General features: G+C 37.7%; 1 pseudogene; it reads left to right on the plus strand.

The window, feature by feature from the left end:
• Positions 1-18,558: 18,558 nt before the first annotated feature.
• On the plus strand, positions 18,559-35,737 carry LOC114025429 (annotated as a pseudogene).
• Positions 35,738-72,089: the final 36,352 nt, after the last annotated feature.

Consider the following 72,089-nt stretch of genomic DNA (forward strand, 5'->3'; position numbering starts at 1 on the left):
GATGCTCAAACTGAAAGAAAAAGAAGAAAATGTTCTACTTTTTCAAACTTTAATAGCAGACCTTGAAATCACTTTATAAAACCCAGGGAAAGGCAATGAGAGTTAAAACAAATGTTGTGTATGGGGAAATGTGACCATGACATTTTCATTCAGAATTCTCTATAATCTAAGTTGGGTGAGAGAACAACCACGTATTTGATGTTATGTGTATCTGTATGGCTTTTAAAAAGCATCCATTTAAAAATTGTGTAGATTTACAAGTGCCATACAGTGGTTTTTTGGTAAACAGTAAACCTTCCCCTAACTCTTTGTAGTGTGCCCTTTACAAATATTATCTCATCATTCTCACGACAACCTTGAAAGGTAGGTGCTCTCCATTTTATAGTTAAAGAAACAGAGGCAAATAGAAATTAAGTGACTTACCCAGAGCTAGTATATGTCTATGACCAGATTTCAACTCATATCTTACTGACTGCAGGCTCAGCACTCAAGCTACTGTTACATAGCTGCCTCACTGGCACAGGAAGCTCCTGATCAGGAAATTCCCTCTACCACAGCCAGCTGGCACCTACCCCGTAACTTACAGTCTTAGAGAATTGTCTGGAGGTGCTGTAAAGTTTAATGACTTGTCCAAGGTAATATGTGTCAGAGGAAGGACTTAAATTTTGCACGCTTCTTGTGTCCAAAGCCCAGTCCCAATGTACTAAATTTTCCACTACTAAAGAATCATCACAAAATAATTTCAACCATCTATTAGCAAACCTTATCTTAAGACTTCAAAATCCCCTTGGTAATGTCATTCATCTTTTGACATGTCAACTGAAACAAGCCTGCTCCAATTCGGCTCAGCTCCATCTTGACCCCTCCACAGTCTTCTCTCTCATGTTCTGCAATTCCTCCTACACAGACCACACTTGCCTAGTGGACTCCCACATTCCCCACCTGCCTTCTTCACCCTGTCAAATAATGTTATGTGAGATATGTCTCTAAATGGCGAACTTTACACCAAGTTCTGGCACTATCACAGCCATCATAATTATACAGAAACAGTGAAGTGAAAACCTTTTAGGAAGTAAGGCCCAGCTACAAGTTTATTTTATGGAAAAAAGACCCAAGAAAGATACTCTAACATGGCTTTTCACATACCCAGATCACCTAAAATGGCAGCACCTGTCTTAGGTACTCTACTTCATCACTACCCTCTGTCCCTCTGATTGGAGAGTGGAACCATTAACTCCAAACCTCTATTTAAGAAGAGAGCTCAGCTCAGACATCTCCTCATGTCTCAGCTGGCTACACTACTTTGGGACCTTACCATACACTAGGAAGCTCATTATTGGTATACCAATAATTATGAATAATAAATAAATAATAATATTCATCCTGTAATAAATGATTACTGTAAGATCATGTAAGGACCTATAAGATCTCATTAGCTTTGCTACTTTTCCTCATCATTACCCTCTTCCTCTCTGATAGGAGGGTGGGGCCATGAATTCCAAACCTCCATTTGATTTAAGAAGACAGTCCCACTTAGACATCTCTTTTCTCATCTGACTGGATTACTTTGAGATTTCTCTGACTTCTCACCATACCCCTGCATTGAGTACCTTCCCCACCTCCCTTTTCAACCTTATATGTGCCTTATATTTTCCTCCTTAGATTTTAAGTTCATTGAGGGCAGAGACTGTCTTTCTTTTTTTTCATTTTTGTATCCCCAGTCCTTAGCATAGTGCCTGGCACATAGTAGGTGCTTAATAAATTGTTATTGATTATTTATTGATCCATGTGGGAGATGCCATTCTGTATTCTTCTATGATGTGAGTTGGAGCAGCTTCTTTCCATTGACTTCACAGCAGGAACTAAGTCTTTAAAACTAATGGCTCCACATAGTTTTTCTCCCTCTCCAGCTCTCTCTTTCTGGTATCTAGTATCTAGTATCTAGTATCTAGTATCTAGGGGTGAAGGTATTGTCCACTCACAGCATTCACTATAAGTAATCCAAGGAGCCCCCTAGCTAAGTGTGAAAAGGCTTACCACCAGGAGACTGAATACTAGGAGATGCACTTCTTGAGAAAGCAATCTATGGAACATGGAAGGTTTGTGAAGAAGGCATCTTCATAATAAAATCATGGACTTTTTAAAATGTCAAAGTAATCAAGTACAAACTACCTTCATGTTTGTGTTACCTTCGATTCCAAATCATTGGATTTATTACAATATGTTCTAATCACCTCATAAAATTGCATATAATGTAAACTGCAGGAAACAAGGTTAACAAAAGTATTTGAAGATTATTTCTGTTTTTGTCTTCAATATCTATGGCATGGCTAACTGCCAAACAACAGTGAATGTCCATGGTAAATAACAACAATTAGCAAATATAGAATTGGTCTTCTAGCTATGCTTCTATTGTGGAATATAATTCTTTTGACTCATTTTAAGTGAGGTATCCATTCTTCATTAAAGTTATTAGATCCCAAGATTGAATTAAACATATTCGGATTTCACAGTTTACATTTCACATCTAAGATAACTTCAGCCAATATTTTCATTCAGTGATACCTGTAAGAAAGACAAGGGGCTTTAACTTAACAAACGACTCTTTCATAATGGAAGTATATACAGAATCCTTACACATCAATCTGCTAATTGATCTTCTGGCTTTGGAACTTAAATGACACTCAGATTTTTTAAGCTATAACATATACTTTAGAGTTATTTTTGTATATAGTTCACATTTACTCAGGAATGTGATCATATGGAAAAATTTGCTTACAGTGGAAAAACAAACTCAAGAAATGCAAGATGAAAAAATATTGACTTTGTGCGTGTGGTGTGACAGAACACATCTGGGAGCCATAGCGGATCATGAGCTAAATATGAATCAACCTTGTAGGGCTGCTAAAGAAAGCACAACTCTGCCTTGTATAAACAGGAGTTGAGGGATTACAAGAATTTGTTATCATTATCGTCAACACTGATGAGTTCTTTATTAGAGTAGTTTTCCTAGTCTGAAAAGCCTAAAATTAAGCAGGCAATTGGAGAAGAATGCCAACATTAAGCAAGGAAAATGATTAAAAATTTTGGTAATAAGTTTCATGAGAAAAGCTATAGCAGTTAGGGGTTGTTCTGGAGAACAGAAAGTCATCTGATGAATAGGAAAGGTAAAGGTACTAATGAATTTTGCATTCATACCAAGAAAGGGTTCCCCAAAACCACTGATCAAATAAGAATTCACTGATAGGAAACAACTTATAGCAAAAGGAGTGAGATAAGACAGCAGTCAGTGTCTCCCCATTCTTACTTTTAGTAATTAGGTTTATGACCATTTAGGCACAGTGACAGGGACAAGATCTTTGGTTTCATTTGTATTGAGGAAACTCCTTCTATCAATTCTGATGGGTACCTTCTCCACAACTTAAAGTCTTATCGAGTTGCCCAGAGCCCTAAGAAGTGATGTTACTTTTCCAGAGTCATACGGCTAATATGTGTCAGAGGCAGAACTTGAGACCAGGTATTACTGGGCATAAAAAATAAAATTAAAATGTTTAAATAGTTGTGGATATTTATAATGATGAAATAGATTCAAATGAATTGAAAATGCGACCAGTTAAAATAGAAGAGTCCTAATATTTCTAGCAGCCTTAATTCCAACTACATTTCTGCTATGCTACTTCAATCTTGTTCTGCTCCTCTCCCTTTGTGTTTTTTCCTCCTCCTCCTCTCCCTTACTCTCAATTATTTTTGCTTGTTTCACTCCAAAGACCAAGGTGCCCAGTCAACAAGGGGACTCTATTCTCTGTTGCATGAAGAAAGTTTTCTGATTCAATCTTTTCCCCTTACCCAAGTGCCTCATTAGATATATATTCCTGGAGATAGTAGGATGTATTTATCAATTAAATTAAATAAACTTTGATTGCCTACCATATTCAAGGTACTAGAAGATAAAAATAAAAATGCAACAGGGTCCCTGCACTCCAGATGCTTACAATCTTTTGCCTCAATACTTACCTAGCCTTAAATCACTGAATGGATGTTGCCTCAGATAAACTGAGACCTGGGAAAGAGTTTAGTTTAAAAACGCCAAGGCCCTTGGCCTCCCACTGCATCTGGAACCATCTCCAGCCATCCTGACCTATGCCTTGCCATTGGACTTAAATAACTCTAGAGGAGACAGTGAGGCTGATGACTTTGTACTACTCTGCCTCACTTAAATCCAATTCACTTGCAAGTCAAGACCTCATCCTCCTGATGTCATTGGTCCTCTTCTAGAATGAAGGAGGAACAACAACAACTTACAATCTAAAAGAGGGTAACATAAATGCAAATACAAAAGAAGCAACAAGAAGTTGCTAAGCGTGGGTTTAGAAAAATGAGTTCACTTCTTGTTGAGGGCAATGAATCAAGGGAAACTTCATTAAGGAGATGACATTTATGCTGGTCCTGGACAGATCTGAACAACAAGAATGATAGCTTCTTGAGATTTCTTCTTGAGGCCCAGTGGGTTTCTTATCCTGTTTTCCATTTGTTTAACTTCTCCATTATAGTCCAATGATATGTTTTAATTGGTTATCAGAGATGTAATTTTAAGAACACAATTCATTTTTCTTAACCATGACATATGATGGCAAAATGTTCAACTCCTGGCTAGGAATGGAGTCCATCTCATAAGGATTAGAAACAGGATCTTTCTGATAAAAAGAATAGCTCAAATTTACATAACATTTTAAGTTTTCTGAAGTGTTTCCCTTATAATAAATAGTGTAATAGTAAATTCTTAATCCACATTTTCCAGATGAGGAAACTGAAGTTAGAATGAACTATCCCTTTTCTCAGATCTAGTAAATGTCAGATTTGAACTATATCTTCTGACTGTAGATTCAAGCTTCTTTCCATTTTATTACCTACTTTTGATAAAGAATGCTTTAAATTGAAAATCTGTATGGAGTTTGGAGAAGATTGCCAAATAAAACCGTAAGCCCAGGTACTATGGAGGACCATAGAATGTAGAAATGAAATGCAGAAAGGAATGTAGAAAGAATAATATTGAAGGAGATGCTCAGTGATCCATAGGACAGAATAAATGGGAAAAGGTTTAGGAGCAATACATAGGGTAGGTTGAGGGAAGGGGAAGTTGGGGAGAAAGATCAGGTCTTAGATTTCATCCATGTAAGGAATTTAGGAAACTAGGTGATGAAACTCCCTTCACTGATACAGATCTAAAACTGTTCTAGAACTCACAGTCTTAAAGTATCACCTGGGGGCATTGAGAGGTGAAGTAACTTGTCCAGGGTCACACAGCCAATATATGAGAGATAGTACTTGAACCTAGGTCTCACTCCAAGGCCATCTCTACATTCACTAAGCCATAGCTACCTCTCGTTTCATAGATGATGGACAACAAACCAAGTACTTAACACAAAGAGGTATACATGACTCTATACATGATAACAACTAACATTTATATAGCACTTTAAGGTTTGCAAAATGCTTTACAAATATTGTTTCCTTTTTTCTCTCACAACAATCATGGGAGGTAGGTGCTATTATTCTCCTTCCCCCATTTTATAGATGAGGAAATTAAGGTTGAGAGAAGTTAAATGATTTGCTCAGGGTCACATAATTAGTGTCTGAGGCGGGATCTGAACTCGGGTCTTCCTGATTCCAGGTCCACATTGAGCACTCTACCCACTGAACTACTCTACTATCACAGTTATTTGGTGTTATGGGACTTATGATGAACATAAAGTATACTCTTTTCAAAAATCCCCACAAAAACAAAACAAAACTCTTTTCTCACGTAGGGAGCAACAAAGTAGCATTCCGTCTCAAGAAAATATGCACCTGCATGGAAGTTCATAAACATGCCTATTATTGTTTGTCCTTTATTTTCGAAGAGGACCAGTGACGTCACAGGGTGATATCTTGACTTGGGTGTGAATTGGATTTAAGTGAGGTAGAGTTGCCCAAAATAGTCGGCCTCATTCTCTCTTCCAGAGTCATTGAAGTCCAGTGACAAGATAGAAGTCAGGCACACCAGCAATGTCTCTGGATGCAGTGGATGACCTTGGCATCTTCCATGCCTGACCAAGCACTAAGCGCTCCACAGCGTCTGCTTCAGCTGCCTTCAGGGCCGTTGCCACAAATTGGTCTCATCAGCTCATTCTGCTGGAGGAGGTCTTCACATGCTTGGGGATTCACCAATGGATTTGAGGCCTGTTGGTCACCCTCAATATGGTTTAGCAGCCCGTCTGCTGAGACAGTTTTACTGTGTGGCTTTTGCACATGGTACAGCTTCTTGGGGCCACAAGTGAGAGCTGAGTGCCAGGTGGGTGAGCAGCCCTGAGGCAGTGGATGAGCAACCCTAGAAAGGGTTTAGCGAGCCTTCACACCAGAGGCCCGAGTCCCCCCTGAACACTCCATATACCTGAAACATGCAGATAGAAACCTATGGAGGTACATTCGAGTAAGGATAAAAGGAGAGAAAAACAGAAATGATGCTGATGTGAAGTCCACTACTGATCACCTACCTCTATTGATGATATAGATGGTAGTTTCCTGATGCACATATATGTATACGTATACACACACACACACACACACACACACACACACACATATATATATATATATATAATGTATATCTGTGTGCCTAGATGTGTGCACGGGTGTGGGAGTGTATGTGCGTATGTATGGGAGTGCGTGTGTGTGTTTGCACGTGTGTGCGCATGCCCGTGCGAAAACTCGCGTGTGTAATCAGCTAGTGGTGCAGTGGATACAGTGCTAGGCCGGGAATCAGTAAGTCTCATCTTCCTGGAGTTCAAATCTGGCCTCAGACATTTACTAGCTACGTGACTTTGGGCAAGTCACTTAATCTTGTTTACCTCAGTTTCCTCATCTGTGAAATGAGCTGGAGAAGGAAAGGGCAAACCAGTACAGTACCTTTACCAAGAAAACCCAAATAGAGTCACAAAGAGACAGACACAACTGAAAATGACTGAACAACAAATATATATATATATATATATATATGTATGCATGTATGTATATATGTATGCATGCATGCATGTATATATGTATTATGTATGCATACATATACACACATACATACGTACATGTTTTATATAATACATATCTAACTTATCATAGTTTCATTCTATAAAATCAGAGCATCTGAAAAATGTATTATTTGCCTGTCTACATCATTTAACAAAAGTTAGGAAAAATAAGATTAACTGTCTGCTGCCCTATAAATTCCATGAACATTAATGAAAGGCAAAGTGACTTGGAGAGTGTTCCAACTGGCCAGAGTGTGAGCAAATTCACCAGTTAATAAATTTCATGAATTCTAAAGAAGATGCTGATAGCCCATGGAGTTTCCCAGATGAAGGGACTTTGAACAATTTGGAAGCATAAGGCTGGAATACAACCAAGCATGTGCCTCACACTGGCCAGGCAGTCTTGAAGAACCACAAATTAATTCTCTGCATTGGTCTACCTCGTCCTTAAGGATCTGACTTCTGGTATGAAGCTTTCACTTTCCTTTACCAGGTTACTATTTCAGATCTTCAGGATGAAGATTTAGCTCTTTCTAACTAGTTATTATGTCTAACATGTTGGTACTGGCATATGGTACAATCTTCCTATCTTCCCTCTGTACTAGATTTCCCACTTTACTTTTCTTTTCCTGTTCACACAACAGAGATTTCAAACCTTATCATAGACACTGCCTGCTCAGCCCCAGCTCTCGCCTGAACCAGTCATAGAGTCTAGTATAAGAATTCTTTTTGGAGCTAATCATAACTCAATTTTTTAGATTTCATTTTTTATTCTAAATTTATTAAATATAAAGCATTTCTATAAACACAGATAAGAAAAACAAAACTACAAATTTCTATTACATACAGTTATTTTTCTTTTTAAATATATGATAATTTCAATTTATAACTTTCAAAACTGCCCTGTTTATCTGTATTTCCTTCTGGTCTTATGTTGTCCTCTGTGCATTTAAAAAAATTCTTCAATGAACTTCTCTTTTTCTTTTTTTTTCCCTTTGATAATCCTACCTCTCAGGCCCCTTTTTTCCTACCTTGTCCCCAATTGGACAAAAGAAAAGTAAAACCCTTATAACAAGTATGCATAGTCAAGCAAAATAAATTCCAATATTTGGCAGCTTCTGAATATATATGCCTTTATTCTGCATTTTGAATTGATCACTTCTCTTATCAGGAGGGATATAGCATGCTTCATTTTAGTTTGCTGAAATAACCTTTGGTCATTGCATTGATCAGAGGTCTTAAGTCTTTCATAGCTTTTGTTTTTCAAATGTAGTTTTTATACAAATTGGTCTCCTAGTTCTTCTCACTTCACTCTGCATCAGTTCATATATCTTCTCAGGTTTCTCTGAAACTGTCACTTTCATTGTTTCTTTTCCTTTCTTTCTTTCTTTTTTTTTTTTTTTCAGTGAGGCAACTGGGGGTAAGTGACTTGCCCAGAGTCACACAACTAGGAAGTATTATGTGTCTGAGGCCGGATTTGAACTCAGGTCCTCATGACTCCAAGGCTGGTGCTCTATCCACTGGGCAACCTAGCTGCCCCTCTTTCATCATTTCTTATGACACAATGACATTCCATAACATCTCTATATAACCATTTATTCATTCATTTCCCCAAGTGATTGACATCCCCTTACTTTCCAATTCTTTGATATAAAAAAGACCTGCTATAATTATTTTTGTAATGTTTGTACTTTCTTTTTAATCTTTCTGGAGTATAGACTAAATGGTCCTATCACTGAGTCAAAGTGTATATAGTTTAATAATATTTGGGGAATAGTTCCAAATTGCTCTCCAGAATGTCTCGACCAATTCATAGCTCCACCAACAGTACAGTCATGTACCTATTTTCCCACAGTCCTTCTAACATTTTTATTTTCATCTTCTGGTCATCTTTGTAATCCAAGAGGTGTGAAGTGGAACCTCAGAGTTGCTCTAATTTTCATCTCTCATTATTAATGAGTTGAAGTCTTTTTCAAATAGTTATTGATAGCTTAGATTTCTTTCTTTGAAAACTAACTGTTCATATCCTTTGGCCGTTTATCTATTGGGGGATGACTAATCAAGGCTTAATTCTTAACAGTGAGGAACAACTTACTGATAATGGGAAGCTATAAAAATCTCAAAAGTGACATCATCATTTTAGAGATCATTATAGCCAATGAAGAAAACATTGAACATTTGTGTAGCCTAGACTTTCCAAACTAGAAAGGATAAAACATGGTTAAGAGATGACTGAAACCCAACATAGAGAAAGACTTGGTCAGAGAGAGAACACAGTCAAAGAATACTTCGTTGCTATAAATGAGTTCAATAAAAGCTATTTACAAGTTTACTAACAGTGCAAAAGTAACTAAGGTGGAGTTATTAATGCTTTGCCCTAGGTGTTGAATTTAAAGGGTGAAGAGAGTATTCTCAGGCAGTTAGGTGGAGCAGTGGATAGAATGTAGGGCCTAGAGTCAGGAAGACTCCTCTTCATGAGCTCAAATCTGGCCTCAGATACTTATTAGCTGTATGACCCTCAACAAATCATTTAACCCTGTCTGCTCTAGTTTGTCATCTGTAAAATGAGCTGGAGAAGGAAACAGCAAACCACTCCAGTATCTTTGCCAGGAAAACCCCAAATGGGGTCATGAAGAGTTGGACCTGACTGAAAAACAACTGAACCAAGAACTGACCATATTCTCAGTACTTCAACAGCCAAAAACAACAGAGTTGTCAGCTTACAAACAACACCTAACAATCCCTTAAAATAGGAAGCTACCTCACCTATTCACCACAGTGGCTTCCTCTGTAGTGACCTAAAGAGTTTGATTTCTCTGTTCTCCAACCCCTCTACCCCCAAGGGGGTGGTACTATCCCCAGGTATAAAGACGGCTCATTTCTTCTATGAGTTCAAGTCTCTGGGACCAAAAAGATTTCTTGAACTCAACTCCCATGACTTCCATTTCTGTTCTCTTTAAGCTGCTCTCTAGTGTGGATCCAAATACACAGGCCTATTTGCTGTTCTGCAAATGTGACTTTTCACCTCCTGACCCTATGTCTTTGTATTGGCTGTCCCCTCGGCTCCTGAAAGCTCTCTCTGCTTACCTTCACCTTGTATGCTTTTCCAAGACTCAGTACAAATGCCACCTTAGCAGGAGGTTTGTCATGGCCGCCCAGCTGCCAGTGCCTTCCCCTCTGAGATTATCACCCAGCTACTCTGAATGTATATTGTACATACCTACTTATTTACATGTGGCTACCATTAGAATATGAGCTCCTCTAGAATAGGGACTGTGGTTTTTACCTTTCTTTGTAACCCATGTCTGACACTTGTTGTTCAGTTGGTTGTCATATATGACTCTTCATGACCTCATCTGTGATTTTCTTGACAAAGATACTGGAGTGGTTTGCCGTTTCCTTTTCCAGCTCATTTTACAGATGATGAAACTGAGGCAAACAGGGTTAAGTAATTTGCTTAGGGTCACACAACTAGTAAATATCTGAAGCCAGATTTGAACTCAGTTTTTTCTGACTCTAGGCACTATTAATTGATTTGGAACAGTAATTTTGGTAAGGATTTGCCCCAGGGCATCCTGGCATCTTTCTTCCACCCGTACCCCAAACCATGACTTTTTGTCCTCATGAACTGGCCTGACCCCTTCTGACCTATCTAGCCTCTGCACCAAGATTCTTGTCAGAAACTGGGGTCTAAAGACAGTCAAATCACTACTTTGCCTGCTCACCAACCTGCCATTTCTTTCCATTCTTCCCCTTCCTAAGTTTGAGAGTGCCAGGAGATATAGACTGTGCCATAGGAGTGCTAGCCAGACTCCCAAGATAATGGGCTTCTCCTCCCCAAGAGTAGCCTGGTCCTACCCTAGCCAAAGCCTTTCCAAAGGCAACCTAACTCTATCAAGGTATATCTCTCACTGACCTTCCCAATGAACCAAGTCTAAGGCTACAATACCCACGGAGTCTTTTGTCCCAAAATATGATGTCTTGACTTGATATCTAAGCCCTGCCCACACCATGCCTGCCCTAATTACATCTGTAACCACCACTGCCAGTGTTTGTTCAGGTGTAATCCTGCCTAAGAAAATAGTGAAAGTCTCAGAAAGTATTGTCAAGAATGCAATTATCAATGACCTTTTGACACAGGGTTATAGTCACTCAAACTCCTTTGTGTTTTTAGTCCTCAAGCAGATTGCAGAGCTTCCTAGCAGATAACACTTTCTCAAAGGCTGCATAATCCAGGAAAACCAACCAAGAATGCTGGACACCATTTAGATTCACTAATCTCCAATGCAGAAATCTTGCCTGGCCTTTTTGCTTTCCTTGCTATAAAAACTGTCATCACATTCTACCCTTTGATGGACACCACTTCAGAAGCTCTAAACCCTTCTGAGTTCATCTATTGCCTACAAGTAACCTAATCATATAAGAGAAATAGTTTACTTCATTAAACCAATTATCAACAACTGCTTCCTTCCTACTCCCACAACTCAGCTGTCTTGGTTCCCTAATTATGGTGAACATCAATTCAACTCAGCATTGTGCTAGATAATGGGGACACAAAGAGAAAAACAAAATTGTCCACACACTCTGGGAATATCTATGCCATTGGGAGGCCATAACACTTATACTGTTAAATAAGTACAAAATACATATAAAGTTATCAAATTAATTTCAAATAGCACGAAGTGCATCATCTTAAAACTACTCAGGCTTCAAGATTTTAAACTCTAAAATTCTTTTCTGATTATTACCATTTGTCCTTCTAATTTCTTTCACTTCCCTTGCTCTTCCCAAATTATTATCTGCTCTCAGTGTATCCTTTTTAAATCAATTCATCTCTCCTGTTCTGGCCTCAGTTCCCTTCCTAGCCAATCTTGATCCAAAAGTCAGCTATGTCAATACATGAATTCTCTTCCTCATTGGAATCCTATGTCCTCCTTGACCTTCTACTACTCCTGTCCTACTAACTCACCCCTGTATACAGGACTGAACCTTGTATACTTATAACCATCCATCTTCTCCATTTCTGCTTACAAATGGAAATCATGAAGCCATGCTGAGTGGTTCTATTACAAATTGATTTACTCTAAGCTCTACTGAGCCCTCACTGGTGCACAGTAATTCTTTTCTGAATCATTTATAGACTCCCAATCACATATCCCACAAAATGAAACTTTCAAAACTTCTATTTTCTCTTCAAGATCCGAAAGCCTCCTTCCTCTATCAGTAGATGACCTCACTTCCTACTTTAATGAGAAAAATCTGGGCCATTCAACAAAATATTCTTCAATTTTCCCTTTTTATATTCCTTTAAAATGATCACTGTACTTTTCCATCCTGCCTTATTTCCTATTAGTAGAAGAGGATAAGATGGTTACTCTTCTTGCCAAGATCTATATCCTAGATCCTATCTTCTACTATTACCCCAGAATAGTGCATCTAGTAATCTCATACATATTCACTCTTTCTAACAAGAATATCTTTCTTAGTTCTACACACTTGCTCAGATCTCTTCTATTCAAAAAACAAAAATCTTTACAATGTTATCCTCTGAAATGATTTTCTCCAACATCATTAATGAACTCTTTATCAAAAAATATAGTGACTTTTACTTAGTCTACATCTTCCTATATCTTTACTACCTTTTTGATACTTTCTGGAATTGTGATTTTTCTGTAACTGCACTGTCATGGCAGTCCTAGCTCTCTCATCTTTTCTTGGTTTTCTTCACTAGTTCCTTATGTTCCTGCCACTCCATCAATCATAGATCTGCTCCATGGATCTTCTATACATGAGTCTTCTTACCTTGTCTTCCTTTCCCTTCCCTTCCATATATTCCTTTCCTTTCCCTTTTTCCTTTCCCCAGTTCCTTCCCCATCCCCTTTTCTTCCCTTCCTTTCCCACGTTCTTTGTCTTGCTGTTATTGTTACCCTACATAGCTTCAATGATGACCTCTGTATTCTCCCAAATATCTATCCCTAACGTCCCCCCTGAGGTCATTGTTGCCAGACTTCCCCATCTGAACGTCCAGAGAACTTCAATCTTGATGCCCCAAAGTTAGCTCTTTGTCTTCAGTATCAAACCTGCCATTCTTCTCCAATTTCCTTATTTCCCTTAATGATGACACCTTTCCCCAGTTAACTAGATTCAAAATCTTTGAGGCATGTTCAGTCCTTTCTGCTTTCTCATTAGCCACATTTAATCAGTTGCCAAATTATGTTCTATCCCTTCAGTGTCTCTTTCATCTATTTAACTATCCCAACCTTTCCTCTACCACTTTAATTACACCAGTTCGAGTCTTCATCACCTTTCACTTGTACTATATTACAATAGGCTCCAAATTGTTATTTATCTTCTTTTTAATTAATATTTTACTGATACCTTTTGTTATAAATCACCTCCATTTCTAAATATATTTCTTCCCCTTCTCTACCAAGTGAGTCATTTTGCATAATAAATAATTTTAAAAAGAAATTGAGGAAAAAAACAGTTTAGCAAAATGAATTTACACATCAACTGAAGCTGACTATATATGCAATATTCCATATCCCTAATCCCCCAGTTCTGCAAAGGAGAAAAGGAAGTTCATTGTTCAGTTCTTTTCTAGGAACAAAATTCTTAGTCATTATAATTTTTTTTCTATTTTTTGTTCTTTCCATTTAACTGTTCAGTAGAAAATAAAACAATAAATAACATCATATTATTAAAAATATCATTTAAAAAGGGGGCAGCATTGCAGTTTTCACATCAAATATATTCTTTTGCTGGTTTTTTCTTCATTCTGGACCAGTTCATATAACTTTTTTCATGCTTTTCTGAATTCTTCATTTTCATTATTACACTCAACATAGTAGTATTTTATCAAGAATCAAAATTCATTTAACCATTCCCTAATTGATGGACATCCAGTATGTTCTAATTTTTTACTACTATATATTATCAACTTCCTCAAAATACATATCTAGCCATGTGATCGGGGGGTGGGGGGAGTGTTAAAGCTTAAAGGCATTTTTGTCACTTTTCTTTTTTCTTAATTAATTAATTAATTAATTTTTAGTTTTCAACAATCACTTCCATAAGCTTTTGAGTTTTAGATTTTCTCCTCCTCCTTTTCTGCCTCCCTCCGAAAGATGGCACGCAATCAGATATAGGCTCTACATATACATTCTTATTAAATATATTTTCACATTAGTCATGATTTTTGTCACTTTTCAAAAAGCCTAATTCCAGATTGCATTTCAATCAAATGGTTGAGCTATTTGACAGTTCCATCAACAGTGTACGTGTCCTTATCTTTCTGTAGTCCTTCCAATTATTTCCATCTTTGCCAAGATCCTATGTATGAGCTGAAGACCTTAAACTGATTCAGATCATAGATATCTAGCTAAAAGGGACATTGGAGGCCATCTAATTCAACTCCCTCATTTCACAGATGAGAAACTGAAAAGTGACATTCCCAAAGTTGTACAGATAATAAATGAGACTCAAGATTCAAACCTGGGTTCTCTGACTCCCAGTCTAGCCTTGTTTGCACTCCATTGAATTCTTAACTCTCATTTCTATTACAATTAGTGATTTGGAACAATCATTTATATTCTTTTGGAGACAGCTGGCAGAGGAGTGAATAAAACACCAGGCATGGAGTTAGGAAGACCCGAGTTCAAATCCAGCTTTGGACACTTACAAGCTGTGTGACCCTGGGCAAATCACTTTACCTGTTTGCCTCAGTTTCCTCAGCTGTAAAATGGGGATAATAATAGTACCCACTTTGTAAGGTAGTTGTGAGGATCAAATGAGATAACATTTGTAAAAGCACTTAGAACAGTGCCTGGCACATAATCATCCTACAAGTTCCCATCAGCCATGGTTCCCCCACCTTATTGCTACCCTCTGATCCTCTGATTGAAGAACAGAGCCATGAACTTCAAAAGGTCCATTTAAGAAGGGAGCTCAGATCTCATTTCTCACTTGGTTGCACTAGTTTGGGACATCTCTGACTTCTCCACCATGCCCCCACCCCAACCCTTTCAGATCTGTATGTGGCTTTCCCCCAATAGATTGTAAGGTCCTGTTTTTCCTTTTTGATTTTTATCCACAGTGCTTAGCAGAATGCCTGGCACATAGTAGGCACATAGTAAATGTTTATTGACTATTGTTTATTGACCATTGAGATAAGTAAACAACAATAACAACAAAATAATTTCAGAAGGGAAAGGAGGAAAGGGGGAAGAAACAAGCACTTATCAAGACCCTACAATATGCCAGGCACTTTCCTTCCAGGACCTTATCTAGAACCAGGTATTCACTTACAAGTTCAGAACTAGGATCAAATCTGACCAGAAGCCAAGTCATGCTTCATCTCCTCAGCCTACATCTCTATCATCAACTTTCTGGAGTTTAGGGGAAATGCAATTGACTAATGCTGCCCCTGACACAAATGCATTACATTATCTCAGGCTCTTGGAGGATGAGGACCCAAGTCAAATGGTACTTTCTCCTTCCTGACTCTCACTTCAATCAGAGCTGCAGTCTGCCAAAATGAACATGATCGTCTCCACTCCACTTCCTTTGCTACCACTCCCTGTTCTCTTTTGGATGTGTCCAAAAATGTACATCTCACTCTACATCTTGAATAAGGATGAATGGTCATGCCTTAGTTCTCATTATCATCTATCCCTGATACCTCCATTATCCTAAACTGAGTCCTAGGATAATAATCATAAGTGACATTCACAGTTTGCAAAACACTTTGCAAACTTTGAAAAAAACTTTAGATTATCTTATTTGAGCCTAACAACTCTGTGAAGGAAATATTAATATTTACATTTTGCAGATGAAGTAACTGATGCTTTAAAAGGTTGTATTTTACCCATCATCATACAGCTACTAAATAAATATGAGAGACAGGGTTTGAACCCAGGCTTTCTTATTACAGAAATCCAGCACTCTATCCACTATACCATAGTGTGATCCTTGGCAAGTCATTTATCCCATTTGCCTCAGTTTCCTCATCTATAAAATGAACTGGAGAAGAAAATGACAAGCCACTCCAGTACCTCTGCCAAGAAAACCCCAAATGGGGTCATGAAGAATCAGTCACAAACAATGCAACAACAACAACAGAACTAGATGACCAACTAGACCCAAAAATTGATAGCTGCCTCTATGTTACTTGGAAGACAGACTGTATCAGAGTTTCCCAGGCCTTTGACTTTGGCCCTATTCTGTTTAATATTTTTATTAGTGACTTGTATAAAATAATAAATGATAAGCTTACTCAATTTCTTGATGAATCCTGATTATAATCTACCACATATGTACTATCAGACCATAGAGGAATTGTTATTCTTTTTAACTTGGACTTTAACCTTCTATTGATGCAAGCTAAGATCATAATACCAGTGTTTGGAGTTATATCACTCTGCTAACTCATATTAAATTTGTAGTCAATTATAATCATAGAACAGCTGCATTGGAAGTGATCCCCAAAGTCATCTAGTCCAGTTTGTGCCTGAATAGGAATCCCCTCAAAAACATCCTTAAAAGTGATCATCCTTCCTCTGCTGGAAGACTTTCATTGATGGAGAACTTACCACCACTTCCAAAAGCAATTTATTGATTTTTTTTATGTAGTTCCAATTATTAGAAAGATTTTTTACTCTCCAATTTTATACTGCTTATATCTTCTATTCCTTAGTCCTACTATGAACACTGAGGTAAAGAATTAAGTCTAATTCCTCTTCCATACCACAATCCTTCAAGTATTTCAAGAGAGTGAACATCACCTCTCCATTTTGTAAACTAATATTTTGCCATATCATGCATTTGCTAAATTGATTTTTTAAGCAAAGCTCTGGGCTTTATATTTAGTGCTATTAAAGACTATCTTCCTAACTAAAGTCTTGTTCTGATGCTGCATTATGTCCTAGAGATGACCCTGGGTTCTTGAAAGCTAAGGCAGCAGAACACAAGCTTTAAAAGGCAATGCTGAAAAAGTTTGAAGTACAGACCAGGTCGTGGTATTCTGTGTCTATAGTCTGAATAGCAGTGTATTCAGAAAAAATTTATTACCAGAAAGTCAGTCAGAAAGCAATGAATCTGGGGCAGGGGGGCATGACTAGGTAAAACCACTTACAAAGATGTAGATGGGTCATTGTGGACTATATTGGCAGCTTTACTCCTCACTAAAGAAATCAAGGACCTTTCAAAATACTGAAGTAAATATCACATTATTTTCTTCTGTAGATTAGCTAGTTGAGAACTTCTTGGGTCCTGATTTTTTTCTTCAGATCTGTTGTCCCTCCTGGCTTCATTTTTTCCTTAAATTTGATGTTTGTCTTCCACTTAACCACAGAATCACAGGATTTCAGAATTTATTAGATAAGGAGTTCTTGAGATTTTTTTGTAGCATGAACTCCTTGTCAGTTTGGTGAAGCCTAGAGACTCCTGCCCAGAATAGTGGTTTAAATACAAAAAAAAAAAATGTGAAAAACAGGATTATAATAAGGAAACCAATTACATTGAAATATAATTATCAATGGAACACGTGTTTCAAAGTTTATTTACATAAGACTCTCCTTATTGGTGATAGATCACTTAAAGCTCTTCACCCCAGCATGTAGCATTGAATAATCAATCTCCACCAATAGTTACACAAATGAACTTTGAACCACAGGTTACATCAAATTATTTCTTAATCTTTTTTAAGTTTCATAATACTCCATGTTAAGCACCTCTGTATTTGATGAAAGGAGCTCAGGTCCAAGCAGTTGGATAATTGCCTCTATGACAACCTTAACACTGTGGCAGCTCAGCGTTGGCCTGACCAATCTTCTCTTCCGCCTTCAGCGAGTAGGGTGGTAGCCCACGATGCAGTCACAATAGGGCCTGAAGGGAGCAATAAGGCACAAGGTGTACCGGCCCCAGCGATACCCAGTGCTGCTGGCTCTATTGGAGAGAGTGTGATGTGGCTGGCGCACATAGGCACTGTTATCAGCCACCTGCCCAGGCTTAGAAATGCTAAAAGAAGGGGGAGGAGTTGGTCGCTGCTCTTTCTACTCATAGCCTGGCAATGTAGCTGCTCTGCGCAGGGAAGTCCAGAACTCTATTAAACTGAGGAAGGCCAAAGAAGGAAGTTGATCCAGACCAAGCGGCAAGAGATTGTCCAGGGAAAACTATTTTGTCTCCCTTCACCTCCAGTCCTGACTCGCTCAGCTCTAGGAAATCGCTATCCAGTTATCTCTCAGTATCCAACCTCCTCCGCTCCTCCCTTGGCACTTTCCCAAGTCTAGACTTGGGTTTCCCAAGTCTAATCAGTCTCCTCTGCTTTCAGCCTTCTCTTGCTGCTCCCCCAAGGGCTTCACTGAGAATTGGAGGTGACAGGAAAGAAAGAGAGAGAGAGAGAGAGAGAGAGAGAGAGAGAGAGAGAGAGAGCGCTATTGGAACACGTTTAGAAGTGCAGCCCAATCAACAACTAGTGATCCCGAAAGCTTTCCAAACGATGTTGCAAAGGCCTCTTCTTTGGGGGTATGGCAAGGACAACGGACCAAATACCTGGCACAAGCTTTTTCCTATTGCCAATGGAAGGCACCAGTCCCCTATTGATATTCAGCTCTGGAATACCAAGTTTGACAGTTCCCTGAAGCCTCTGAATTTTAACTACGATCCCTCAACAACTCGAGGGATTGTCAACAAAGGTTACTCTTTCAATGTAGAGTTCGATGATTCTACTGACAAATCGGTGCTAAGCGGAGGACCTCTCACTGAGCAATACAGGTTGGCTCACTTCAGTTTTCACTGGGGTTCCAGGGATGATCAAGGCTCTGAGCACAGTGTTGATGAACTGAAGTATTCAGCTGAGCTCCACTTGGTTCAATGGAATACAAAATACAAGACATTCTGCGATGCAATGCACCATCCCGATGGACTAGCTGTGGTGGGTGTTTTCTTGACGCTGGGAAGCGCTCACCCTGAGCTACAGAAAGTCATAGATGCATTAGGTTCCATTAAAAAAAGAAATATGTCTGCTGCCTGTACACACTTCAATCCAGCTGGTCTCCTTCCTGATAACCACGACTTTTGGACTTATGCAGGCTCACTGACCACTCCTCCTCTTTCAGAATGTGTGATTTGGATTGTCTTACATGACACCCATCAATATCAGCAAAGAACAGCTATCTAAATTTCGAAGTCTTTACTCCACTACTAAAGGAGAACATCCCGAGCAGCATATAGTGGAAAACTGGCGCCCATGTCAGCCTTTAGAGGGCAGGCAGATTAGAAGGTTCTTAAAATAAGATTACCAGCACTAGAAATGCTGATTCTCAAAAGGAAGGGACCCTCTGGATGAACACAAATCAATCCTTAATCATCAATCTATGCTTTGGCAGCATTCTCCTTTAGTCTTCTAGTCCCTTTGTTTTTTGTTCTAGCTGTTTTTACTCATGAAATGTGAAAGGTTGACTCATGACCCAATTGAAAGCACACTGCATCTGGAATCAGGTGACCTTGGTTTAAATCCAGCTCTGATTGCCTATGTGACCTTGGGCAAACTGCTTAAGTTCTCTGGGACTCAACTTCCCCATCTGGAAAATGAGGGAGTTAGAGCAAATGGCTTCTGAGATCCATTCCAGATCTAAATCTTGGACCCTAGATCCATTTTAAAGAATTGTTAATGAGAAAAACAAACCAATCCACAAATGCTCAAGGATGTTTATCAAAAAGGTTATAATCTGTGCTTTAGTGATAGAAGTTCCTTTTTTAAAATGAAAATAAATATGAATTACAAAATCTTTCCTCCACAGGTATTAGGGGGAAGGCATCCCTACCTAGAAGAGTTAACTTAAAGTTGTGTGTATGTGTACTTTTCATATGCACATGTACACACATACATATACGTGTACGTGTGCATACATTATATTGCATGTAATATATAATATATTGCACGTAATATATAACTTATGTTATATTACACATCATACATGATATAAACATATGCATATATATAAAATAAGTAAAAAAAATAGAGGCAGCTAAGTGGCACAGTGGATACAATACTGTGCTTTAAGTCAGGAAGTGATCTGAGTTCAAATCTTGCCTCAGATACTATTAGCTGCATGACCCCAGCTAAGTCACTGCCTGCCTCAGTTTCCTCTATTGTAAAATTAGGCTGATAATAATAGCACAGACCTTCCAGGGTTGTTGTGAGGATCAAATGAGATAAAGTTTGTGAAGTTCTTAGCACAATACCTAGCATATAGTAGATGCTTACTAAATACTTGTGTTTTTTTCTAATAGCTAAAATGTATTAGTGATTTAAGGTTTACAAAGCACTACACAAAGAATCCTTCAACTCAGTGATTAAAATGTGTCAATATATTATATACCATAATATAAAATATAACATAAGAAATGGTATAGTATATTAATATATATAACATATAACATGTAAAATAATAATAAAGTGATATAAATGTGTCAATATAAAATGTTTATTGACTAAGTCAGTGATTAATTAATAATGATTGTAGGTAGGTTCATTTTATTATATCTTTCTCCGATTAAGTTTTAATTTATGCCTTTTTTAACATCACAATCATTTACTAATATATCTCCCCATTAAGTCCTCCCTTTGAACCCAGTAATTTAAGCAAAACTCAAACAACAAAGCAAATGGATTTGACAATATATCCCTAATTCTATGTGCCTAGTCCCCCAACACTCTAATGAGAAGATTTTTTAAGAAGATTAATTTAAAGAAACTGAAATGTTAATTTTTTTAAAATGTATACATTTGAAAGTTGTGTTAAATTAAAAAAAAGGAACTATGTGTGAATTTTAGAAGCATATATTTTAAATTGATATTGTAAGTAAAATATCATGATAATATGGAGTATTTTTAACTCTGATTATGTAAATAATAACTTAAAGAAAAATGTATTTTGGATATATTATCTAATTACACGCAGCTCATGCCAAAGTTGCATCATGATTTAGTGGATAGAATATTGGATTTAGAGTCAGAAAAACTTGGGTTTAAATCCTGCATCAGATATTTACTAGCCATATGATCTTGGGTAAGTCACTTAATCTCTGTATTTCAGTTTTCTCATCCATAAAATGAAGCTGTTGGACTTGATGGTCTCTAAGGTCACTTCCAGCTCTTAATCTATGATATTGTAATAACTCTATTAAGAAATTTTCCTTACATCAAGCTCAAATTTATCCCCCTGCATTGCTTCTCATTGTGTCCTTTTGGACTAAGCAAAAACTCCAATCCCTGTCAACCTCTAAGATGCTTCAATACAGTATTATACCTTCTCTTCTCAAAGTGTAACGCCACCAGCTCTTTCCTGATATGACACTTATACTCTAATCACACCCTCTTCTGAAAGCACTCCAGCTATCTACATTCTTATTAAAATGTGATGTCTAAACTTGACTACATTTTAGATGTAGTCTCATCAGGATAAAGTGTAGCAAGCTATTCCCTTCCTCATTCTAAACAATCTATGTCTCCAACAACCTGGCATAGCATTCACTGTTTCAGTTGTCCGTCAGTGTTGACTTAAATTGAGTCTTCATTAAAATGCCAGATCTTTTTCATACTTACTATTGTCCAGTCATATTTCCATCACTACATACTTATAAAACTGATCTTTTAAAGATGAGCTTAGAAGTGTATTATTCCTTTTTAATTTTATTAAATTAAATTTGGTCCATTATGCTATTTCATCAAGATTTTTTGGGACTCTATTTTTTTCATCCAAGGTGTTAGCTATCCCTCCAATATCTGCTATCATCTGCAAATTTGGCATTTGCTTTCATCAGAGTTTATCATTAAAGATATTCCCGGGCATAGACCTGCAGAAAGATCACTCCAGCATTCTACTAGAAACCAGAAACCTTTCTCTAAGCTGCCTTTGAGCCTTTGGCTATGGTCCTTCAACCTGTTCCAAATCAATCAACAATCAGCCAATCAACAAGCATGATTTTAGCATTTATTTTGTAGCAGAATTGCACTGCGCTGGCCTTGCAAGTAAAATGTGAAAATGATCCCTGTTCTCCAGGAGCTTACATGCTAATTGTATTGCTAGCTAATTTGCATTCTCAATTTCATCCATAAGAATAGCAAGAAAGGCTTTGCTAGAAAGCTAACTGACTGAAATCTAGTTGAACTATTTCTACAGTATTCCCATGATCTACTGTTCTAGTGAATCCAATCAGAAAAAAGGGAATTAGATCAATCTGATGGCCTGATCTTGATCAAGACAAGTCAACAAGCATCTATTGAGAGCTTACTATGTTCCAGAACCACGTTAAGCTCTGGAGATACAAATACAAAGACAATCCTTACTTTTGAGGGATTTCATACTAATGAAGGGAATTAATACATAAAAGGGAGATGAAAAGAGAAGTGGAAGGGAGGTTGAGGAAAGTACCCATTCAGAAGCACATTGCCCAAGTCAAGGGGGTCAGAAGCAGAGGATAGAAGGGAAAAGAGGATGACTGACCTGGACCCTTCCTCAAAATGAAGATTCCAAGAGGAACTGCCAATAGGATAAGAGGGCCATAGGGATGGAAGGATGATGTAAGGTGAGAAGGCCATAGGGGATTAAAGAACTTCTAGGGTGAGAAGGCAGTTGAGGCATTGTGACAAAGTCCAGAGATTCAGAAGCAGAACTTGAAGAGGAATGTTTTTGATTAATTTATACTGACCATTAGCCATTTCTACTTCCTTTTCAAATGCCCACAAATCATTTCTTTAATAATAGACACTATAACTTTTCCAAGAATTAAATTCAAACTCACAGGATTACAATTTGTATTGCTCTTAAAAAAGGAAAATCAGAGAATATTTGCTCATCTCCAGTTCTATTGACAATCTACTTTTCTCCATGATTTTTCAAAGATTTGTGACACTAGCTAAGTAGTCAATTCCAAAACTTCTTTTAGTTCCCTAGTTTTTTGGTCACCCAGAGCAGGCAACTTGAAATTATTGAGGGCCCTGGACCTTCCCTTATCTACTCGTCTTGGAGCTTAATTACTTGTCAACCATTTCTGGTTTTGGTGTTATATTTTATGAGAGACTGATAAATTCAAGTTCACAGAGGAAAGAAACAAGGATGATAAGTTTGATTATCTCTATCACAGCTGAAGGGGTTGAGTATTTTTATCTGGAGAAAGGAAGATATAAGTGAACTGTAGCTATTTCCAAATATTTGAAAGACTGTCATATATGAAAGAAAGGGTTTTTTTTTTGGGGGGGGGTTGTTTTGTTTTATTCTTAGCTCAAGAAGAGAATTAACTCTAGGAGTTACAGAGAAGCATATTTTAACTTAATATAGGGAAAATCTCCCTTAGATGATAAGAAAAATCAAAAATGTTTCATAAAATGTGAACTCCTGAAATACGCCTTTTGAAGGTGGAGCCAACATAGTGGAGTAAAGGCAGGGACTCACTCTCCCCCGCCCAAGCCCTCCAAATACCTTTAAGTAATGTCTCTATATAAATTCTAGAGTAGCAAGAACCCACAAAAAGACAGAATGAAACAATTTTCCATCCCAAGACAACTTAAAAGCTTTCCTTAAAAGGAAAGGTCTATCACACCAGTGTGAGAATGAAGTAAGCTGGGCCAGTACAGCCAGGCTCCAGCAAACCAGGAACCCACCTTGGGAGCCACTGAATCAGCAGTGGCAGCAGCTGCTTTCAGAGCTTTCAGCTCACAGAAGATAAGTGGGTCAAACAACTGGTCAGAAAGAGATCACAGGGATCTTTTTGCTAGCACTGAGGCAGGACTCTATTACTTTACCAGTACTCATATCTCAGTTGCAGTCCTTGGGGGCAACCCCAAGGCAAGGAGGAGTACTAGCACACCAGAGCTTGTGCTCACAGTGAAGGAGGGAACCTTGTCATAATTCCAGAGCAGGAAAGAGTGCTTGTGGTTGCTCACAGAACAGAGTACAGGCAAGGAGAGTAGTAAACATCTCTCCTTAGATCATAGCACCTTGGAAGAACTGAAAACTTACAAGTCCCTAGAAATATCTCTGAAAACAGCTGTACAAAACCCATGAAGCTTGGAACGGTGTGCACCCCACCCTGAAAGCAGAGCTCTACTTTAACAAAGAGTTAAAAGTCAAAAATGGGGTGGGGAAATGAGCAAACAACAGAAAAAATTCTGACCATAGAAAGTTACTATGGTGACGAGGATGACTAAAACACACACTCAGAAGATAACAACATCAAAGCTCCTACATCCAAAACCTCCTAGAAAAATATGAATTGGTCTCAGGCCATGGAAAAGTGCAAAAAAGATTTTGAAAATCAAGTAAGAGAGGTAGAGGAAAAATTGGGAAGAGAAATGGAATGATGGAAGAAAATCATGAAAAATGACTCAACAGCTTGGTAAAGGAGACACACAAAAAAATACTGAAGAAAATAACACTTTAAAAAACAGACTAGCCAAATGGTAAAAGAGGTCATAAAAGCCATTGAGTAGAAGAATGAATGCCTTAAAAAGCAGAATTGGCCAAATAGAAAAGGAGGTCCAGAAATTCACTGAAGAAAATAATTCCTTAAAAATTAGAATGGATCAAATGGAAGCTAATGACTTTATGAGAATTCAAGAAAAAAAAAAAAACAGTGAAAAGAATGAAAAAATAGAAGACAATGTGGACTATCTCACTGGAAAAAAAAAAAAAACTGACCTGGAAAACAGATCCAGGAGAGATAATTGAAAAATTATTGGACTACCTGAAAGCTATGATAAAAAAAGAGCCAAGATACCATCTTTCAAGAAATTGTTAAGGAAAACTGCTCAGATACTCTAGAACCCGAAGGTAAAATAGAAATTGAAAGAATCCACTGATCACCTCCTGAAAGAGATCCCAAAATGAAAACTCCTAGGAATATTGTAGCCAAATTCCAGCGCTCCCAGGTCAAGGAAAAAATTTTGGAAGTAGCCAGAAAGAAACAATTCAAGTATTGTGGAAACACAATCAAGATAACACAAGATTCAGCAGCTTCTACATTAAAGAATTAGTGGGCTTTGAATATGATATTCCAGAGGGAAAAGGAGTTAGGATTACAACCAAGAATCACCTACCCAGCAAAATTGAGTGTTATCCTTCAGGGGAAAAAAATGGACATTCAATGAAATAGAGAACTTCAAAGCATTCTTTTTTTTTATTTTTTTTTTTAATTTTTAACATGTGTTTTTAAAACTTTGGATTACAAATTTTCTCCCTTCCTCCCTCCCCACCCACCCTCATTGAAAAGGCAAGCATCTTGATACAGGTTATAAATGTGTACTCATGCAAAACACTTCCATAGTAGTCCTGTTGTGAAAAACTAAGTATATTTCCCTTCATCCTATCCTACAACCCATTTATTCTATTATCTCTTTTGACCCTGTCCCTCCTCAGAAGTGTTTGCTTTTGATTATCCCCTCCCTCAATCTGCCCTCCCCTCTATCAACCCCCTGCTCTCTTGTCCCCTTCCCCCCTTATTTTCCTGTAGGGTAAAATAGATTTCCATACCCCATTGTGTATGTTATTCCTTCCTTAAGCCAAATCCTTTGAGAATAAGATTCACTCATTCCCTCTCACCTTCCTCCATTTCCCCTCCACTGTAAAAGCCTTTTCTTGTCTGTTTCATGTGAGATATTTTACCTCATTCTACTTCTCCCTTTGTCCTTCTCCCAGTATAATCCTCTTTCACCCCTTAATTTTATTTTCCAGTTATAACCCCTTCATCTTCAAATCACCCTGTGCCCTCTATCTATCTATACATACATATAATTTTTTCCCTCCCACTACCCTAATAAGGACAAAGGACTCATGAGTTACAAATATCATCTTTCCCTGCAGGAATGTAAACAGTTCAACCTTAATAAGTCTCTTATGATTTCTCTTTCCTGTTTACCTCTTTCCTGTTTCACTTGAGTCTTCACTTGAAGGTCAAATTTTCTATTCAGCTCTGGTCTTTTCCACAGGAATGCTTGAAAGTCCCCCATTTCATTGAATGACCATTTTTTGCGCTGAAGGATTATACTCAGTTTTGCTGGGTAGGTGATTCTAGGTTGTAGTCCTAACTCCTTTGCCCTCCGAAATATCATACTCCATGTCCTCTAGACCCTTAATGTAGAAGATGCTAAATCTTGTGTTATCCTGATTGTGTTTCCACAATACTTGAATTGTTTCCTTCTGACTACTTGCAATATCTTCTCCTTGACCTGGATCTCTTTAAGGAGGTGATTGATGGATTCTTTCAATTTCTATTTTGCCCTCTGGTTCTAAAATATCAGAGCAGTTTTCCTTGATAATTTCTTGAAAGATGATGTCTAGGCTCTTTTTTTGATCATGGCTTTCAGATAGTCCAATAATTTTTAAGTTCTCTCTCCTTTATCTATTTTCCAGGTCAGTTGTTTTTCCAATGAGATATTTCACATTATCTTCTATTTTTTCATTCCTTTGGATTAGTGTTACAGTGCCTTGATTTCTCAAATTGTCACTAGCTTCCAATTTCTCCATTCTAATTTTTAAGGAAGTATTTTCTTCAGTAAGCTTTTGGACTTCCTTTTCCATTTGGCTAATTTTGCTTTTTAGGGCATTCTTCTCCTCATTGGCTTTTTGGACCTCTTTTGCCATTTGGGTTAGGCTATTTTTTAAGGTGTTATTTTCCTCAGTATTTTGGGGGGGGGTCTCCTTTAGCATCACTCTCAGTTTTTCCTCTCCTTCTCTTACTTGCTTCTCAAAATCCTTTTTGAGCTCTTCCATGGCCTGGGACCAATTCATATTTTTCTTGGAGGCTTTGAATGTAGGAGCTTTGGCTTTGTTGTCTTCTTCTGGTTGTATGTTTTGATCTTCTTTGTCATCAAAGTAAGATAATATATTCTGACTCTCTTTGCACTGCTTGCTCATGATCTCAGCCAATTACTTGAGTTATAAACTTTGTTAAGGTAGGAGTCTGTTTCCAGTGTGGAGAATGTACTGTCGCAAGCTTCAGGGTTTTTGTGCAGCTGTTTCCAGAGATAATTCTAGGGACCTATAAATTTTCAGTTCTTCCAAGGTGGCATGATCAAGGATGAGGTGTTTACTCCTTTCCTGACCTGTGCTCTGGTCTATGAGCACTCTTTTCTGTCTTGGAACTGTGAGGAGGGTTTCCTCTCCACAGTCACTGCAAGCTCCACCACGCTAGCACTCCTCCTTGTCCCAGGACCACCCCTCAGAACTGTGACCCAGATCCAAGCATGGGCAAAGGAAGAGATTCCTGCCTCAGCACTGGCAAAGAGATCCCTGCAATCCCCCTCTGACCAGCCACTCGATTCCCCCTCAGTCAGTGGGCTGGAAGCTCGGGAGGCAGCCACTGCCCCAGAGAATGCAGCTAGAACCCCACCATCCTCTCTCAGAACTGCAGAAACAGACTTTTCCTACCGACCTTCTAAGTTGTCTTTGGTCATGGGTTGAGAAATCTGGAGACCACCATGGCTGCCCACTATTCAGCCCTCTGAGGCCTGCTCCAAGTTTGCTGCAGCCTTTGTGCCCACGCCAAACTGCACTCCTCTCCCAGCCCGGCGCAATATGCCTTTCTGATCAACCATCCAGGTTGTCTTGGGCTGGAAATTTGTTTCACTCTGTCTTTTTGTGGGTTCTGCTGCTTTAGAATTTGTTTAGAGTCATTTTTATAGTATTTGGAGGGGTTTGGGGGAGAGCTCAAGCAAGTCACTGCTTTCACTCTGCCATCTTGGCTCCACCCCCCCCCCCCACTTTCAAGTATTCTCAATGAAAAGGGCAGAGCTGAATAGAAAATTTGACTTTCAAATGCAAGACTCAAAGGAAGCATAAAAAGGTAAGCAGAAGAGGGAAATCATAAGGGATTTAAGGTTAAACTGTTTACATTCCTACAAGGGAAGATGATATTTGTAACTCATAAGATCTTTCTCATTATTAAGATAGTTAGAAGGAGAAGAGATAGACAGAGGGTACAATTGTGAGTTGAATATGAAAGGATGATGTCTAAAAAAATAAAAGTAAGGGGTAAGAGGAATACACTGGGAGAAACAGAAAGGGAGAGGTAGAATGGGGTAAATTCTTTCACATAAAAGAGACAAGAAAAAGCTTTCTCTGTGGAGAAGAAGAGGAGGGAATGTAGGGGGGGAGTGAGTAAACTTTTCTCTCATCAAAATTGGCTCAAAGAGGGAATAATGTACACACTCAATTGGGTATAGAAATCTATTGTACTCTGCAGGAAAGTAGAACGGGAAGGGGACAAGAGAAGTAGGGGTGGTGATAGAAGGGAGGGCAGATTGGGGGAGGGGTAGTCAGAAGCAAAACACTTTTGAGGAGAGACAGGGTGAAAGGACAGAGAGAATAGAATAAATGGGGTGGAGATAGGATGGAGGGAAATACAGTTATCAATAGTACTGGGGACAAAATTTTGAAGCAATTTCTCTGATAAAGGCCTCATTTCTCAAATGTATAGTGAACTGAGTCAAATTTATAAGAATAAGAGCCATTCCCCAATTGATAAATGATCAAAAGATACAAATAGTTTTCAGATGAAGTAATCAAAGCTATCTATAGCCACATGAAAAAATGCTATAATTCACTATTGTTTGAAGAAATGCAAATTGAAATAATTCTGAGGAACTGCTTCATATATATTTGATTGGTTAATGGTACAGAAAAGGAAAATGTGAAATGTTGGAGGGGATGTGGGTAAAAGGAGGCATTAATGCACTGTTGGTGGAGTTGTGAACTGATTCAATCTTTCTTTATAGCAATTTTGAACTATGCCCAAAGGGCTATAAAATCATGCATACCCTTTGACACCTAGCAATACCACTACTAGGTCTGTATCCCCAGAAAGATAAAAAACAAAAAGGAAAATGACCTATATAAACAAAAGTATTTATATCAACTCTCTTCTGATGGCAAAGAATTAAAAATTGAAGGAATGCCCATCTATTGGGGAATGGCTGAATAAACTGTGGTATGTGATTGTGATGGAATACTATTGTGCTACAAGAAATGATAAGCAGAATGCTATCAGAAAAACCTGGAAAGACTTACATGAGCTGATGCAAAGTGAAATGTATGTGTACAAAGTACCAGCAATATTGTAAGATGATCATCTATGAATGACTTAGCTATTCTCAGCAATACAACGATCCAAGACAACTCTGAAGCACTTATGATTAAAAATGCTTTCTATCCCCACAGAAAAAACTGATGGTATCTGAATACAGATTGAAGCATACTTTTTTTTCATTTTTTTGAGCTTTTGTTTTTTGTTTTTTGTTTTTTTTTTTTTTGGAGGGGGGTTAGTCTATGTTTTCTTTCACAATATGACTGTTCTGAAAATGTTTTGCATGACTACACCTATTATATGACCTAAAAAAAAATGAACTTCTTGATGGCAGGGACTGATTTGCCTTTCTTTGTATCCCAACATTTAGTGCTGTGACTGGCACATAGCAATGCTTAATAAGCACTTCTTGCTTAAATAAAGTGGAATTGTGAAAATGTTGAAGCAGAGACTGGATGACCATCTATCAGGGATATTGTGCATGTATGAGGAATTCCTATATTGGGCAAGAGTTTGGAATATATTGATGCATTTTTTTAATGTGAACAGCATTGAAATCTTTTGTTAAAAAGTGTATATGTTGCTTTGAAATTTGAACACTAGAACTCTTATCAATGCAGTGATCCGGGGGACTAACGGTGAAACTTGTCTCTTCTCCAAAGAGGAGTGTAGTGGTTGACAACAACTGTGAAAAGAGGAATATGTTCCTATGCTGTGGTTTGGAGCTAGAATAAACCTTAGAGATCATCTAGTCCAATTTTATCATTTTAAAAGATGATGATCTGAGGGAAAAAGATAAAACAAACAAAAATTGATTACAGGATCACAGCATAGAAGAATCAAATTGCTAAGTTGATTAGCACCATATCAAAACTTGCCTATATCTTCATCTGTAAAAAAAAAAAAAAATTAAAATTAAAAAACAAACAAAAAAAAACAAACAAACCAGGATCACTTTATCCTACCATTCCTACATGCCTATATCATCCTATATCTCTCTTTCCCTTTTCAGTTAGATAAACACAGCCTGTCCACACTCAATGCCTCCACTTCTCTCTCTCCCTTTCTCTCTCTCTCTCTCTCTCTCTCTCTCTCTCTCTCTCTCTCTCTCTTTCTCTCTCCTAAACCCTTGGCAAACTGGCCTCCAACTCATCATTCAACTGAAACTGCCCTCTTCAAATTACCAGTGATAACTTAATTACTAATTTTAATAGACCTTTCTCATTTCTCATCCTTCTTGAACTCTCTGCAGCGTCTACTGCTGGTGATCACTCCACCTCATGTTTACTCTATCCACTCCAGTTGTTCATGACAACATTTTTTCTTGATTCTCCTCCTACTTGTCTGACCCCACCGGGTAAGTTTTCTTTGCCATAGATTCATCCTTGTCATATTCATTATGTTGGTGTATCTCAATGCTCTCTTCCGAGTTATTCACTTTCCATATTATCATCCTTGTTGATTTCATCAGTTCCCATTGGTTCAACTAAGAACTTCTATGCAGATGGCTCCTAGATTTATGTATCTAGTCTTCATCTTTCTCCTTAGCACCAATCCTGCTTCACCAACTATCTATTGAACATTTCAAACTGGATATTCCATAGACAGCTCAAGTTCAACATGTCCAAAACAGAATTCAATCTCTTCTCACCAAAACCTACTCCTTGTTTGAAATCTCCTATTATTGCCCAGCATATCATTATCTGCCCAGTCATCCTGGTCTGAAAATTCCTTACTCTTACTCAGAAGAGGAGTGTAGTGGTTGACAACAACCGTGAAAGAGGAGTATGTTCCTATGCTAGAAGAAATCTAGAGATCATCTAGTCCAATTTTATCATTTTACAGATGACCTGAGGGAAAAAGATAAAACAAACAAAAATTGATCACATATGCAATCAGTTGTCAAATTTTGTTCATTCTAACTTTTGCATTATTTGTACATTTTGACTTCTTTCCATTCACATAAGCAATACCCTCTATTCAGTACCTATCACCTGGATTATTGCAATAGTCTTCTAATTTTGATGTCCCTGCCTCAGGTTTCTCCCCATCTCTCCAATACATCCTGTACTAGGATATCAAAGTGATGTTTCTAAAAAGAACTGAGCACCTTCTCCCCCACCTCTCACACACACACACACACACACACACAGACACGCACACACCTTCATAAGTTACTGTGGTTCCCTTTTACCTCCAGAATCATATATGAAATTCTGTGTTTGACATTTGTGACTCTTCACCATCTGGTCTCTTCCTACTTTTCCAGTCTTCTTAAACTTTAGTCCCTTCCATATATATACTACAATCTATACTTACTTTTCTACTTTCAGTTCCTTGCACATTATATGCCAGCTTCCTAATTTCTTTCCTGTCCTCCATGTCTGGAATGCTCTCTTTCCTCACCTCTCTCTATTAGCTTCCCTGGATTCCAAAATGATTCAGATAAAATGTGAAAGAGGCGTTCTGCAGGAGGCCTTTCCTTGGCCCTCCAGCTTATGCTGACCTCCTGAAATTATCTTCTATCTGCACTGTATATGCTTTGTATGTATCTAGTTATTCATTCACACGGAGACAGCTAGATGGCTGGATAGAGTAGATAGAGTGCTGGGCCTGGAGTTAGAAAAATCTGAGTTCAAATTCAGCCTCAGACACTTACTAGCTGTACGACCCTAAGCAAGTCACTTAACCTCTGTTTGCCTGAAACCACTGGTGAAGGAAATGGCAAATCATTCCAGTAACATTACCAAAAAAACTTTATGAACAGTATGGCTCCCAAGGTCAGGAAGAGTAGGACATGAATGAACAATGAAAAATTATTCACATGCTATTTCCCACATCAGAAAGTGAGCTCTTTGAAAGCAGAAACTGTTTTTTTTTTGTTTTGTTTTGCGCTTTTTTTTTTGCCTTTCTTTGTACTCTGTACTTACCCTAACTGCTTGCATCTTAGTTAATACCTGTTGATTGGCACCTGTGACTTGACTTGTAGTCTTTAATGCCTCCATGCTCACCCTGCCCTGGCTCAAGTTTCCTCCCTTCCCAGTCTTTTCCTTCTAGTTAAACAACGTACTCCTACTCTGTCTGTTACTCTTCAAACCCTTGATCACTTTTCTGATAAGCATTTATTCCTCACCAAACACCACGTGCCTCTCTTACTCATGTGTTGCAGAATGGAATTAAGAGAAAGTCATACAACTGTGCTGAATCCACTACAAATTTAAGTTTTCTAGTCTAAACTGGACCCTAACTGAAGCAAGGAAATTATTTTATTCTTCCCTTAATAGATTCTTTATCATACTGCCCACAATAGTTCCAAACCTTCTCTTCTCTCTTCAAGCCACCTATACCAGCCTCTTTCCTCACACTCTCAGCTGAGAACTTTGCCTCAAGCTTTATAGAGAAATTTATATTCATGTATTTGTATGTGTTCCCTTTATATATGTTTTGCATGTATTTATCTACGTACTTGTTATCCTTCCTGTTAACAGATGAGTTCCTTGAGAATAACAATTGTATCATTCTTATTTGTATCTACAGTGCCTAGCACAGCGCCTGTCACATAGTAGGCATTTAATAAATGATTTTTGATTTATTGAAAAAAGACCATTGTTTGTAAACTTCCTGTTCTCCTCTTCTCCAAATCCCTTGACATCAACCCCTCATTTTCTCATTTATTCCAGTCTCTGATGAAGAGGTGGTCCATTTCCTTGCCAAGACCAATCCCTCTCTGTGTACTCTATGTGTATTTATTTTTATTTATTTCTTTAAGTCTGAAAAGCACTTTTAATAACATTTTCTCATTTTGGCCTCACAACAGTTCTGAGAAGCAAGTGCAATTGGCTCTATTTTTTATAGATGAAATAACTGAGGCTCAAAGAGTACTCTTAATCTCATTCTTCATAGTTTCTTCACCCCCATAATGATCCCCACTCTCTAATCTTCAATCTTTCCCTTTCGACTTGTTCATTCTCTGGTGTCTAGAAGCACACCCAGGTATTCTTCATTCTTAAAAAACCCACACCCATATAACCCTACCATTCCCTAAAGCTGTATTTTTATATCTAACCTTTCTTTCACAACCAAATTCCTGGAAACAGCTGTATATTCTCATTTTCTCCACTTCCACTCCTCTCATTGACTTCTCAACCTTTGCAATTTGGCTTCTGACCTCATCACTCAACTGAACTGTTTTCTCCAAAGTTATAAATGAGCTCTTAAATGTCAAATATGACAGTCTTTTCACAAACCTCATTCTTCTTGACTTTTCGGTATCATTTACACAACAGACCACCCTCCTGGATACTCTTTGCTCTTTGGGTTTTAGTGACAATGCTCCCTTTTGATTTTCTGCCTATTTCTTTAGCCATTCCTTCTCAATATCCTTTGCTGGCTCATCATCCAAATCATATCCCTTAACTCTGGGTATACCCAAACGATCTGTCTTGGGCTTTCTTCCCTATTCTTTAGATTTTCTCTTGGTGCGCTTACTAGCAAGGGCTTAATTATCATGTCTACACAAATACCTATATAGCCATACCTATATCTCTACCCATACCTACCATATCTGTATATCCAACCCTAGTTTCTCTTCTGGATTCTAATCCCAAATCACTAATAGTCTACTGGACATTTCAGACAAGATGTCCCATATTCATCTCAAACTCAACATGTCAAAAACAACACTCATTATCTTTCCCCTAAAACTCACCTGTCAAGGGTACCAGAATTATTCCAGGAATCCAGTTTCACAACCTCAGAGTTAACCTGGGCTCCTCACTCCCCTCATCCCACATATATAATCAGTTGACAGATCTAGTTGAGTCCCATCCAGTATCTCACATGTCTCCATTTCTTGTTACTCACATAGCCACCAGACTAGTTCACACCCTTATCACCTCTCATCTGGATTATTGCAATACCCTCATAATTGGCTTTCCTGATTTAGGTCTCTTTCTTCTCTTATCCCTATAGAACATTGATCTGACCACATTAATCATTTACTCAACAAACTCTAGTGCCTCCTGATTTCTTCTACGGTCAAATACAAATTTTTTATTTTCTTTTGCATTTAAAGCCTTTTACAATCTTCACCCTCTCCTTTCTTTAGGCATTACTCCCTTTTACTCACTGTTTTAGTCAAACTGGCTTTCTTGCTGTCCCTTACAAATTATACTTCATGTCTTTGATCTATGCCTTTGCAGAAGCTGTATTCCATGCCTTCTCATTTCCACACCTTATACTATTTGGTTTGCTTCCTAGCTCAGATTAAATTCTGTCTTTTGCATAAGGTCTTTTCCATTGTCCCCTAGCTACTAAGATCTTCCCCTCCAAATTGTATTTATTATTTTCCATGGATTTTGATAAACCTATATGCCCTGCACATAGTAGGCACTTAATAAATGCTTACTGATTAGTTGATTTAATATAATAATAGGCAGTTTATGATTAAATGCAAAAAAGGAGATTCAATTGGGCAATAGGAGTTCAGAGAAAATAAGCTGAGTCTTTGAGAGAGACTTCTAGAGGAAGGAGAATTTGATTGGGGCCTTAAAAGAGAGATAGGATTGGATAGAATAACAAACCATGAGAATAGTCTTGGAAAGAAGGAAAAAGCAAATGAATTTGAGAAGAAGGCTTAAGAATAGAACAGTATAGGGAAAGGAAGGAGAATCACTGTGAAGGAATAGTTTGAAGAAAAATATAAAACAAGATGTAACAGGGAGAGGAGGGAGAAGAGTCTCTAAGAGTAAGGATACTCACTTAGAAAAAAATTGAAATGATTTAAACTGTTGGTGCAACTCAACTTGAATGGAGCTGGCTCATACCATGATCAGTTTTTGCACTGCCGTACCACTACCTCAGCTTGCCTATATCAGTGCTCTATGTTGTGACCTTGGGCAAATGAATTTAGTTTGTTCAGACATTATTTATCTGTTCAATGACTTTGACATTTCATTTTCACTGGCCATTTTTTGAGTGAAAACTTTGGTTTTCTATCTATTTTTCCTCTTTTTTTGTAGCTGTATCAATTAAGCAGATTATTTATCACCTTTTATGACTGCTGAAAGCCTCTGAAGAGGACAGTTAAAATAACAAACTGCCAAGTTGAGAACTGAAGCATCAACATAGGCACAATCTATTAATTTGTTCATCTTTAAAGAATTTTAAGCTAATTAATAGACATTGACCATATCTATCAGTCAGACTTTAGACTCTTTAAGATCATTGCTTCCTCTGGAATCCACGGAGGTTAAAAGCTAAGTCACTTTGTTTTTATGCTTAGTTAAAGTTTCCTGACCCTGGAGCCAAGATGGTGGAATATAGTCTGGGACCAGCTGAACCCTCCCAACATTCCCCTCCAAACAACTCAAAAATAACACCTCAAATAAAATTTTGGCATGGCAGAGACAACAGAAGTTTATAGGGAGACATTTATCCAACCTAAGACAACTTAGGTGGTCTATAACACCAGGGTAGGTGTAGGCTTGGAGCATGGCAGGAGCACCAGCAATGGGCTTTGGAGGTGGCTGCAACAGCAGCAGCAGCAGCAGCAGCAGCAGCAGTTTCAGGAACTCTCAGTGAAGAGGTGGTAATGGATCAGGCAACTGTTCAGAAAGAGATTATAGGGGACCGTTTGCTAGCACTGGGTGCAGCTGATGCTTACTGGCAACTGTATTGCCCATAAGCAGTTCTAGGTTGCATTTCCAGGATGGAGAGAAGTACTTGTAATAAGTGAAGAGGCAATAAGGGAGCAGGGACCCTGGTCACAGTTCCAGGGTCAAGAGGAGCACTAGTAAGTGTGGCTATGGGGGAACAGGGGCCCTTCCTGGGTAAAGACAAGAGCACAACATATATAACCTATATTTAGTTGCTTGCCTTATCAGTGAGGGTTGGTGGGGAGGGAGGAAGGGAGAAAATTTGGAACCCAAAGTTTTAAAAACACATGTTTAAAAAAATGTTTTCATATGCAACTGGGAAATAAGAAATACAAGAAATGGGGTACAGAAATCCATCCTGCCCTACAGGAAAATTGAAGGAGAAGGGGATAAGAAAAAGGGGGGGAGAGATAGAAGGGAAGGCAGACTAGGGAAAGGGGTATTCAGAATGCATGCCATCTTGGGGTGGGGGGAGGGGCAAAATGGGGTGAAAATTTTGAACTCAAAATCTTGTGGAAGTAAATGTTGAAAACAAAAAAAAAATAAAAATTATCCTAAAAAAAGAATCAAATGAGTAACAACAACAAAAAAAATAAAATTCGTAGATTTGGAAAGAAAAAAAAAAAAGAAAAAGACAAGAGCACAGACCAGGAGAACAGTGATCACCCTTCTTCCAGGATAACACCACCTTGAAAGCACCAAAAACTTGCAGCCCCCAGGAACTAGCTCTGAAAATATCAGCAGGAAAAAGCCCAAAGCTTGGCACAATGCCTCCACACCCTCAGGTGAACAGAGCTCCACTTTAACATAAAGTTCGAAGTCAAGAAATAAACTAGGAAAGTGAGCAAACAACAAAAAATGAACTTCACCATAAAAAGCTATTCTAGTGGCAGAGAAGACTAAGACATTAAACTCATAAGAAAACAGCAATGTGAAACAGCTATAAGCAAAGCCTCAAAGAAAAGTGCTATTTGGATCCAAGGCTAACAAGAATTCCCGGAAGAGTTAAAGAAAAAAGAAGAATGGTAAAGGAAAAATTGGGTTATGAAATGACAATGATGCAAGAAAATTATGAAAACAGAATGAAAAACTTGATTTTAAAAAGGCGCAAAAATACTGTTGAAAATGTTACCTTATAAAGCAGAATTGATCAAGTCAAAAAAACAGATACAAAAGTTCACTGAAGAAAATAATTCCACCAGGCACTTGACACTTACTTAGCTCTATGACTGTGGGCAAGTCACTTACCCTGATTCACAAAAAATAATAAATTAAATAAAAAAATTAAATAATTCCTCAAAAATTAGTTTTGGTCATGTAGAAGCTAATGACTCTATGAGGTATCAAGAAACAATAAAGCAAAGTCAAAAGAATGACAAAACAGAAGAAAGCATTGGAAAAACAACTGATCTAGAAAATACATAAAGGAGAGACAATTTAATAATTGCTGAACTACCAGAAAGCAGTGATCAAAATAGATACCTAGACATCATATTTCAAGAAATTATCAAGGGAAACTGTCCCAATATCTAGATCCAGAGGACAAAATAGATGTTGAAAAAATCCACCAATCACCTCCTGAAAGAGATCCCAAAATGAAAACTCCCAGGAATATTATAATCAAATTTCAGAGCTCAGAGTTCAGGTCAAGAACAAAAATTTCCAGCAGTTAGAAAGGAATAAGCCACAATGAAGATGACACAAAATTTAGCAACTTTCACATTAAAGGAGGTAGGATTGCAACCAAGAATAACCTATCCAGCAAAACTGAATAGAATCCTTCAGGAGGAAAAATGGATATTTAATGAAACAGAAGACTTACAAGCATCCCTGATGAAAAGACCAGAGTTTAATAGAAAATTTGACATTTTAGGCAAGCATATACTTGGCATTCAAACAATGTGACCAATCCATCAGAGTAGTGCTCTCTGCAGTAGAGTTTTAGAAGACTCAAGAAAAGCATAAAAAAGTAAGCATAAAAAAATAATCACAAGGGACTCAAAGGGGTCAAACCATTTACATTCCTATATGGGAAGATGATACATGTAATGCCAAAGAACTTTATCATTATTTAGGCAGTTAGAAGGAGCCTGTATAAACAAAGGGCATGGGAGTGAGTGGATTATGTTGGGATAATCTACAAAAAAGAATATAAAGGTGATAAAGACAGATGCATTGGAATATGGGGCAAGGGAGAGATAGAATTGGCCAAATTTTCTCACATAAAGGAGGCATAGAAGGAAGAGCTCTTACAATGGAGGGGAAATTGGCAGGGGGTGATGAGCAATGCTTGAACCTCACTCTCATTGGAATTGGTTCAAAGAAGGAAGAGATAGATAAATAGATAGATAGATAGATAGATAGATAGATAGATAGATAGACAGACAGATAGATAGGTGGATGGATAGATAGATAGATGGATAGATAGATAGATAGATAGATAGATAGATAGATAGATAGATAGATAGATAGATAGATGCATACATACATACATACATACACACACTCAATTGGATATAGAAATCTATTTTACCCAATAGAGAGACTGGAAATGAAGGGAATAAGAGATATCAGAGAGGAAAATAAGGAGGAAGGAGGATTGGGAGGGGCAATAGTCAGAAGCAAGTCAGACTTTTGAGGAGGGATGGGGTAAAAAGAGAGAGAGAGAAGAATAAACAGAAGGAAATGGGATGGAGGGAAATGAACATTTAGTGATCATAACTGCACATGTGAATGGTATGAGCTAACCCATGCTGTTTGTCCTTCATGCTCAAGGAGGACCAAAATGACGTCAGGTTGTCATAGTCAGCATACCGTGTATCTGACTGTGGCTGATCATACCAATACGAGCTCAGAAGGCTCTACCATAGGTTGGGCAAAAATAGTCCATATGACCATTTGGGAGGGAGATGTCTCTATACTTGTGCATCCCACATTTCTTTTGAGCTGCTGAAATTTTGCTCTGCTCACAGAGTACAGTGCCTTCTTTGATGTGAGCATGTCATGCTGGATATCCTATGCCAGTGTCTCCTATGTCTCACAATAGATACCAAAGTTCTTCAGAGAGACCTTGAGAGTGTCCTTACATTGCTTCTTCTGACCACCATGTGAGTGGCTGCCTTGTGTGAGTTCTCTGTAAAAGCAAGCATACGTTTGGCATTCAAACCATGTGACCAATTCATCAGAGTAGTGCTCTCTGCAGTAGAGTTTGAATATTTAGCAAAGGCAAATTAAAACACCTCTGAGGTACCACCTCACTCCTATCAGAAATGACAAATTGTGGAAGGCATGACGGTTAATAGGTACATTAAGAACTGTTGGTGGAGTGTTGAACTGGTCCAACCATTCTGGAGAACAATTTGAAACTATGCCCAAAAGGCTACAAAACTGTGCATACCCTTTGATCCAGCAATACCATTATTAGGTCTGTACCCCGAAGACATAAAAGGAAAAGGACCTATATGTACAAAAATATCTATAGCAACTCTTCCTGTGGTAGTAAAGAACTGGAAATTGAGGGAATGCTCATCAGTAGGGGAATGGCTGAACAAGTTGTGACATATGATTGTGACAGTATTGGTGTTATGTAAGAAATGATGATGGGGGTGGTTTCAGAAAAAAAATTGGCAAGACCTATATAAATTGATGCAAAGTAAAGTGATAACTGGGAGATCATTGTGCACAGTAATGGTAGTGGGGTAATGATGATCAACTGTGAAAGACTTGACTACTCTCTGTTCAATACAATCCAGGACAATTCCAAAGGACTCATAATGAGTCCACTTCCAGATAGAGAACTGATAAACTCTAAGCACAAACTGAAGTATAATTTTGTCCCTTAATTTTTTTTTTGCTTTTTGGTGATATGGTTAATATGGAAATATATTTTGCATGATTTCACATGCATGATTGATATCATATTATTTGCCTTCTCAGTGGGTGGAAGAGGTATGGGAGGGAGGGAATCTGGAATTCAAAATTTAGAAAGAAAAGAATGTTTAAAATAAATAAATAATGGTGTTTTTTTTTTAAAGACAGTTAAAAAAAAGTTTCCTGACCCTGTTTCCCTTCAACCTTTCATTTTCTTCACCTTTTCATAGTAAACTCCATTCTCCATGGTGCCCACCTGGGTGGTTCTCAGAGCTGCTGCACTGCCCATTCCCCTCCCTCCAAACATGACTGATTTCCCTGGCTTTCTGGAATGCATGGACACTTAGCAGATCCTCAGCTTTTCAGGATCCTGACAAACTCAGAAGTCAGGAATTTCCTCCTGACTGAAAGTGAGTCATATGGTAATGATTTATGAACATAAGCATGATGGAAGTTAAGTGTTTTAAGAAATTTATTTCCCTTCCTTTGTGACTTTTGTTCTCAGCAAACTCCCCCAATGAAAGAAGCAGAGGTCAAGGGGAATGTCTTTCCTCCTTTCTTCACATCTAGTTTTGAAACCTTTTTTTTTTTAATTTTGGGAAGCCTGCTGTGATCTCCTTACTGGTGATGACCAGTTCAGGACAGCATCCAGGTTATGACTGGACGGAACAGGTTTCCTTCTCTATACAGAAACTGTGCCCATCTGTTCTATACAGCTTCTTTACATCCATACTATTGAGGATCAAGTTAGAAAATGTCATACTTATGAGATGAGATGAATACTGTATTACTAGGTGAATGTTACTATCACTGATCTATTTCTGGGAGCTTTATTACCTTACTTGGGGACATCCTATCACAGTCTTTAACCAGCCATCTACAGATACAGAGCCCACAAGCATATCTTCACCAGAGAATGACTTGGGTCACATGGATTGGCAAGCTTTCTCTTCCTTGTACTAGGTAGCTTGGAGAGACCACATGGGGGTACTTTAAGTGAATGCATGCTTTTAGAGGGCCTTGCTCCTTTGCCTCAGGCAATGTCAGTCGGCATCTTTCACAACTCTCACACAGAACTAGCTGAATTCCCTTGCAAGGCTGCTTCAGCAGGGAGACCTTGCACGTTAGGGGGACAGTGAATTCTTCATGATTCAGAATCACAGCTTTCTTGGTTTTTACAAAAATGAGCAGGTTGTCTTCTAGCTGCCTACACATTTTCCTCTGCTCCTCAGACTTCTGTCCCGTGGCAATAAGAAGAAATATTTTTGTAGAAATGTATGTTTTTTAGGAAATGTATTTCCCCCATTTCTTTGACCAAATCCCACCCCGCTCCAGTGCAGATAGATTGGGAGCAGCCTTCTCTATGAAGAGTAAAGTTCTTTTTTTCAACAGTGTTTCTGTTGCTCACAGAAAGCCAGAGCTCAGTTTCTGTAGTCAGATTTCTTGCCACTGGAAACCAATTTTCATCCTTCCTCCTAGCTCACAGTGCTTCTAAGAAGTAATCCAGAATCACTTTCTCAATGTCCATACCTCAAATGTCCTCTTATGGAACAACTTCGTTTTATTAAAAGAATCAATGGGAAATTATTGATTTAATGTTTAAAACTAATTGTGGTTAGTGCCAGTGTACTAAAATTCCTTCCAAGGTCTACATAAATTACTCTCAAATGCTCAAAAATCATTACAATCTTTTATGATGCATCTCTTCCTACTCAAGTTACTAAGTCAACTTGTCTTTATACTAGCTGCTTACTAAATGTCCTAATTAGGAATCTGGGGGAAAGCAGAAGCAGTATATAAGAATCAAGATCAGGACTGGGAGATAGAAGCCTGGGTCACTCTGCTATTATGTTCTATAATTTGCTTTGTGATATTCCAATGGTATTCAACCTCTTGGTGCCTCAGTTTAAACTTCATTGGAATAGAAATTCTCTACCTGATGGGGTAGTTGTAATGATCAAATAAGATAAAAGTTGCACACTGTTTATTAATATACAAGTGATCTACAAAGTATTTTTAAAGCTGGCAAACATTTATAAAATATCTACTATGTGCCAGGCAAAAACAGTTCCTGCCCTCAGGAAGCTAACATTATAATAGGAGAGACATGTAAATAACTAGGTCTATACAAGCTATATGGAACTGTTGGAATCTAAGAGGGGAAGGCACTGTCAGCTAGAGTGCCAGAAATTCCAGTCTGGTCCTAGTTCTGTCTCCTGAAGTCAGACAGAGTAAGTTTAATACATTACCCATAATATAACCTTCCACATATTTGAAGACTTCCATCATATTCACCATATATCTTCTTTTCTCCAGACTAAACATCTCTGGTTCCTTCAACTGATCCTTGTATGACATAGTTTCAAGTTAACCAATTGTCAAGCATTTATTATACACTTACTATGTGCTAAGCATTGTACAAGGCACTGGGGATATAAATGCAAAAGAGACAATTTTTGTCTTCAAGAAGCTTGCATTCTAAGAACACAACATATTCACAGGTAAGTATAAGACATATGCAAAAAGAAAACAAAATACATATTGCGGGAGATTGGAGACACAAAGGCCTCTTGAAGGCCATGGAACTGTAGTTGATTCATGAAGAAAATTAAGGTTTCTAAGTGGTAGGGTTTAGGAAGGAAAGCATTTTAGGCATGGGGTACATCCTGTTTAAAGAAACTGAGGCAGGATATTTAATATAATGTACAGAAAATGACACTGTGTAAGGAAAAGTCGCCCTCTTCCAGATATCATTTAGTTTGACAACACTCTGCAATCAAAAATGCAGTGCTCAAACCAGAGCATAATACTCCTGATGTGTTCTGATCAGAGCAAAGTATGCCAAGACAATCATTCCCCTTATCCTAGACTCTTGCATAAAATTAGCATATGACATTGTGGACAGAAAGCTAGACTTGGAGTCAGGAAGACCTGGGTTCAATTCCTGTCTCAGACATAGGTTCTCTCTATTATTCTGGATAAACCACTTAGTATCTCAATGCCTCCAGACATAAGTTCCAGTGAGTTGCTTTTCTTCGTTGCTACACTAGGAATTCCTTACACTAGTGAAATCAAAGGTCTAGATCAAAATGAAAAAGATGACCTCAGTCACCTAACCCTTCTCACTCCTATTATACTGCAGTATCCTAGAAGTCCTAGATTTTTTACCCATGAACTACTTTCTAGCTTCACCTCCTTATCCTGAACTCATGCAGTTGATTTTTGTTAACCCAATTTATCTCTATGAAATTTCTTCTTGTTAACTTCAGCCCACTATTCAGTCTGTCATGAGCTTTTGGGATCCTAGTTCTGTCATCTAACATATTAGCTGTCCCTCCCAGCTTGGTGTCATCTGCAAATTTGATAAGCATGCCATCTATGCCTTCATTCAAATTATTGATAATGAACAGAATACGACCAAGGACAGAGCCCTGGGGCAATCCACTCCATCTTCTCTCCCAGTTGACATTGATCCATTCATCAACACTCTTTGGGCCTAGTCAGTCAACTAGTTCCAAACATAACTAAATGTACTGTTTTCCATTCTCTCTCTCTCTCTCTCTCTCTCTCTCTCTCTCTCTCTCTCTCTCTCTCTCTCTCTCACTCTCTCTCTCTCTCTCTCTCTCTCTCTCTCTCTCTCTCTCTCTCCCTCCCTCCCTCCCTCCTATTTTTGTGTCTGTCTCTATCCCTTGGGTCTCTGTCTGTCTGTATATTATGAGAGAGTTTGTCAAATACCATGCCAAAATTCAGATCTGGCATTTCCTGAATCTATTTTAAATAAAGAAAGAAATGATGGATTGTAGTGCTCTATAATCCTAAAAATGGAATCCTAGAGTTGTACGATCAACTCAAATTGCCAAGTTCCTCAAAGGAATAATCATGCCTATTTAATTAAACAATATAGATTCTATGTACCTTAGGTTTGTTCATTCAAAAATGGATAACTTAGCTAGTCCTGAGCATTCATACTGTCTGATTAAAAGATTTATAAAAAATACCTTAAAATTCAATTAAAATATCAATTTACTGAGCACCTCCTAACTGTTGCGCACAGAGAACATAAAGATGGAAAACGGTACAATCCCTGCTATCAAGGATCTTATCCAGTTTGTAATCTAGTAGGTAGAATAAAATATATACAAATAGTAGCAGAGAGAAAGATGAGCTAGATAAAGAGTTAATAACTCCATTGGCTCACTGTTACTTCTTGGAGCAAATATCTGTAACCCTACATTGCAATAGTCATGGAGATGGAGAGTCTTACCCAGAATCCACCTGCATGGACACTTTGGAACTGAGGAAGGTGATAAAGTTTTCATAAGGAATTCAGAGAGAAAGATGCCAGAGAAAAGGAAGCCAGGCTGAGAGTGAGAGTTCTGCATGTGCCTTCGGTCTTGGTGTTGTACTGCCCAGTACCCAACCCGGAGAAAAAGAGAGAGACAGACAGACAGACAGACAGACAGTCAGACAGAGACAGAGATAGAGAGAGAGAAAGCAACTAGTAGTAGGTGTACGTGTTGATACTATGGATGTCGGAACATATTTGCTTGGCTGATTAGATTAAGTTTTGTGAGAGAATCTAACTATCCCTTTTCCATAACTCCTAGTCAGAGGTGGAAGTAACTTCCCTGACTTCTCCTCATAAGAGGGAAGAATTTGGAGAATCCAGCTGCCTTTAAATGTCCACAGATTATTCCTTTTCTTCCTGCTCCCTGGTAGAGTGCTATGTCTGGAGTTAGAAAGATCTGAGTTCAGATTTGCCTCGAGACATTTTCTAGTTGTGTGATCCTGAGCAGGTCGCAACCTCTATTTGCCTTGATTTCCTCAATGTAAAATGGAAATAATAACAGCACCTACCTTTCAGGGCTGTTGTGAGGATTAATTAAGGTAATATTTGTAAAGTGCTTAACACAATGTTCGGCACATAGTAGGTGCTACATGAATGCTTATTTTCTTCCCTTCCCTGCTTCTCTCAGTTCTTTTCTCTCACTACCATTCATTTACTTTCTTGTATAAAGAAATTAGCAACCATTAAATCTTATTGTGTCGTTTATGTTAGCTGGGCCAGTATGGATTTGGGAAAAGGGTAATCTGGCTAAAAGTAGAAGACATATCCCAAACCTAGTGTGAGGCATGGGATCAGAGGTGACAAAGCAAATGATTCCTTCCTCATTGGGTTCATAAACTTTTGCAGTCACTCTGCTACAGTATTTTTTTAGCTAGCTCCTGGTGATAAGCAGGAGATGTACTCAGCAGAACAACATTATTAACCTAAAGAAGAATAGCCCCCTCCCCCCAAAATAGAGCTATTTTTGAGTCTCCCAGAATGAGGAAGGAAAGGGGATTGCCTTCCATATTAACTGTGTAGGTCCAGTAACATTACAAGAAGAAGCTACTTACCACAGAATTGTTAATTTGGGGAGGAAGGATGGAATTAGCAGGGGAGAAGGATGAGATTAAACCTTTTAATTCTTCCCCCTTATTCATATTATATAGGGGAGGCAAGCCCCTTATTTATCACCCATATCACTCTCCTTTATGCACTGGAGTTCAGTCAAACTGTCCTCACTGTATCATTTCCTATCTCTGCCACCTGTGTTGGCTGCCCCCCGCCCCGCCTGCCCAAAATTCATTCCCTTTTCACCTCTGCCTTATAGATTCCTTGGTTTTCTTCAAGACCCAGCTTAAACACTACATTCTACCTGAAGCCTTTCCTAATTCCTCATATTGCTGGTGCCCTCCCTCCATTCCCCCCCCAAAAAAATCACCTTTTAGAATCCTGAGTTAGAAGATTTATATCTAGAAGGGATTTCAGAGGCCATTTAATCCTACCTTCTCATGTTATGGATGCAGAATTGAGACCCAGAGAGCTCAAGGGACTTGCTCAAGATTACATAGTTAATAAGTGTCAAGGCCAGTGTCTCTTTTGTTCTACTTCGTACACATGTACAAGTATCTCCCTCCAGTAAAATGTAAGTTCCTTTAGGGGAAAGAAATTTCACTTTTGACTTTATACCCTCAGCTATTAGCATGATACTGGGCACACAGTAGGTGAAAGAATTTTACTATAAGTTACTGATTGATATAGAAAAAATTGATGAGACATGGATCATATTCAGTCAAGGTGGGAAGGGGTGGTTCAAGAAAAGCTTCATGGAAGAGACACTCCTGAGTTAGGCATTATGAGATAAGGAAGGAGTATATTCCAGGCATATGAGATGCCCTTCATTATTGCATGGAGTCAGGAGAAATGTAGGACTAGATTAAGGCGCAATTTGTCATCCAGTTTGCCTGTAATGTAAGGGAATAAGTGTTGTGTGAAGTAAAGCTAGAAACACCTCAAATTATAATAGAAATCAATGATCTTCAAAACTCTTTGGTATTTTTTTAAAAAAGAGATGCATGGAATAGGCAAAATTAAGCAAAAATCAGAAACAATCAAACTCAATACCCCAGTGTTCAATAAATTTAAGAACAAAAATGACATGTTCAAGAACTTCATGTTTGACAAGAACTATTGGGAAAACTGGAAAGCAGTTTGGCAGAAATTAGGTTTAGACCAACACCTTACATTATATTCCATAATATGCTCAAATTGATATTCAGCTTAAATTTAAAAGGTCACACTACAAAAAAGAAGAGAATGATGTAAGTAATCACATCTTTGGAGGGGATTCTGAATCAAATAAGGGTTAATGGCAATTATAAAAAATAGATCATTTTAATTACATTAAATTGAATAGCTTTTTGAGACAAAATTGACATAGAATAAGAAGAGAAGGAGTACATTGAAAAAATGTTTTGCATCAAAAATATTTGTAAAGAATCTGAAATCCAAGATACATAGGGAATTAAGACAAATATACTAGGCCAAAGGCCGTTGTCCAGTAGATAAGTATTAGTATACAAACAAATAGTTCTCAAAAGAAAAATTGCAAACTATCCATAACAATTGGATTGTTTCAAATCAAAATAACTCTCAACTTTTACATCATACCCAACAAATGAGCAAAAATTGCAAAAGATGGAAACAGGATATGTTGAAAGGCTTCAGAAAGATGAGTAGATGGAGTTAGGAATTAGGGAATTAGTGAGCTATGAATGGCCCGACAATTCTGAAAATCAATTGGGAATTATGCCAAGAAAGTGACTGAAATGTCTATACCCTTTGGTTCAGGGATCCTACCATCATCCTGTGAAGCATACATTACAAGGAGGTCAAATACAGAAAGAAAGATATTTAATGCAGCAATTTATGGTGGGAAAGTAGAAACAAAGCAGATGTCCATTGATTGGGGGATAACTAAATAAATTGTGGCACAGGAATGGAATGAGATGGAATACTACTGCATCCAAGATACATTGACTGTGATGATTTCAGGGAAGTTTGGTAATAACTGATACAAGGTGATGTAAGCAGAACCAGAAAAGAGTATTTGCTACAACAAATATAATGGAAATAAAAACTGTCAAGAATATAAAACTGAACCCTGTATAATTACATTTACTGATCTTTGCTTCTGAAAAAAGTTGAGAAAACATACCTTCCCTCTTTTCAGGATTGAAGTACTATTGTGTATACTGTGATGTACTATTTTTAATCATTTTTAGAAAGTACAAGGAGCAAAAAGAGATGAATTATTTCAGAAATGAAGGTGCTACAAAAACAAAAGATATCAATAATTTAAAAAAAAAAGCTTGGCAAGAGAGATTGGAGCCAGATTGCGTAAGGAACTCATATTTTAGCCTAGAAGCAATAAGGATCCTTTGGATGCTTTAAAGCAAGAGAGTGGCATGTTCAAACTTATGCAATAGAATATTTTGGTAGTTTGTAGAGGATGGATTGGAGAGACTGGAAGTATCAGAATGTCCTTCTATCTTTCATTTTACAATTCACATGGAGTCCATGCCTATTATCAACACAGAAGAAAATGAATACTCTTAAAAAATTCTAAATTACAGAAATGTACTATTTACTACACTAAAAAAGTATGTGTAAGAAACAGGCAGAAGTGCATTGATAAAGGGAAGGAATATAGAATAATTATGCTTCAGCTCAGGTTTTTTCTTTATACAGCTCATGTGCTGTCTACTGCAACACATACCATACCCTGAGCACAAGGAGAAACAGAGAGCTGAGGCTGACACCGAAATGCTTCAATTGCTTAATGGATATACTGTGTTCACAGTTCCCAAGGCGAGAGATCAGTGTAAGTGTTTAGAGCCCTTAATTGTACCGTATGTCTTAATAAACAGCAGGTTACAGAGATGCTAGGTCAAATGTTAGATGACAGAAAGATTTTTTTTCTATAATTTATTCAAACAGTTGATTGTATCCTCATGCATTAGGAGAAAATCAAATCTCAAACAGAGCTGTGAGGCTAATTAATGCCAGAGTTGAACTGAAGATGTTTGTACATATTGTTATTTTTCAAAGGTTTGAAAACATCTCATCGTCCTCTTTTCTGAGGTATTATTTAGTATGAAATGATCATGTTTTTTTTTATCGAAGAGTGCAGTTTTAAGAAAACAGAATAACATATGCTTCCCTTCTACCTGACCTCCTTTCCCCTACCATTTTTCAAATGCCCCTTTGTTCTCTTGAAGATTTTCTATAGAATTTTGTTATTGATATGTCCTTTAATAAAATGTACCTACATGATTTTTTGCTACTAACAGATTATTGCTATAATAAACATTGTGATTGTCAAATATTGGCCAAACTGAGTTTTGTGTCTAATATGTGTTAAAAATAGTATACATGTCTTCATTAAAATACGTTATTGCTAGAAAAATTGCTAAATATCATCTGAGCCTTCAGCAAGTTGTAATCTTTTTTGCTAAATGGACTATTTGTGCCTGACTTTCTGAACTCGTATTGGCCTGATTAGCCACAGTCAGATTTACTGTACATTGACCCCATTATCATGATGTCAGTTTGGTCCTCTTCAAGTACAAAGGACAACAATGAATTTTTTGCTGGTAGAGGGTCTTGCCAATGTTGATGGTTACTGCCTGATCTGGTTGGTGGTTGCTGAAGGATGGGGTGGTGGTGGCAATTCTTAAAATAAGACAACAATGAAGTTTGTTTCATCGATTGACTCTTCCTTTCACTTGAACACTTAGAGGCCATTGTGGAGTTATTAATTGGCCTAATCTCAGTTTTGTTTTATCTCAGGGAATAGGGAGACCTGAGGAGAAGGTGGTGCAGGTAGGTGGAGTAGTCAGAATGTGCACAACATTTTTCAATTAAGTTCACAGTCTTTTATGGGCATTGTTTGTGGTGCTCCAAAACAATTACAGCAGTAACAGCAAAGATCACTGATCAAAGATCTCCACAATAGATATAACAATGATGATAAATTTTGAAATATTGCAAGAATTACCAAAATATGACACAGAGATACAACGTGAGCACCTGCTGTTGGAAAAACGATGCTTATAGACTTGCTCGATACAAGGTTGACACAAACCTTCAATTAAAAAAAATGCAATATTTGTGAAATGCAATAAAGCAAGGCACAATAAAATGAAGTATGCCTGTATTTGTAATCCCAGCACCTGGCCTAATATCTGGCACAGAGTAGATGCTTAATAAATAATCGTCCACTAGTCCATTATTGTGAATCTCGGAACACTACAACCTCTAGAGAATCAAAAATAAGAACCACCCAAAGAGTAATAAAGAGGTGCATGGTGAGTATAAGCAGCCTTCATTATACAACAAACCAGGAACTTTGAAGAAGAGGAATTATTAATATCTTCTAGGGGGAGTATATGATAAAAAAAAAATGATGGACTGCCAATCATGTGATAAGAGTGAGAGAAAGCAGATGAACAACTTTTTTATTTCACCGGGATCCCTGAAATATCAAGTGAAGCGGAGAGAGTTGGGTAGATACCGTGTGGTGAACACATGGCGTGACATGGCCAAGAATCTCACGGGTTGGGCAGGTATGTATCATCTGTAATCACCATCACTGGATGGGATGCCCCTTCAATAAGATCACATTTCAACATTTGAGTATGTACAAGGCACAGTTACAGGCTCTATATCCCTAGCACTGTGCCCAATGCTGTTGTATGAAGCAGAAAAAGCTAAAGCAGCTCCATTTTGTCTGCAGTTCCTCTATCTTGTCCCTGACCCTGTTTGTATTGCAATCCCCACCCTGTCTGCAACCTTGCTTATTGCTAAAACAGGAAGGACAGTCCTATCTATTAGGTCTGCGTTATAAGAGATAGCTAACCTAAAGAAGAGCCTTTCTTGTTAGTAGGCCAGCAACAGGCCCTGTCCAATCAAGAGATACCACATCCCCTATTCCTATTCTTCAAGCCCTCAGGAAAAAGCCATGTCCAATCCTGAGGTACTCCATACCCAATTCCCCTCCTGCCTGAATTGAAATCAATATAAGCTTTATCTTTTTGTTCCTTCTGGGAGTTTCTTCCCCTCCTGGTGTGGTTCCCTTGCTGGCAAACTCAATAAACCCTCATTGGTTCCTAAATTTATGGTACTGGGTTTGGATTCTGGGTTTGGAGTTTTGGTCCTGGTTCTGGTTTGTTGCAGCACCAATTTTAAGCACACTGTTGAGAACTGAACACTAGAGTTCATTGCTCCTGCCCTTCAGGAACTTGCAATCTGTTTGATTAAAGTATTTGAAAGAAGATCACATTTGACAGAGACATAACTCAGTACCTGTCCACCTTCCTGGTTTGGATTGTGCTATTAAAATGATTTCTTTCCCATATAAATGGAAAAACACAATAATTGAAATGGAATGCTTCAGAATTATAATTACCAAGCTTGGTCCAATGCCTTCTACCCCTACCCCGCCCCATTCTCTGTAGAAATAGGGGGGCCATGGGTGTAGAACATTGCATTTAATATCTTTTTAAATAGTTTTGCTGAACTTATTCCTTCTTATTCTTTTATAAAATTTTTATTGTAAGGGATAGTGGGGAGAAGTGGGTAGTAATAAGGAAACCATGGGAAATATAGGTAATGTAAAAACAAGAGTTCAATAATATTATTTTAAATGATTTATTCCTTTTATAGATCATATCAAGAAACCTTATTTAAAGTTGTGTTGGATTTTTTTTTTCAGGGTGAGGGTGGGTGAAAAGAAGCAAGCAGGGAAAGGAAGTAATTATGAAAATAATGAAAAGGATGACTGACTAATGTTTACTAATCTTTCAAACAAAAGCATTAAATGTTATTTTCCTCAGAAACATGCAGCAAAGTTCTGTGATTTCTTGTTATGTTCATTCAGAAGAGTGAGCAGAAAAAATTTAATTGAGATGTTACTGTGACATTGTTTATAAGACTTTAAAGGCTATTAAAAACCATTAAATTAACTAATTCCATTAAATCCAACAAAAGCACCTACTATGTGTCATGCACTCTGCTAGAGGATAGGAATGTAAATATAAAAATGGGTCCTAACTAAAAGAATGTAAAAAAGATATAATCACATTTCTAAATAAATGGGTGTTACCTTTGCTATCACAATGAATTTCAGCAATATTAAATATCCCAAATGTGACATCATACATGTGGTCTCATCTTACCAATAAAAAGGGATTACACTTTGTTCATTTTATAGCATGATTTAATTCTCTCATGCCACTAGGGGACCTGTTAGTAAATTACCTCTTGCAATGCTCTAAATGGTCCCCTAGTGACCCAAGCTAATGCAACTACAAAAAATGAGCAGAGCATTCCCTTTTCACCGGAAGGATAAGGTCCATAGTAAAGTGTAAAGGGCAAAACAAATGAACTTTTATTCTTTCATTTCTACAATTATCAAGTGCACAGATTTCATGTTCAATCAATTCCATCATTTTTCCAACTCACAAACACTTTAATGAACCAGACTCGAGTTTTTCAACAGATTTGTTACAGGGAGCCAGATGGAATGAATCTAATGATTACTCAATGCATTAAGGCTGTGTTTATACAACAACACCTAAAAAAATTGTTTGAAAAACATATTTTCGTTTGACAGAATTGTGGGCTTTTGCAGCAGCTAAGTTGTTGTCGTGGGCATTATCATATTAGTGTGGACCTAATGGGAATCAAGCAGGAGACCAAATGGAAGATGGGAAATTGAATATATAATCATCCATCTAGTTGTACTTTAGTCATAATCCCAGATACTTCCTCAAAGTTCTTTTTAATGCCTCTCAGCATAACCCAAGAATCTTAGTATTATATTTTTGCTAATTAATTCATTAATATTTAAGAAGCATTAATATTTAATGAGACATGGGTATAAGACACCATACTAGTTACTGAGGGGGCCACAGGAGGATGACTATGTCATTTCCTTGCCCTGGACCAGAGGCTCTCAAAAATTTTTGGTCTCTGTACTCTCTTGCCTTTCAGTAAATTTTTCTGTGCCCCCATGTTCAATATGAAGGGAAAGAAATTATGAATCAATCAATTTCAATGGGATAAAATATTTACCAACTCTTCCCCACAACCTCTTGACAAACTTCCCCTTTGATCCATCTCCCTGCCGCCATGTTCTCTTGGGGGTATGCATACCCTAGGACAGGAACTCCTACCCTAAAGGATATTATAAGCTAATAGGAGAGATAAGGCAAATACATCAATAACCATAATAGAAAGTAAAGTGACATAAATGTACAAGTGAAGTACAAAGGTCTATGAAATTTCAGAGGAGGAATAGAGAATGAGAATGTTGGTCTTTTTCATTTATACATTTCATAAACATTTATAAATCACATACTACATACCAGGCAGTAGGAACAAAGACAAAAAGCTCCCTCAAGGAGCTTCCGTTGTATTGGAAGGAATATTATGAAAATAAATCCTTAAATACAAAATATCTACAAAAGTATATAGTGGTAATTTCCTAGAACAGATTACTAGCAACTTTGGGGATTGGGATTGGTCTTAATGGCAATTGAGAGAAACCTTGAAAGAAGCTAGGGCTTCTAGAGAATAGAGATGAAGAGGGATTGCATTCCAGGCTTGTGAGGATAGTCAGGGCAAAGAAGGATAGAATGCTGTGTGCAGAGGAAGAAGCAGCAAAAGCTAGAGGACCACCTGTCTGGTGTGTTACAGAGTGGATTCCTGGTGTATAGGTTGGATGAGACAGCCATCGAGGTCCTATCCAACTCTAAAATTCTGTGATTCTTTCAACAGGACAAAGTGACATAATAAAAAAGTATGTAATGAAAAAAGAGTATGTAAGGCAGACTTGTGTGATAAGCCCTTTATTCCGTGGAGGAAATTCCATTTGAACTGGATATTAAAGAATAAACTCTATTTCAAGTCTTAGGTATTTAAAAAGGCATTTCAGGCATAAGAAATAACATAGCAAGAGCTTATATGCCTTGATTTTTATTGCTGCTCTAAGGTACAAACACATTAAAAAAGAGACCATGGAAAGAACGTTGGGCTTATAGTCAAAGAACTTCATTTGGCTTTGCCTTTCTTCTGTGTGACTTTGAGCAAGTTATTTAATGTTTCTGGGCTTCAGTTTCTTCATGTGTAAAATGAAAGTATTGGACTAGATAACCTCTAAGTCTAAGGAATTTTGTAGCTATGAATGAACATATGACCAGCAGAAATCTTTTTAAAATAAGCATTTTTTGATATGTGATTTCATCAATACGAGGAACTCTGTCCCCACCAAAAATAATTTTTGGCAACTCCTCTATAACTTGTAAAATAATAAGAGCTTTGCCCATTAGTACATAGACAGTGTCCAAGGTAGAATTCGAACCTGGATCTTTCTAAAATCATGCCATAACTTAAAATTTGAAAAAATACAGTATATAGCAGATATTAAAAATATTCTGAGTTAAACAAATACCAAATAAAATAAGCATTTCCATGTGCATAGTATAACAGAAAAAGAGGATGGTATGTGAAACTGAATCTCTCCTAGGGACAAGCTGCTTTTCTCTTCAAATATATGACAAATTCAATACGTAGCTTTCAAAGCTGTCCTGCTTATTTGTGATTCCTTCTAGTCTTTCTCATGTTCTTCATTACATATTAAGAATTGTTTCAACAATCCTCTTTCTTTCCTTCCTCCCTCCTTCATTCCCTCTCTTTGTCTTATCTTTGTCCTTCTTTCCCTTCCTTCCTTCCTTCCTTCCTTCCTTCCTTTCTTTTCTTTCTTCCCTATTCTTATCCCCCTATTCCTCCCTATTAAAAACAAAGACAAACAAAACCACTGTAACAAATATGGAAAACTTTTACATTATTGATTCCATGTTTAAAAATTCTATGTCTACTAGGTGGCACAGTGGATGGAGTACTGCCCTGAAGTCAGGAGAACCTGAGTTAAAATCTAGCCTCAGACCAAACACTTGACACTTACTCGCTGTGTGACCCTAGGCAAGTCACTTAACCCCAACTGCCTAAAAAAAAAAAAAAAGGAAAATTAGGGGCAGCTAGGTGGTGCAGTGGATAGACATATAGCCTTGGAGTCAGGAGGACCTGAGTTCAAATCCAGCCTCAGACGCTTGACACTTACTAGCTGCATGACCCTAGGCAAGTCACTTAACCCTGATTGCCTCACCAAAAAGAAAAAAAAATTCTATGTCTAAAAATATTTCGTTCTACATCTTAAGTCCATAATCTTCCTTTCAGGAGTTAGGTAGAATGTTTCATCATTGCTCTTCTGGAATTGTGACTAGTCATTACATTGAGCAGAGCTGTCTTTTGAAGTTATTTTTCTTTACCATATTATGTTAATTGTATAAATTGTTCTCCAGGTTCTGCTCACTTCACTTTGCATCAGTTCGTAAAGTCTTCCCAATTTTCTTTGAAATCCAGGGCTTAGCACAGTGCCTGGCACATTGTAGTTGCTTAAAACCTGCTAGTTAACATTAACTCACTGTCCCTTTCATAATTTCTTATGGAACAAAAATATTCCATTACATCCATATGCCATAATTGGTTCATCCGTTCTTTGAATTATGGACACCCTATTAGTTTGCAGTCTTTGCTTTAACAAAAGGACAGCTGTGAATACTCTTGTACGTGTAGATCCTTTTCCTATTTCTATGATGTCTTTGAGGTATGTATGGGCCTTATAAAAGTATCACTAGGTTAAAGGGAATGTGAAATTCCAAATATAGCAGCTACTTTAAAATTTAAATGCTCTGTTAATAAAATGTAAAAGAAGGTAAGTAGAAAATATCCTTCCTCAGAAGTCTAAGAAATATGGTAGATTTTCCTTCTCAAGCTTCCTACCACCCTAAACATAGCCCAGCAGAACTATTTTCTCTCAAATTTGCATCTATAATTTTTCTCTTCCCTTAATCATATGCATAATAGAAAACTTGAAGAGAAATGAGAGTCATTTTGTACTGTGCCAAAGTAAAAAAAAAATAAAATAAAATCAGCTTTCTAAAGGATAAAATGAAGAATTAAAGAAATATATTTGACAAGTGAATAAAGTTTCTACTAATGTCTAGTGCTTTGTGATACTTAATCATGTTTATTTTCACCTAATTTTGCATAGGTTCATTGTAATAGAGGGCCTCATTAACAGTAGTTAGCGCCCTGGAATTATCTCATAAAGATGAGTACTTCATCCTTTAATAGATTTGTTGAGTGCTGACCTAATATCAAGCATTCACAATGAGGAGAAGTAACACACTCCACTGAATTTGTTCCGAGGAGGCTCTAGCACCTCCAGCCTTTGTTTGAAACCAGCTGGGTGATTAGTTAAGCCAAAAATACAGGCTGCATATGATGTACAACTTCCAAGCAATGTGTTTGCCAAAAATCTGTTTTGTTCTTCAAATCTCAATTAAATTTCTTGATGAAAAAAACAAACAAGAAAACCACCTAGAATGTATATATGACTATGCAGTATGTATATATAATATGTATTATATATTAAAGATTATAACTATATATATACTATTATACACAGTAATATGTATTTGACTATATGTTATGTAATATGCATAATATATACATACTATATAGTCAAATATACATTCTAGATTTTTTTGGTCTTTTGTATATATATATGTACGTAAATACACATCTATACATAATACATTATTTATATGTGTATATGTATGTGTGGTATGTGTGTGTGTGTATATGTATATGTATATATATATACACATATACACACACACACACACATGCAGTGAAACAATTTGGAAGTTTAAACAACCCAAAATTCAAACATGCTTTTGCTAATAAATATCTCTTTCCTATAGATACCCAAAAATGCAAATAGATTTTCAAAGGAGCATTCTAGAATTCCCAGTAAGTGAGAAAACAGTTGCAGAAATCTTGTTGAGGGCCATATAGATAGACAGATAGATAGACAGACAGACAGACAGACAGACAGACAGACAGACAGACAGACAGATAGATAGATAGATAGATAGATAGATAGATAGATAGATAGATAGATACTGAATGATTCTCTATCTGCAGTTCTGCCTGAAGGCAGGGGGCTGGCCCGGATGACCCCCCCCCCCCCAAAGTCCCTTTTGGCTTCACCAAGCTATGCTTCTAAGCATGATGGGGGATTCTTTCAGTTGCCCAGTCAAGCCCAGTCAAGAATGTCTCTGCTAACCCCAGAAAATGATTCCAAATGTAAAACAACTGACATTCTTAAAAGTAAACACAGTGTCTTTTCTTCCGGAAGATACTATTGTTCAAATAATGACACTTTTCCTGACATTGTCAGTGGCGAGCCGGGTAGAATGTCAGATCGAGATGAGAGACTATGTTATGTTGGAGTGAACGATTGGATCACAAATCCCCTGATACTGCATCAGCATTGAGCAGGCCAGACTTACCTGCCATTGCAGTTCACACTAAAGGACAGCCACCGAATCAATGAACTTGTAGCCAAATGGGTTTCAAAAAGTTGTTGTTGTTGTTGTTTTAACTACTATCATCAACATTCTTGCTCTTTTTTTTAATGGGAGAACAAAGGAAAAAAATTACACAACCTGAAAATTTAGGAAGCAATGTACAAGATGTAGTCGACCTAGGGAAAATGTTCTTCCCAAACTGCTTTCTGGGCTATAGTCTATTTTCTTTCCTCATTTTTAATTCCTTTGGTGACATTCAAGTCCTAGAAAATGTTTTTGAAAGCAATTATATTTCTAAAGCAAGTTTTCCCAAACTCCCACAGCTTAACTTTTAGGATGAAAATACCCTATTTTAAAAGGTGTTGGCATTCAGTTTTACCTAACAAAAAGCTGGGACTAGGAGGGAAAAAAAAGAAAATGATAGGATTTTTTCTTTTTTTTTTTTCTAATAAGAAAGAAGCCAGTATTTAAACCATTAAAATACTTGCACAATTTTTACTTTGTAGATGATAGGATCATAGACTTAGAACCAAAGAGGAATTTAGAGACCATCTAATATAATCCCTTCATTTTACAAACAGCAAACTGAGACCCAGAGAGATGAAGGACTGGCCCAAGGTCACATAAATACTAAGGTGCAGGCCAAATTTAAATCTAGATCTTTCATCTGCAAAATCAATGCTTTTTCATTCATACTCTCACATTAACTGTAAAACTGCCTATAGAGTCTGTGCATCTATTTCTGCCCATTTTGCCTTCCACGTTATTGAGAATAACAATAATAATGAGACATTTATAGAGTGCTAAAAGTTTGTAAAGGACTCTAAATACATTACTTCATTTGAGCTTCACAAAAAGGCTGTGAGGTTGATGTGCCAGCTACTATGATCCCCATTTTACAGGTGAGGAAACTGAAGCTCAGTTGCTCAGTTTTCAGTTGTGTCCAACGCTTCGTTGAAGAAGATCTTCATGATCCCATTTGGGGTTTTCTTGGCAGAGTTACCAGTAGTTTGTCAATTCCTTTTCCAGCTCATTTTACAGATGAAGAAACTGAGGCAAACAAGGTTAAATGACTTGCCCAGGGTTACACAGCCAGTAACTATCTGAGGCTCAATTTGAACTCAGGAAGATGGATCTTCCTGACACTAGACCTGGCACTCTATCCTCTGCACCACTTAGCTGCCTTGTGCAGAGATAGCAAGGGATGAGATTTGAGTCCTGATATCCCTAATTGTATTCACAGTTGAAAAGATCAAACAGAGTCTAAAGTGGAAATTCTTAATTTAAGGTCCATGAATTTGTTTATTAAAAAATATATCTCTTGATAAATATATTTTAAAAATTGGTTTCCTTTATAATCCCACGTATTTTATTTTACGCATTTAAAAATATCATTCTGAGAAGGGGGTCTGTAGATTTCACCATAGTGCCAAAGCGGTCTATGACAATATACAAAAAGGTTAAGAATCCTTGATTTAAGATGACCTCTTACCTAACCCCAAAGCAATTGAGAAATGTAATGAAAAGAAAATCAGGCAAATCAGTTATTAGTTTTTTTAAACGTTTTACAGGTTGCCTTTTTAATAAAATTTTTGACCTGTTTTGTTGGAATCATATATACTCTCCCTTTTCTAAAAATAGTTTAAAAACAAAGTATCATTTGAAGATAAAGAAATTCTTGAAGTGAAAAAATGTAAAATTGGAAAAGGTTTTTTGTTTTTGTTTTCTTAAACGTAGTTGTGATGAATTGTTTTTTTTTTATCCTATAGAATTAGTTTCATATATATGTGTGACATCTGGACCCTAGAAGTCTTTCATTGATCCCTGTGTGATACAAGTTCACATCTCAGTTCTGTCAGTACCTGGATGACTTCAGACAAGTCTCAACCCTCAGGGCTTTTGTTTCCTAGTCTGTAAGAGTTAAGTGACCATCTAGACCTCTGAATTCTCTCCTCAATCTAACACTAGATGATTTTATGACTCATCTCAAGGTTGAAATTAGGAACAATCACAATTAAAACCATAACACAATTTCTGATTTCTTTTTTTGATACATTTTTAATAATTAGGCTAAATGGAGAAGGATAGTGGGTTCCATTTAAAAAAAAAAAGATAAATAAGCTAAGCAGAAAATTCTAGAGTTTAGGCCATGCATGGTGGTATATGTCTACAATCCCTACTACCTGGGAGGCTGAGATTGGCTCAGAGCTCAGAGCTCCCATCCGCTAATACAATTAGATAGCCACACTAAATCTAGCACCAATATAACAAGCCTCTGGGAAATAAGGGCCACCAAGCTGCCTAAGAAGAAGTAAACTGGCCCAAGTTGGAATGGAGAAGGTCAAAGGTCCTGTGTGCCAATCAGTGATGGGATCAGGCCTTAGAGTAATCACTGCATTTCCAGCCTGAGCAAAACAGAGAGACCCAGTCTTAAAAAAAATAAATATATAAATAAAACTTCTAAGGAGTTGGGCAAGTCAAATAACACTTTCAGCAGATATAGAAATGAATGATCTAAAAGTTTTTCCTACCCTTCACATAATGTTTGTTGAATTTAATTCTCTTAGCTCTCCTCTCATTGGGGAGAGTTATCTGATGATAAGCATGTTGTGGGAATTCTAAGGCATTTAGTTTGGAAAGTTGCTGTAACCTCTTTTTGACCTATGTCAAAAAACAATCCCCCAAACACTCGCATGCATTTTTGCATACACCTCAGTTTACTTACTAGTGTCCTAAAGACTCTTTAGCCTAAATATTACTCTTTTGTGGTCATTCCTTCTCTGCTACTAATCGCTACCAGATTAACTAGTGTTCAGTCAGATTATCTAGGACTGCAGAGGTAATGGGAATTTTCTCTTGAGAAACAAGGTGGAAATTAGGGCAGCTCCCTCAGGCTAGGTTAGAGCATCTGAAGGTGAACCAGAAGTGTAATTAGACAACCAATTCACCATGGATTTTCCCCACTGGAACCAAAATGTAGAGTTAGGCTCTGGAGGAGAAAATTCGCCCAGTAGAAAACATGTTCAGTGAATGTCCGTCATAATGGTTCTTACTGCCAAGTGGCTGTCCAAATAATGTATTGTGTACTAGGAGCATTGCTTTAGGGTGATAATGATTGAACTTTGACACCAAAAATTCAAATCTACCAATCATGCTCAGTAAAGAGCAGAAACAAACAAACAAACAAAAAAAACTACACAAGCTATAAAAAATTTAAAGATACCTATATATACTGACTAACAATGGTTACACCTTCCTGTTTATAGAAATTTTACAATAGTCCAAATACTGTTGTATAAGAATCACCTGAGTTGATTAAGTCATTGATATGGTCCTAGGAAGAGGAAGTACATTGTAGGAAACAGAGTTTGAGGTCTTTGAACCAGGAAGATTTGGGTTCAAGTCCTACCCCTAACATATACTAGCTGTGTGAGCAAGTAAGCCACTCTCAGTAGCCTTGGACATTTTTCTGAGATCAATGGTATAATGGAAAGAGTCCTGCATTCCCATCATGGTTCAACTTGAAACCCAGCTACCTTGCTTCCTACCTCTGTGATCACAGGCCAGTCACTTAACCTTTTCAGGGTCTCAGTTTCTCATCTATAAGATGAAGGGGTCGAATTAGATGATTTCTAAAATCTCTTGCAGCTCTTGTTCTATGATGAAGAAAATTATGAAACAAAATGACAAAGGAATTATCAGTGGAAAGTTTCCCCACTGTGAATTCAAGCAAACAAATGAATAAATAATCAAATAAATAAGTAAATGAATGGATAGATAGATAAATGGTTGAAGGAATGAACAAATGAATAAATAGATAAATTAATATATAAATGAATGGACAAACAAGCAAATAAATAAATGGATGAATGAATGAATGAAATGTTCTTGTAGATATTTCTAGGCATCAAAATTCTTCAAGTGTTTTAAATGTAACATTTTAGGGTTCATTTAGGGTGTCAGTAAAACACCAATTGAATTTTTCTAACAAGTTTTGTCATCCTTTTTTAGGTGATTTTTGAATCTGCCCATTTCTTTTTCCCCTTCATCACAATGGTGTGTTGTAGGTACTACGTGGTGTTCGACCTCAATTGCTTATTCTATAATCCCATTTTGCACACTGAAGTCATAGTTTTCTGAGCAGGGAATGAGAAAATCTTGGTTGAGTTCTAACCTGGCAACAAACAAACAAATGGATCTCAGTACCTGGCTCTTAATTTTGGAAATCCAAAGTCCCCTTGTTTGTGAGAGCAGTACTCAGCCCCTTTTGGGAATTCTCACCTCTATTAATCACGCCGGGTGGCTCATTATAAAACACAGCAGACAAAAGCATTTACAGTCTTTTATTTCAGGAGACATTTGAAGAGTATTGTCCTTTGTTTACTGACCATGTTAGAAATGGCATACTTTCCCCCCCTTCTTTTTAATAATATGCTGTCTGACCAGTTCAGAGAGAGCTCTAATAATGCCTCAGCCCAACCGTGGGTCTCATTAAGGCAGGAAAAACTGTCATGCAACTATGGATGTGCAATAACTATGAAGGTACAGTAAATGGGGGGGGGAGTATAAAAAGCATTCTACCTTCAGGTATTGGCACAAAGCTCTATTTCTCACTCCCCTCCTTGCCATCCACTCCCCCAAGAACACTGAATTAACTAAAAACTGAATGTAGAAAGGGTGGACATTACAATCATGTCTTTCTATATTTAAACACAGATGTTTTAATTGTGCAGATTACTACAGAAATAGAGCACAAGAGGCGAAATTATCTTTCTTTCTAACCCAAGATTACATAACAGCTCAGAGACAATGCATGTTACTTCACACAATAACCAAAGTAAATCAGTTAGTGACTTTGAATGTGGATTTCTTTAACTCTTATGAATATTAACTCCCTTCATTTGCATATGTCTGGGCGTAAAAAAATTAATATATACTGTGCATTCAGTATATTTTAAGTAGCACCTTGGTTCTGAGGGCAATAACTATAAAAATAATGCCCGAGGCATAAAGTTACTGAGATTTTGACATTTTGTCTAAGGCTGAGGTCATGATATCAAAATGGAGGTAACTGATCTGGGCAATATTTTTTTTAAAGATTTTGCTTGGGGAAAAAAACACATCATCTGTTTTTATTATACATGGAATGGACTTTATATTTTTCAGGTGAATTTTTTAAATGATTGCCTTGTATATGCCATTCTGTTTTTGACATCATAGCCTCCCTCAGCAAGCAATGTATAGCTAATAAAGTCTGCTTTCAGGATGCAATGTGATCTGCACCATGCGTAATCAATAAAAAAGTACCGTTTCCAAAAATATACATAAACATTTGACATACAATGTGTTTATGCACACAATGGGGCTATATAGCAGTGGAGTGTATCCACAACCACATTCCATCGAGATATAGATATATAAAAATCACAAGGGTAACTGGTGCAGCTTTATAAATTATAAGCTTTTTATAGCCTAAGGGTGAAATCCTCCTGTCAGGGAGATCGGTTGGTGAATCTTCCATTCGTCTACAGACATTTGTGCATAAGCAGGACAGTGGATATCAATTCAAATCCTCCTCTGCCTGGCAGGCATTTCTGGCCATTGTGGAGCTTGGTGTGAGAGGGATGTCTATATCTGCCCAACTTCCAAGTTGGGTCACTGCCCGGCCAGGTCCTGCGACTGCTGCTCTACTTATGCCTGCATTATTCCATCACTGGCCTGCCAAGCCTTCTTGGGGACCAGATTGGATTGTACCTTTGGCTATTCTCCATTGTGAAATGAACATGGTACCTGTCACCTTTGCTGGAATTAGCATCAACTGAAATACACTGCTGTTTGTTTAGGAAGACAATTGCCCTCACCCTACACTCTAGAACACACACACACACACACACACACACACACACACACACACACATCCAGTAGAAGGTTCTGAATAAAAGACTCCTCACAATCTTTTTTTTTTTTTTGGCAGGGGGAAGGGGAGTGGAGAGCACAACTACCTATCACACACAAGGCAAAGATCATGTAATCCCTTTGTGATGCCCTACATTGAGTAGTGTTGACTGTCACCAGGAGCTTAAATTCTGCAAGAAAGCAGCAGGGGCTGTAGCATTTTGTGGCACTCGTGTCAGGGAAGTGAAAGATATGTCATACACCTGCTCTTCAGCAGCTCTTCAGCAACGACACGTCTCCCAGGCTGGGCCATAACAATGCAAGTTTGTGGCCCAGTATAGAGTGGATGGTATGTCACAGCGAAAAAAGCAAGGACATGGCACGGCTGTCTCATCTGACATCCATGCCAGACATGCTGCTAGTCTCTTGAGTTTTCAGTCAACTACCACCATCCTTTAGAATTCTCTAAAATGCAGTGCTTTTAAAAATAAATGCTACCACTGTTTAAAATGGTTACATCCCTAAAATAGCTAATTTAACAACCCAGAAACTTACAGTCTTGAGTTTTTTATATACTTTAGAAATAACAAAGAAATATTTTTTCCAGGTGTGGAATTTCAGCCTACCTATTCAGTCAGTCCCCTATGTGTGTGTGTGTGTGTGTGTGTGTGTGTGTGTGTGTGTGTGTGTGTTAGAATGTGTCAGACCTCCAGAAAGGAAAGAAGGCCTCTGTGAGGTAGAGTGGGTTGGTGTGTGGGTGGTAAGAGAGGACAGAAACATCTGGAATATGGAGCAGTTGCCATTTACATAGAAGAATAACATCCTGAGATAGGTACTAGAATGAGATGATTCAATTTTATAAGACGTGAGGATAAAATTACTTTGCCAAACCCATTCTAATAGAGGAAAAAAACACTTCCACAGTTTGCCTTCAGAAGCATAATCTTCATAATCTTAATTTGTGCAATGAATTTACACAGGGCCTTGAACATTGATGAGAGTACATAACATTGTTTTTTTTAAGGAGAAAAGTGAACCAAAGGATGTTATCTTACATCACCAATACATAGTTTGGACCTGCCGCAAACCATGTTCAGTTTCCAAAGCCATTATGACACATATTAATGAGCCACAGTTGACAGCAAGTATCCGGATGATATAAAAAATTATTAAATCCAATCCACCAACCTTGAATACTGTTCACTGTAACTTCGTTCCACTGGGTCAGATTTGTCAGGAAGAGAGATTCATTCATTTGTTCATGAAGATCTCATAACAGACTTGGTTTTAAAACTTTCTGTTCTATATATCATGTAATAGTCTACATTACTGTTACCTGCATTTGTGTTTAATCCCTCTACTGTAAGCTCCATGAGGGCGGAGACTGTGTCTTTTCTTGGTACAGTTGAAGACCTCTAAATTTGGAGTTAGATGACCTGAGTCTGAACCCCATACTTACTGCTTTCTACCTGTATAATCTCGGTTCAACCTTTTAATTCTCTGAGCCTTGCTTTTTCTCCTGCATAAAGCAAGGAGTTTGGACTTGATGATCTCTGTAGGTCCCTTACAGCTTTAAATCTATGATCTTATGGCTAAATGTTGTTTTTCCTCTAGTGCCTAGCACAGTACTATATACTGTGTCCCTGACTTAACACAAAAACTAAAACTTATAAAATGATGTTTCATGGTTACTCCTTCACATGGGCCGCAGAAGAACCATAAGTCAAGGTCACCAAGGTAGCAAACTGCCCTACACAGAAAGGAGCAGAGGTAGGGTTTAGCCCCGTGTCTTTGTCTTTTGACTCCCTATCTAGAGCACTTTCCATTGTACCATGCTGAATGAATGAATGAATGAAACAGCCTTTATTAAACAATTATTATGTCACATATAACACAATTGCTATTATGTAATCAAGAATGGGAAAATAGGATAATAGGATTTTGGCATTAAAAAAGGACCTTAGAAATCAAGTAGTTCAACATTCTCAATGAGACTGATGAGAAAACTGAGGCATTAAATAATTTGTCCAATTCAGTGCCAAAAAGAAAATTTGAACCCCAGTCTTCTGATCCCAAATCCAGTGTTTTTTCCCCTATGAGGTCCAAAGTTTTAAAAGGGCTCTATGTGTTATGATTTCTGGAGACCAAGCTTTATGCAACAGAAGAGTAGCTGTTGTATCTGATGTGAGTATGAACAATATGTGTAATGGATTTTTAAAGACCTTCAGGTTTCATTTCTTGTCTATACAACCATAAGGTAAATAGTACAGCAACACTACCAGAAACATCACCTTTAAGTATGAGGAATAAAGATTAAAGTCACCATTTAAAACAATCCATACATCTCTATAGAGTTATCACTTTAAAGAAATGTCTGACACACATACATTTTCTAAACCATAGAGTCTCATGAGTACATGGATAATAGTGGGGTAATCAGGACATTAGATGTAAAAAAAAAAATGCTTCCTTTTCCCTAAGATGAAACATTTTGGATGCATCCTAAGGACACTGGTGATGTGAAAGACAAGTCACTTCAACAGAAATAGAGATTAGTTTAATATTCAATAAACATCTATTAAGTACATACAGAAAGTCACAGTGGTATAGTAGATAGAGAGCAGCCCTCATGAGTTAGCGAGGTCTGGGTTCAAGCCCTGCTTCTTCCACTTACTATCTGTATGACCATGAGCAAATCTCTTAACCTCTAGGTAGCCCCCACCCCTCAACTTTGTGGTGCAGGTCTGCAACAGTAGAGGAAATTACTTACTGAATGGCTCCTACACTGATGAAATCACACATTTGCTTTTTTGGTTTTTTAAGTGTTTGCTATGTGCCAGGAACTTTGCTAAGCGTTGGTGATACTGAGACAAAAAAGGAAAACCCCTGCCCTCGAGCAGCTTACTGATTGATCATCAGACCTTTTCTCAAACTGGTTAAAAAAAAAAAAATCTTGGTGGCGCCATCTACCTTTTTGAAACTGGGGAGGAGAAAATTTAATGTGAGGATTCTAACCTTCTGTAGCTTCAAAATTGCTTACTTGTACCATCCATTCCCCCTTTTTGTTAAATGGAAAAACTATATAGGCAGCAGTGGGCATAATACTATTGGATCACATTTACATTATTGAAACAGTTAAACTTTTATCCAAAAGTTATTTCCCTTAGGGTAAGCCAAATCCAAAAAGAGATTTTATTACCCATTGCTACAAAATTACTCTAAGAACAGGTTAGCTATATAACAGAAGATCTGCCCATTTGCAGTGAGTATGTGTCAGATTCCTCCCAGAAAGGAAGGGTTGCTAAGTTTAACTGGCCAACTTTTTTGTTTTCTTTTTGCCATTTATTTTCAATTATTTTTTTCCAGGCAGAATTCTATATTAAAAGCTGGTAATGAAAGAGTGGCTCTTGGCTTGCAACATCTTGCAATCAAATAGGTGTCAACAGAATTATCAATTACCCCATGGCTAATTCTTACCAAGCAGGTTCACTCTAACTGGAGACAAAGAGAAGGTGATACTGAATTCATAGCAGGAAGGTGAAAAACAACCACAAACCCTTTTAATTGGATTACAGGGAATTCCTTTCACCCCCTCTCTATTACCATCACCTCACCCCCCCCAAAAAAGCACACTTCGCATGGGTGGTGGGGTTGGACTGGTATTGGAAATCTGTGAGCTAATTTATTTTAAGTAACCAATTGCATTGGCTGAAGAGGGCTGTGGTCCACCATTGCCCCCTTCTTGAAAGAAAAAAGAGAGTTGTTGCAGGCACAAATAATACTGAGAGAATAAAGCAAAACCGTATGGTTCTTTTGAATCTCACACATTGGGTGGTCCCTTCATAATAGGGTTGAGGCATATAGGAGGGAGGCTTTGACCGACTCTGCACTTTCTGTACCCTGCTGTCCTCTGGTTAAATGGAAAAGTGCTGTGTACAGGGCTGTTAATGCGGGACTTTCATGAGCACTAACATTTAAATAATCACTTTGCCAGCTAAGTTTTAGATGGCAGCCAGTTTGCTAAATAATCTTCCACCACCCAAAAAATCTCAGATTCCACTTAGCTAGGGACATCTGCAGGCCAGAACTTACTTTTGTGTCTCCATTTACAGATTTCAGAACAAGTGTGGGTTCTGTGAACCAATTTTTTTTTAATTTTAATCCAAGATCTTTGACTTCAATCCCAGTGCACTACACCATCTTGCCTTTTTTCACCTATAGCAAAAAGATTGTTTTTATATGATGAAATGGCTAGAAATGAAGAGACATAACAATATGTGGGTGGAAGGTTGAGAAAGAACCACTTAAAGACAGCAAAAAGTCAATGAAACTGGAAGCCAAACAAATCCCAGGAAAGATTCAAGAAGTACAAAAGACTTACTAAAATGTGTTAGGAGGCAACATGGGAAGTAGAAAGAATGCTGGAGATAGAAGCAGGTAAAATATGGGTACAAATTCTGGTTATGTGATCTGGGGGGAGTCACACAATCTCTATGAGAAACTGCAATTTTTTTCTTCTGCAAATGAAGGTTAACTCAAATTTGCACAATACTCAGCAGAGTTACCAACATACAGTAGACACTTAATAAGTGTTTATTGACTTGACTCCCCTAATCATGAGGGCAATACCATCCAGAGGGTTGTTATGAGGCAAAACTTAAAATACAAAATAAGTGTGAGTTTTGTCTGCGCACCTGGAAGATCCCCAGCCTTTCAAGGCAAGGAATGTAGGAATGGCTACTTTTGGTCTGATGTCCCTGCTAGGTGACTAGCTTCAGTGTAGGTGCCATTCTCTCTCCACCAGCTCCTTCATGAGAGGCCACTGTTTCAGGACATGCAATGGATATTCATCCAACAAACTCAATTTATCATTTATAGACAAGAGGCTCCCCTATCCTTCCTAGCCCAGGCAGCATAGTGGATATAGTGCTGGACCTGGAGTGAAGAAAACCTGAGTTTAAACTTGGCCCAGATACTTGCTAGCTGTGTGACCCTGGGCAAGTTACTTGTTTGCCTCAGTTTCCTTATCTATAAAATGGGAATAATAATATCACCTACTTTGCAGAGTTGTTATAAGGATCAAATGAGATAAAAATTGTGAAATGCTTAGCAAAGTTCCTGGCCTGGAACACGTAAATGGTAGCTATTACTATTATTATATTGCATATTATTTCTCTTATATTTATAAATGGAAGCAAATATCTAGATCTTACTTTCTAGTGTTCTCCATACATCATGTGCTTGACTAGAACTGTGCCACTGACCATATGGTGAGAGGCAGCCAGATGATGGAACTACTCTTGGAGACCTCTGGCTTGGACACCCTGTAATGCCAGTCAAAGTCCTTAATTTCTCTGTGCCTTTATTTCTTCATCTGCACAATGGTAGTGAGGTAGTGGAAGGCATAGATCCCTGGGACTGGAGTCAGGAAGACATGAATTCAAATCCTGCCTCAGACATTTACTAACTGTATGACCTTGGGCAAGTTACTTATCTCAAGTTATCACTATGTGCTGGGGGCAGCTGTGCACTTGGACTTGATGGCTAAATCTAAGATTCTGTGGAAAATGGAAGTGATAATATTTGCATTACTTACATGATGCGGTGGTTATAAGAAGAATGTTTTGTAAATGTTAAAATGCAATTTAAATCTGAGTTATCATTACTCAGATTGGCATGGGAACCTCTAGCCTTCATCAATTTCTCAACTGGACCACTGAAATAACCTTGTGATTAGTTTCCTGCCTTCAGTTTCTCTCTTATCCAATACACATACATATGTATATGCATACATGTATACATATCCAATACATATCTCTACATACCTGTAAAATTGACACATCTGAAACAATTTGACTGTCACCTCCCCTCCCTACTCAAAGATTTTCAATGGCTCCTTATTGCTTTTAGGATAGAGTACAAAATGCTCAGTCTGGCATTTATAGTCCTTCATATTATGACTTACCTTCCCAGGTGAAGTTTCCTTTTGCTGTACTTCCCAGAATCTCTACACTGGTCAAACTGGCCTACTAGTTCTTTCTTGCATATACAACCCCGCCTCCTGCTTCCACACCTTTGTATAAGTGATCTCTCCACATCTCTAATTGCCTCCAAAGCACAGTAAAGGTGCAAATTCTCTCATGAGATCACTTTGCCTATTGAAACTACTTTGTATGTAGTTTGTATTTGCTTATGTATGTACACATTGCACAGTAATCTTCCCTCCTACCTTCTCCTCCTCACTCTTCCCCATCCCATTTAGGTTACTTGAGGTTGTAGGGACTGTTAATTTTTTGTCTTTATATCCTCAGTGCTTTATATCTCCTGTGCCTAGGACATCGTAAGTGCTTAATAAATAATAAAAAACCAATTGCAAGTTGGGGCAGAGATTTATTTTTTTCCAATTTATCTACCAACCTACACTTCATCATTATGTTATTCAATGCCATGCCCTCCCAGAAATCTTCCAAAAAGGATCTAGCCAATTTGCTGAAGGCTTTCTGCTAGGTCTTTCAATATTTTGTGGGTAATAGTACAGCACTCTACCTGTCCAGCTATTATCTCTCACTTTCTACTCAGCCAGTCTATCTACTTTATGATCATCCATTCACAGGATACTGTCTTTTATTCCACTTCTTCTATGAAAATCATCATTGATAATATACTTCAACTAATTTATGGCCTCCATGCATTTCCCCATTGCCCTTTGGGTTACCAACTACCTTTAAGTCTTCATAGGCAGTAGTATTCCATGATTCCCAGTCATATAGCATCACCTGGAAAAGGCTGGTGTTAAAAAAGATGAGGCTTAGGGTCAAGAAGCACATTGGTGATGTGATACTAGATGCTGAGGGGAGAGGCTGGAAGGAAGGACTAGACTAGGAGTCTGTAGGTTTGAGTTCTAATCCTGGCTCTGCAAGTTGAGACAATTACTAGACATCTACGAGTCCCAAGATTTCTGCCTGAAAAATTAAGTGATTGGATTCTAAAATGAAGGTTCTTAACCTTTATTTTTATCATGGACCCCTTTGGTAGCCTGGTGATGTTTACAGACCCCTGTTCAGAATAATGTTTTTAAATACATAAAATAGAATCAATGAGATTACAAAGAAAGTAAATTATATTGAAATATGATTATCAAAATATTTCTTTAAAAATAAAATCACAGACTCTAGGTTAAGTATCCTGGACTCTGTGGTCCCTTCTAGTTCTAAAATTAGCTGCATGGCTCTCTGTAATGCATTACATGATCGAAATAGCCAATACCATCAGTTTTTTTTTAATCCTATGATCAGATATGAAAGGCAGACAAATGAAACACATGAATTAAGTTGGAAAATCCTAAGATCTTATAAAAATATTTAAAATGCCTGCACATGCATAAAGTCACAAAGAAAAAAAAAACCTATTCAGATATGACTCAGTACTACAAAAGGTCTTTAGCTTCATAAGAAAGACACCTTTGGAGAATATTCTCTTCTTACTGCAGATAAATGGAAAGAGCTACATACATTTATAGAGAAGAGAAAATGCCCCCAAATAGGAAAAACAGGTTTTACTTAACTCACTTTTCAAGTTGCCTAAGATTTCGTCAATCATTTGATAGGTTTTAGCTTAGGGATAAATTTGAAGCTGATATTTCCCTAGTGAAATCTGCAATAGAAAAATGTATGCTGAGGGGAAAGAGAAACTGGAAAATTGAACAAACCTAATAGAAATCTAACATTTCCTGTTGCATTTAATAATTACTTTTCTTTTTTACAGATCCCTTCAAAGATGAAAGCTTTTGTATCACAAATTTTTATCCTTTGCCTATCAGGAGAAAATCTGTAGAATTCTGGATGTTTCATATTTAAACTACACAAATTATCTGTTGTCAGTCTTTAAAGACTCCTTTCCATTCCAAAAGGCCTCAGTTGGCTAAATGTTGGACTTAAGCGCCTAATAAAGTAAAGATGATTATAAAATGAGCAACTTGCAAAAATTGTCATTGTTGCCTTTAGATATTAGTGTTAGCAGGATATGGACAATTTGTCCATGAGTAAACAGAAACTGCATGTTTGTTGTATAGCTATGGCAACGTGTGCAGATGACTCACTCTTTGCTTTTGTTATGTTATTACATGACTCAGGCTTGGTAATGCTTGCCCAATTACCTCCCACAGCATAACTTCACTTTGTTAAACTGTTTGAAAGCTGTTTCTCAGGTTTTACTAACCATATCAAAGTGAATATTTTACAATGCAGAAAGAAAAAAGGGGGGAGAGGAAAAGAAGGAAGGGTGAAGGGTTGAGAGAAGGGGAAAGGGAGAGAAAGAGAGAGGTGGGAAGAAAGAAGAAAAGAGAGTGAGGAACAGAGAAAGAAAGAGAGAGGGATGGGGAAAGGGGAAGAAAAAGATAATGATGAAGAAAGGAGAGGGGGCGAAAAGGAAAAGGAGAAAGCAAGATAGAAAGAGAGAGAGAGAGGGAGAGAGAGAGGGAGGGAGGAGTCTCTTGAGAGAGAGAATGAAAGAATGAGAGAAGAGTCTCTTGAGAAGTCTGTGTACTTCCTATTAACTCAGGATTCCATTATGGGTGCTCCAGCAATGTGAGAGCCTGCTATATCACATGATGACCAGATCTATTTTATATTCAAAGCAGTAAAAAGGAGTCCTGGAAGTGGCACAGAGATAAGTACACCCACAGAGTTTGTCTCCAAGTAGATCGGTTCTTCAGTATATATTAAGCCTTTCCAGATTTATCCACAGTGGTTGGCTGTTTGCCAGGACTTGGATTCTGTTCTGTGGTGCAGTGGGTTGAGTATTCCCAGGTGCTGGTGTATTTTTATGCCTAGTCCTTATTTACAGTTTTTCTTAGGATTGCTTTGAAGTGTGAACAATCAAGTTGCAGGAGGCTGCAAAGTTCTTTCCACATGAGCCCCATATTCCTTTTCTTAAAACAACTCTGAAGAAACATTTATTTAAGCAGCTTTTAAAAGAAATTTAGAGAGAGAAATAACTTCTTGCCTTAAAAAACATTTTTTTCCTCCTGTGAATAATGAGTAAAACAATATGACCTAATATTATTACTCTACTCTTTTTCTATTTCAGGCCACCTTTCAATTTATTAAACTCATTAACATCCACCTAATGACAAGCCTTATTGCCCATGGGGCTTTAAAGATACTCTTTATAAAGGAAATATATTATCATGTATTTGAAGAATTTAGTGTAGTTCTATTTCCAGCGTAATGTATGGCATTGACTGTGAGCTATTTGGAAAGGACCATGGCCAGACATTATTTCCACTTAAGCATTGCATAGCCATTTAAAAAAAATAAAAAACAAATGCCACAGTTAAATATAAAATATTCATGTTCCCATATCTAAATTCATTTATGGGGTTAAAAAAAATACAGTAAGAATTGTGTGAGTTTGACGAGGTTGGAGGAGTGCAAAGAGAAGGGAAGCATTTGTGTCATATTGTGCGCTTTACGAACATCCCTCAGATATGCCCCTCTGCAGCTGTGGCAGTAAGGGAATGGGAGCTCAGCATCTGGGAGAATGCCACATGGTAAGAGAGCAGGAGCTGAACAGTGTGCGAGGCAGACAGCACTCAGTGAAACAAAGAGGCTCCTTACTAGAATTGTTATTTTTTTTATTTCAAATTGAAAATCAAGCCTCTAGTCATTTTCCCAATTTAAAAAAGGCACTATCTTCT

Source organism: Vombatus ursinus, unplaced genomic scaffold, assembly GCF_900497805.2.
Source record: "Vombatus ursinus unplaced genomic scaffold, bare-nosed wombat genome assembly UNPS02014830.1, whole genome shotgun sequence".
NCBI lineage: Eukaryota > Metazoa > Chordata > Mammalia > Diprotodontia > Vombatidae > Vombatus > Vombatus ursinus.